The sequence below is a fragment of the Panthera leo genome, chromosome C2, assembly GCF_018350215.1.
Source record: "Panthera leo isolate Ple1 chromosome C2, P.leo_Ple1_pat1.1, whole genome shotgun sequence".
In the NCBI taxonomy this organism is placed as follows: Eukaryota; Metazoa; Chordata; class Mammalia; order Carnivora; family Felidae; genus Panthera; species Panthera leo.
In genome coordinates this window covers 110,694,078-110,766,166 of record NC_056687.1, presented here as the reverse complement: position 1 = coordinate 110,766,166, position 72,089 = coordinate 110,694,078, and the positions used below count along the sequence as shown (strand labels likewise).

At 35.8% G+C, this 72,089-nt stretch overlaps 1 protein-coding gene across 1 annotated transcript; it reads left to right on the top strand.

The window, feature by feature from the left end:
• The first annotated feature begins 34,846 nt into the window (after window positions 1-34,846).
• Window positions 34,847-71,203, top strand: LOC122229326 (transmembrane protein 183A-like). Its single transcript, XM_042954372.1, is given in 6 exon segments — window positions 34,847-35,029; window positions 50,977-50,995; window positions 52,043-52,146; window positions 70,317-70,370; window positions 70,372-70,437; window positions 70,439-71,203. Coding segments are annotated over 6 exon segments (1,191 nt in total).
• Window positions 71,204-72,089: the final 886 nt, after the last annotated feature.

Here is a 72,089-nt window from a genome sequence, read left to right as displayed (position 1 = left end):
GAGAGAATTAGCAGCGAGATACACCATTTGGTTAATCATTCACAATGTGATTTTCTTTCCTTACTCAATATGGGTAATTACTAATGTTGTTTTTACTTACCTCATAAAGTATGGGTCTTGAATTTCAGAAGAATTCATGGTTCAAGGGGGCCCATTATAATTTTACAGTTTCTATTTGGCACAAGACCAAATGACTTTTTAGAATATGTTCATTGAGAGATAGAACAAGCATTATTGGATGTCTTATTCTGCTTATGGGGACAAATTCATAACTCTGTTGCTTAGCTTAGGAGGCACAGTTGAAGCACACCCAATTTAAGTAGTATTTCACCATTTTTCATTTGTGCCCTCTCTATGGGTATCAAAGACTTTGAACACACAGGCTCAATCTTGCTGTGCATTTTGTATACAATTCCTGATCAGGCCTGTGAGTGTGGATAAATATTTATTCTGAACAGTAGGTGTGTGTTTAAAGTGGTCTGGCTCATAGAGTGCCCGAAGCAATTGCCTATTGCATATATTTACTAACCTGCTGTCTTCCTCTAAAATCTTACCTTATGACCAGATTTCTATTAGGATTTCTTGATTATTGTATGTGCTAAATACCAAAAAAAAAAAAAAAAAAAAAAATCAACCAGGGCTATGCTCCCCTTTGTCATGTACTTTATTGTGAGACACGAACAAAAACTCTGTTTTTCTGACTTCTAGCCACAGGATAGTATTATGCTCAGACACAGCTCCCTAAAGCTATATTTCAGGCCCTCACCGAGAAATGTCTACTGATCTACCTCTCCCAGCAACTTAGACGCCATGGCTAGTAAAGCCAGGCTTGCTTGAATGTGTGATTTTCAACCAGTCATAAACATGACTTCATAGCTTCCTTTACACATGGGTGATAGTTAGGCTCGCAGGTTGGATTGGCTGTTCATTTTGGTCACACTCATTCTTTGCTCATTACCATTTTCCCAATAGCTGACTACAGAGAATTTTCATAGTATTTCTACCTATGAGGATGTCAAGGACATGTCCAAGAAAATGAGTAGAATGGCCATGCACCCTATATACATCACAGAGACAAGATTCATGGAGAAAAAAATTAAAATCTTGGCCCCAACAGTAACTAGCTGTGTGATCTTACACAAGTGATATCTTGGATCCCTTTCTTCAGCTGTAAAATGCAAATCATAATTCTTCTATCTCAGTGAATTTTAAAGACTTAATGCGACAATAAATGTAATATAAGGTAAAGATATGTAATGTATATAAATTGTCAAGCAGAGAATAAATAATGAGTACTGTTATTTCTTTCCTCCCTTTTGTAGGAAAAAAGACCTCCTGAAATATTTTTTTTATTACCACACACACTCTTTATTAAGATTCTGTAGGGGTGCCTGGGTAGCTCAGTCGGTTAAGCGTCCAACTTCGGCTCAGGTCACGATCTCATGGTCCGTGAGTTCGAGCCCCGTGTCGGGCTCTGTGCTGACTGCTCAGAGCCTGGATCCTGTTTCAGATTCTGTGTCTCCCTCTCTCTCTGACCCTCCCCTGTTCATGCTCTGCCTCTGTCTCAAAAATAAATACACGTTAAAAAAAATTTAAAAAAAAAAGATTCTGTAACTACTTTATTCATGTATAGTTGATTTTTGTTATTCGTTATAGTTATGGCCTATAAAGTCTCTGTGAACACTGAATTAGCAAATAACAAACCAGTGTCCTTAGGGAAAATACAGGATTTGGTCCCTGAAAGCTCTAGTCACAATATTTTTTAACAATTGATCAAAACATAACCTTATTTTATATCTATTCTTGTTTAAAGACACTTTTTTAAAATAACAGATAATATATATCATCTGTCATTAACATTGGACTCACAGGCACAGCACTCTAACTCATGCCTCAATAAAGCTTATTGAACACATGTATTTTCCCTCTAAGGCACATTACAGTCTTTTTGCGCTTAGGAACATTAGACAGCACTTCAGTATGCCTGAGGGCCATTTTAAACAACAAAATTACCAACAAAAATGCAAAACAGTAACTCTAAATAGACTGCAAAAAGGACACTTGTTTAGAGTATGGAAACTGAAATAAGAAGGCAGAGAGTAGCCTTTTTCACCTCTGCTGGGAACATGTGCATTGAGCCACTTGGGTTTTTTTGTTTTGTTTTTTTACCATTCTGCACATATCTGTAAATGACTGTAAAAATGCCATCCATGCATATTGATTTTGCAGTTACAAATTTTAGTAAGTAGGAAAATTCACAAAGGTATTTATAAAAATATGGATAAATACTGTAAGACAGGCAAATTTCCCTTTTGCTACTGATGTACATGAATATTGTTGTTAAACAAAAGTACTGACACTGAATTCCAAACTTCCATGATGGTATACTTGGTTCTGCCATTTCCCTAGCTAGACTCTAATTTTCAGTAGAGCGCGCTCTACTGTGTGCGCTCTCAGTGAAGTTACTCAGGGTCCTCTGTTAAGAAGGTCCCCACACTTGGTTGAATGCTCAGCTATCATTATCTTTAAATTGAGTAATATTTAACAGAGACTCCATATTTTCATTTTTCAGTGGGCCCTGCTCCTTATCTAGACAGTCTTGCCTATGACAGTCCATGAAGGCCACTCTCACTTTTTTGATTTCCAGTAGAGCTATGAAGGCCCATGAACGTTACAGCATCAGGAAAAAGGAGACTCTGGGATCCAGAGAGAATGAGGGAATTCACAGATAAGAGGCAGCTGGGGAAATGAATTCTTTAAATCTGATAAGAACTGCTGAGCTCACTACTAAGCTGAATATATATGCAATTGATTAGCATAAGCATAGCAAATGCTTTGAAGTGAACCAATTTATAGAACAAACTGCTATCCAGGTCCCAGACTAGCCCCTGGGTGATATGCAAAGCCAACCAAAAGCAACGGCTTTGGAAATTAAAGTGACTTTAGAACCACAGCCCACAGAAGGCAGGTTGAGATTTACAGTTTGAATCAAATGGGGTTAATTGCTAAGAGAAAACAATTAAATATTTTTTGTAAGAATAGGAAATTACTTAACATATTTTAAAAAACTAAGAATTTCAATAACCTTCAGAGATTTCAACATCATAAAACTTAAATCATTCAATAACATTTATTTGTTGAATACCTAGTCAGTCATGTCCCAATTCCCAAGAAATGCATACATTTTATTCATATTTATCATGTTCCTCAGTTTTTACTTCTTCATTACTCTTTGAAGATTGGTACAACTTTTTAAACTTTTCAAACTGCCGTTGTCTAATTGAGAAATCCTGCCCTTAGAATCAAGTTCTAAGTGTGTTAAGCTTGTCAGTGATCAAGGATACGTTTCCAATTTTCAAATCTTAGCAGGATACTATATACAAGGGCTGATGACCCCACTTCCAAGACCGTTTGGTGTGTTGGTTGCTTGTACTTTTTGGAGAAAAATTCACTGAATTACACTTTATGCCATCAAAGTCAACATGATTTGACATACTATTTTATAATTGCATTTCTTCCTCATCTCTTCCTACTCCAAACTCCACTGAAACAGGTACATACAGGCATTTTCTGGGCTCCACTAGTGTCTTTGGTCCACCAGAAGCTTCCTGACATAATACAAACTAGTCTTCCTTTCTGTGTTTCAGTCATTGGTGGGAGATACGTCAGAGGTATAAGGTCCCTCCACCCATTTTCCTTTCTAGTCAACATCATTGCTTTTTCCTTTCTCTATGGACAAGTCTGTTTCATCTTCTCTCATTTTTTCCCCATTTTACTTCTTTAATTAGCTCTCCTTTTCTACTTTCTAATTATGTTTAGAAGCTCAACTTTCATAGTTCTTCATAAGCAATGAAATCATAACTTTCCTGTTAGAACTTGAATCGTCCACCACGTTTATTCATTCAATAAATACTGAGGAACTAGTTTATACCAGGCACTGTTGGAGGGCTTCTGTACATCAGTGTGTGGAAAAAGATCCCGTTTCCATAATGCTTATAATCTTGAGGTCTTTGTGGTTTTCTGGCCTATTTTATTGTTGGTCTCACCATAACAAAGTGAGATATTTTTCTTCCTATTTTTTAATTCCAAGATTTTGTTTTTCCAGATGCCTGAGGCTCCAAGATGGCATTTATATGAGAGAAGACATCACACACTAAAGGTTTTTTTAACATCATTTTTTGTTTTTGAGAGCAAGGGAGTGAGTGAGAGTGGGTGAGGGGCAGAGAGAGAGAGGGAGAGAAAGAATCCCAAGCAGGCTCCAAGCTCAGTGTAGAGCCCAACTTGGCAATCAGTCTCACAAAGCATGAGATCATGACCTGAGCCAAAATCAAAAGTCAGATGTTTAAACAACCGAGCTACCCAGGCACCTCCAAATTTTTTTTAATAATGAAAATGTAATCTTTGTCTTATTATGAAAGATGTTTGAAATCTTTTTCAAAGATTTTATTGAACTCAGATGTTCTTATGATATACATAATTGTTTAAACCTTTTATCTTCTTCACATAAATGGAACACAGAGATGAGATGCATAATTACTAATAGCTCCCCGATACCAACTTACCTCTCTTAGATCTTCCCTCTCATTTAAAGATAATTATAATGACCACTTGAATGAAGGTTAGCTTATTTACAGAGGATTACTTCCTGCTGTGTTGAGTTTTTCTATTATTAAGAATTGTATTTTGCAGAAAAAGTGGTAAAATATTAGGCATAGGGACTCATTTTTGTTGTATTTTTTATTAGATGAAGCAATTATAAAAAGACACTCCAGTCATACAAAAGTAAAATCACAAAGTATCAGCAAAACCAAGATCATCTGTAAGATTTTCATCCAAATGCTACAGATAAAAGTATTTTAGTAAAATATTTTAAATATTTAAATATTAAATATTTTAATGTTAACATTAAAATATTTAAATATTAAATATTTTAATGTTAACATTAAAATATTTAAATATTAGCTGGTTATCTTAACTTCAAATACTACCTATATAATAAATTGGTGTTATGTTAAGATGCATGAGTGTTTAACATTTTCTAGAATATTCTAACATCTCAAGCCATCAAAATGAAAAGTTCTGCAAGACTAGACTCATTTTTAGTGAAACTAAATTTTTGTTTAGCTGAACCAAGCCATATGAAAGACCTGAATGCCATACTGCACAGCAAATACTGAATGGCTATTAGTGATCAAGACAAAAAAATGACTATATTCTTGTTCAATTCCAAATTTTCTGTTCAGTATAGTAAAATTTTACCTGGGAGTAGATCCCCAGTATCTTTCAGCCAAATGGCTTGTAGTGATGATAAAGATATTCTTCTGTATACGAAGACTACATAGTATTTGCTTTAAACCAAAAGACAAACGCTAAGGACAAGAATGTTAAACAAAGGATATTAAGAAACAAGCAAAATGAAATGGATAGCTCCAGCTCTAAACTTATGCCACAAAGCAGTAGTGGCCAAGTTTTAAAGTAAGAGCCAGCTGAGGTGTAATAGGAAAGAAAAATGAAATCTTGAAATGAGAAAGAATGAGAAATCCCTGTGAGAGTACACAATGCTTTCTGAGACTCTTTTTTACAATTCTGCTAAACAAAATGTTCTCAAGTAGCATACATATTGATAAAAAAGAAAGTAGATCAGAGTCTACTAAGTATTGTTTTTCATAATTACTACAGTGAACTGAGGGGTTGGAAGGGGTTTACTGAATCAGAAGAGTATGCATTGGCTCAGATTGGGCTCTAGTTCACGGGATTGTTAGAAATTCAGTTTAACATAGGCTTAGAAGTCTCCCATGCTCACTAGAGTCCAAGGAGGGGACCAGAGGACTCATAACTAACATTTTTGCTGTCAATTCTGGAGAATTTTGGCCTTCATAATCACTGACAAAGCCCAGAGAGCTCCAGGTATGAGGTTGTAATCCAGGCATGACTCATCACTTGAAAGTGCTTTTACACATAAACACTATGAACTTGAGTGTTCCTGCCACAAAATCTCAGGGAAATACTTCTCACTTGAGATGAGAAATAACGAGAAGGCTAGTGTGAGTAAATACCAGAGAAATTATATCTGAAAACACTAGTCATAGAGGGTAAGCTTCTTTGGAAGTTTCACTAGACTAAAACAGCTAAAATTAAGTTGGTTGAATGGGATGGTGATGATTACCAAGCATTAAAATTAACTGAAAATGAATGTGTAGGCAAAAGATTATCTTTCAAAAGTGTTTCAGACTGGACAAGGAGTCAGTTGTTTTCTTAGAGAAGTATATGCTGAGAGAAATAAAAGACCTAAATAAATGGAGAGATATACAGTGTTCATATCTTGTTAAATTCAGTATTTTTAAAAATGTCAGTTCTCCTCAAACTGATCTATAGATTCAATGCATTGCCAGTTGAAATATCAGCAGGCTTTTTTGTTTTTTTGTTTTGTCAATATTGGCAAAACAAATCAAAAATTCGTGTGGAAATCCAAAGAGCCCAGAATAGCTAAACCATCTTTGAAAATAAAAATTGGAGGACTAATTTTAAGACTCATTATGAACCTACATCACTGTAATATTGATGTCAAGAGAGACAAATAGGTCAATGGAATATAATATATATATATATATAGATAGATATGTATGAAAAACTTATTTGACAAAGGTGGATAGAGAATGCAGTGGAGAATTGTTTCAACAAATGGTGCTGGAATAACTGGATATCCATGTGCCAAAAAAAGAACTTTGAATTAACTTCGTAGCATGCACAAAAGTTAACTGAAAGTTGATCACAGTCCTAAATGTGAAACCTAGTTGTAAAAGTTATAGCAGAAAACCTAGCAAAATAATCTCTATGAACCTGTAAAGAGTTCTTAGGCAAAGAGCTCTTAGATACAATACCAGAAGTACAACACATAAAACAACACACTGATAAATTGGACCTCATACAAATCAAAAGTTCTGCTCTTTGAGAGACACTGTTAAAATCTATAGACTAGGAGAAGATATCTGCAAGTCATATACTTAATCAAAGACCTATATCCAGAATATATTATTATTTTTTGTTTATTTTTTTAAATCTTTTATATTTGAGAGAGCGAGAAAGAGAGAGAAAGAGCATGAGCAAGGGAGGGGCAGAGAGAGAGGAAACACAGAATCCGAAATGGGCTCCAGGCTCTGAGCTGTCAGCACAGAGCCCAATGCGGGGCTCGAACTCACAAACCACAAGATCATGATCTGAGCCAAAGTCAGACACTTAACTGACTGAGCCACCCAGATGCCCCAATAATATATTATTATTATTATTATTATTATTATTATTATTATTATTATATAAAGTTTAATATACGAAATCATGCTTTAATGTCCTCCCTAAAAAGACAACTCAAATTTAATATTTTTCATAATCTTTTTTTCTAGTTTTAGCGGAATCTCTTAGCTACAATACACCTCATGATATAACAAGTTTTAGTTATTTTTTTTACTTATAAGTCTCATTAAAATCAGAATTGATGCTTTAACTTAAAAATAAATGCAGAACTTTCAGTTTTGATTTGACATGTAAAGTAGTTAAAAGCAGTCTCTATTGTCCCTGCAACAAGAAAAAGCTAAATAAATTGAAAACTAATTTTTTTGACCAACTAGAGAACCGAGGTTGCACAGCAAATCACCATCCTGAAATCTGGAGAGACAAGTGAGTAGAGGAAATTGTAGCTGAGACCTGCTTATTTGGAGAGGCTTCTGGAGACAAAACTACTAGGAACATGTAAATGATAATTCTGAAAAATTTCTGGCAACTGAGTATGGTCTAACTTAAGAATAAAAAACTTCTGGGGGCCACAGTCTTAGGGGGAATCTCCAAACTTTCTGCAGATTCACTACAGAAGTTCTACGAGGTTATCACAGTAAAGATCTGAGAAAATGGCTCTTGGCTCTCATAGGGACAAGGACCAATTAATCACGTAGAGAATGTTCTAGATGTGTTTCATAACGAAGGAAAGACCTTACTAGAGAGTTATCACAGTTGAAAGAATGCAATTTTTCCACCTGCAGCTCTCTCCAACCTTCTGTCTCACCTAAGGTCAGGACTTTCTAACAGGGTCAAATCTTCAAAGAAATAGATTAGGAACCTGCTGCCAGGGAAGGGGGTACAGGAGGAGGAGAAAAAACAATTATACCATTGGAGAAACACTTGTGAAGGTCAAAGCCAAAGACTCAGGCTAAAACATTTATGTTTAACCAAAAGATTATAAAACACTTCGTCTCCCTACAATTTACCCAGGACTCCAAGATATAATAGGGGATTGTTGTTAAAAAAAAAAAAAAAAAGCTGCAAGTCACTCTCTCTGAAGAGGAGTAATTGGTAAGCTTGAAGCCAAGAGAGAAAAACAAACCAAGGACACTAGAGGAATTTGGAACCTCTGGCACCTAGAGCCACAACAAACATTAACTATAATCCAACCCTTAGTCACATTAACATAAAGATTCACACTAATGGTCCCTGATACAACAATGCAAAAAGAGAGTCTATAAATAATAACCAAATTATGGAAAGAGCCCAAATGTCCATTGATTTACAAATGGATAAAGAAGAGTGGTGTGTGTGTGTGTGTGTGTGTGTGTGTGTGTGTGTGTGTGTACACACGCAGAAAAAAAAAATGGCAAAAAGACCCAACCTCCCCCCAACAGAACATCCAAGAACTGTGGACAGTACCAAAATATGTATACACACAATGGAACATTATTCAGCAATCAAGAAGAATAAAATCTTGCCACTTGCAACAATGTGGGTGGAAGTAGAATGTATTTTGCTAAGCAAATTAAGTCAGAGAAAGGTAATTATCATCTGATTTCATTTATATGTGGAATTTAAGAAAAACAGATGAACATGGGGGACGGAAAGGAAATAGAAGATAAAAACAGAGAGGGAGGCAAACCATAAGAGACTCTTAAATACAGAGAAAAAATTGAGGGTTGCTGGAGGGGTGTTAGGTGGGGAGATGGGCTAAATGGGTGATGGGCATTAAGGAGGGCACTCTTTGGGATGAGCACTGAGTGTTATATGTAAGTGATGAATCACTAAATTCTACTCACGAAACCACTATTACACTATATTTTACCCATCTTGGATTTAAATACAAGTAAAAAAAAAAAGTCTGAAGAGACAAAGCAATTATCAGAATTAGTCTCAGAAATGACACAGATGTTGTAATTATCAGAAAGCAATATTTAAAAAAAACACAACTAGTATATTAAGCATTCTCATGGAAAAAGTAGAGAACATACAAGAATATTTGGGTAATGTAAGCAGAGGTAGAAACCCGAAGAAGGGATGAAAAGAAAATGCTAGACATGAAAAACTGAAATGAAGAATATCTTCAGTGGGATCAACAGACTTGACATTGATGTAAGATTAAGTGAGCTTGAAGACATGTCCACAGAAACTTTGCAAACTTCATTTGCAAAATGAAACGCAAAGAGAAAAAAAAATGGCAATAAGACCCAACCTCCCCCCAACAGAACATCCAAGAACTGTGGACGGTACCAAAATATGTAAGAAACTGCCAAACTGTCTTCTAAAGTGCCTGTACCATTTTGCACTCCCAGGAATAAGAATTCCTGTTGCTTTGTATTCTCGCCAACAATTGGTATTTTCAGTTTTTTGGATTTTAATTATTCTAATAGGTATAGTACTATATAATGGTATCTCTATTTTTCTAATTTATTTGCAAGATATTCCTTATCAAGTTTATTTTGCTGAGAGTTTTTAGCATGAATGAGCATTGAACTTTGTCAAATGTTTTTTCTGTGACAACTGATATGATCATGTGAGTTTTCTTCTTTATCCTGTGAAGATGGTACATTGTCTTTTAATTTTTTAACCAGCTTTATTTACCGGGAATAAATCTCGCTTGGTTATGGTATATAATTCTTAGTATGTATTATCAATTTGTCAATTCTTATACATTATTTTTATTCATTTGATTTGCTAGTATTTTATCAGGGATTTTTGCATTTATGAGAGACACTGGTTTTCCTTTCCTCTAAGGTCTTTCTTTGCTTTTATTATTAGGCTAAATGCTGACCTCAGTAAATGAGTTAGAAAGTGTTCCCTCTGCTATTTTCTGGAAGCTTGTGGAACATTGGTATTATTTCTTTCCTAAATTTCTGGTAGAGTTCACCAGTGAAACCATCTAGATTGTGTGAGGTGTATTAAAACACTCTGTACTATCTTTGCAAATTTTCTATACATCTAAAATACTGTGAAATCAAAAGTTCATTGAGACTGTAGATTCAGAATGACACCCATATAATCATCTATGTGTCAGTCTATAAAACGCCTATTATTTGTATGTATGCGTGTAGGGACGTCTAGAATGATACTGACATATATAAAGATGATCATATCAGGGTTGAGTATTCGCATATTTTTTATTTTTTTAATGTTTATTTTTGAGAGACAGAGACAGAGCATAAGCAGGGGAAGAGAATAGAGAGAGGGAGGCACGGAATCCGAAGCAGGTTCCAGGCTCTGAACTGTCAGCACAGAGCCCAAAATGGGGCTTGAACCCACAAATTGTGAGATCATGACCTGAGCCGAAGTCAGATGCTTAACTGACTGAGCCACCCAGGCGCTCCGAATACTTGCATATTTTTAAACTTTCCTCATTATTTCATTATAATGAACGTGATCATTTTATTAGAAAACCAGTGTTGTGCTAAAATAGTGAAGAGTAGCTTCTAACTGCTAATCGTAAGGAGCCATGTGGTGAAACGAATTAAGTTCGTGGTTTACAACTCATCATGTAACAGACTCTTGGAATAATTATTAGTATTCATTTTGTTGTAAGTACTTTATGTTCTGACCCTTGCTAACTTGTCCAGTCAATTTATCATCTTTGCCCACTTTAACACTGATGCTTTGGTATATCATACCCAAGTCACAGAAGGTGGTGATTAAGAGTTTCAACTATCTGCCCAACATGCTCAGGATTATAGCACAGCTCTGCTACCGTGAGCTCACGGGCAAGTTCTTTAACCTCTCTGGGCCTACGACTCTCATTGGCACAACGGAAATTATTAATAGTCTGCCTTATAGGGCGATTATGAAGAATGAGTGAGACTCCACATCTAATAGAAGCCTAGCACTTGGTAAAGTTTTTCAGAGCTGCTACCACCACTACCTCCACTATCACTACTACCACTGCGGCTACCCCTACCAAAGCTGAGCCACCTTGCCACCTTTCTCCCCTTTATTTGTGCAGGTCTTTCTGCTTAGAATATGCATGTTTTCATCCTCCCAGTCCATTATTTACTTTTCCAGCAGTGTGCTGGTAAACATTCTAAGAAAAACAAAACAAAACAAAACAACCCTCTGATTTAAAAACAAAATTTTTAATGTGTGTTTACCTTTTGAGAGAGAGAGAGAGGATGAGAGAGAGAGAGAGAGAGAGAGAGACGGACACACAGAATCTGAAGCAGGCTCCAGACTCTGAGCTGTCAGCATGGAGCCCGACGCGGGGCTTGAACTCAGGAACTGTGAGATCCTGAGCTGAAGTCAGACGTTTAATCGACTGAGCCACCCAGGCGCCCCCCAACCCTCTGATTTCTAAAGGTTGCCAATTTCCACACCATAAATCCTTTAATCATAGCTGAATTCAAGTTACCAATATGACATTATTGGGTGTAAAGTTGGGAAAAGAAGCAATAGGGCTACTATATAGTATTTCTATCTTATATATTCATTAGATGTAAATAACCTCAAGAGTATAGACAAAAACACAGCATAATAATTAGTAAGTGATGAGTTTTGCATATTGCCTTTATGTATAATATATTTAGTTATTACCTTACATAATTGTTAACAAAAACCGTGTTTAGCAACCTATTTTTAAAATTCCTAAAAAAACAAATAGTCAACTCTCATGACCTAGTACTAGTCAGCTCCAATACACTGCTGGACAGATTAATTTTGACTTACTAATTGATTTTCACCTTACAATCTTAGTTCAGACATTACCGTCTCCAGGTAGCCTTTATTGACTGCCAAAATGAAACACTGAATGAAAAAAATAAAAATAAAAAACCTTAATTACAAAATACCTATGACTTAAAACAATTTTCTCCACAGAACACAAAATTAGAATTTAAATTGTTCTTGGCATTTGTTTACGTTTTTCATGCCCAACCCATCCTAAATTTTACATATTTAGATATTTTACATATGCTTACTAACATATTTTACTTTGTATATTTATTTACCAAGGTAAACGTGGGTATAGTTTCTTTCAGTCTGCAGGATGGAATAAGACCTTTGACTTGAACGGATCTGTGGCAATAGCTATGGAATCAGGCTCCTTAGGGATGAAATAATTTATATGGCATAACCATGTAAGCATATACAGTATAGGTATAGTAGACAAAATATGAATTGACCTACCTTGGTAAGAATTCAAGTTCTTACCTAAGTCTACTTAAAGACCCGGAACTGTTTAATTGAAGAGGAAAGGAAATTTATCCCTTTGAGGATAAATCTATGAAAAACAGTAACAAGTGTTTGCTATATATGTTATAAATATTTTGTGGTTATGAGTTACTGGCTTTGATATAGCATTGAATTCTTTATTTTTTATTCAAGTATAATAAACCTACAGTGCTATATTAGTTTCAAATCTACATTTTTATTAAAAGTATATTTATATTAAATATATATATAAATTAAAAATATTAGAAATTATATATACAGATTTCAGAAAATAACACCCTACTAGAAAGGGTCAACTAATTTCAGAGTGGAGTATGCATTTAATTACATATTTTCAGTTTTACAAATAGCACTCAGTCCTTTTCATCTAAGTCTGACACCTTATATTTGCCTCTTTCAAAATGTTTTAGTATTTGAGGGATGGTGGCAAAACTTTACTGAAGTCCACAGCTCCAAACAGCTACTCTCCACATTTCTGTAACCTTCCCCCCCTCTGTTCAGGCCTAGGAGGTAAAGGCTTCCAGTTGTTTCTAACCCCAGGGTATTGCACTATCCCTTGTTGACTTCCCTGAACTCTGCTCATATTCTTGTAAACCTCAAATTACCTAAACTTGGTTTGCCATCTCTTCCCTGCAGGGACCTAACTACTACCTCATCTTTATCAGGCTGTAAAATATATATTAATGCAATATTTTCTTTGTAAAATTAATGGGGAAAATAGTGTTCAGTGAGCACAAGTCGGGGAGGGACAGACAAGAAAGGGAGAATCTCAAGCAGACTAGGGAGGGCACTGTCAGCACAGAGCCCCATGCAGGGCTCCAACTCATGAACTGTGAAATCATGACCTGAGCTGAAATCAAGAGTCAGATGCTTAACAGACTGAGCCACCCAGGCACCCGTTTCCTTCACTTTAAAAATTTTATTTATTTATTTATTTATTTATTTATTTATTTATTTATTTATTTATTTATTTTCAGAGAGAGAGGGAGAGATTGAGAATCCCAAGCAGGCTTTGCACTGTCAGTGCAGAGACCAAGGCAGGGCTCGAACCCATAAACCATGAGCTTATGATCTGAGCTGAAATCAAGATTTGGATGCTTAACCAACTGACCCACCCAGGTACCCCATCTCTTTCCTTCACTTTATGTTTTTACCATTTTTTAAAAAATAAAATTTAAGGAAAAAAATAAATGCATCCAAAAGCTTTGTATAGTTTACTTTATTGCCCATAAAACCTTTTGCTTATTGCCATTTGTTTTAATGTTTACTTAACTTGGGCGAAAAGATTATAGTTATTGTAATTTACATTTCTTTGATCACTGATGAGATTCAACAGTTTGTATCACTTAAGGGTTTTTTTATTTCAAGAGGTAGATTGTGTCTACCTTCACTAAAGGGTGGCTTATTGGAAGGAGACTGGATAGCCCATGGAATGTGAGAAAAGCAACATGCGGTTGTGAACATTCTCTTCTTCAGTAGTGTTGCCTCCTAATAATTTGGCTTCAGTTATGGAGGGCCTTGACTTAATATTTTTCAGCTTATAATTCTTCAACTTTACGATGGTGCAAAAGTAATTATGCATTCAAAACCATACTTCAAATTTTTATCTTTTCCCAGGCTAGTGATAATGTGGTAGGATACTCTCCCATGATGCTGGACAGCAGCAGTGAGCCACAGCTTCCTGTCTGCCCCGAATGAAGAGTATCAACAAGCAGTACACTTACAACTCTTCCGTACCCATACAACCTTTCTGGTTTTTGTGTTCAGTATTCAGTATATTACACGAGAGTTTTAATACTTTATAAAAAAGGCTTTGTATTAGATTATTTAGTTCAACTGCTATGATGTTCAGTAGATGTGGTACATTAAATGCATTTTTGGCTTGAAAATAGTTTCAATTTATGATGAGTTTATCAGGATGCAACCCCATCCTAAGTTGAGAAAAATCTATACTTTTCATCCCTGTATGTCTCCACTCAGGATAACACTTCTTGGGTAAGAGTATGGCTGCAGGAGCATAGGTCACAAGAGTACTCACTGGAGTGAGAAGTGCATGGTTCACTGTAGTTGGTGTCAACAGAATCACATTAAGTGAGGGATGTGGTTCTACAATGAAAAGACACCAGCCATACAAAGACAATGGCAGTCACCCATTGTTTTTCATGTTTTTGACCATTTGGGTCATTTCCTTTAGAATTGCCTATAGAAGTTCTGGGACTATTTTTCTATTGGAATGTTAGATATGGTTTACAATGGTTTGAGGTTTTTGTATTTTCAGATTCATAGTTGGTAAGTTTGTTGCAAATAGTTTTTCCTATTGTGTTAATTTCTTTTAGCTTAGTTTTTCATGTTTTTTTTTTCAGCTGTTAAGATTTTAATTCAACTTTTAATTTTGAGTTAAAGATTCTCATATAGATATAAGACAAAACTATAAGAGATTTCATATTTCTAAGTTTCCCCCAATGGTAACATCTTGCAAAACTATAGTACAAATCAAAAGCAGGATTCTAATATTGATAAGGTCAAGAAAGCATTTCTATCACCATGAGGATCCCTAGTATTACCCTTTTATAGCCATAACCACCGTGTTCTGCCCCTAGTTCCTTATTAATACCTAGTAACCCCCAACCTGCTCTCCATTTCATTTGTAAATATTTATGCCCCCAATGTGACTGCCCAAATATATAAGTCAATCACAAACATAAGTTTTTCATGTTTTTAACAAAGAATGTTTCGTCTGTATACTACTAAACACTGATCTTTTTAACTTTTAAATTTTTGTCCTAACTAGAATTTTGGTTTTGCAATATAAGATAGGGATTCACTTTTTTTCCTAAATGATAAGCCTTCTCAGTACCACTTACTGAGTAATTCCCCACTGGTGTGAATTCCAAGTTTTGATATTAATTTTATATTTAGTTAGATCTATTTCTGAAATTTGTTTTGTTTCAAATACGGCTTTTTGATTATGGCTTTTCTTTTTTTCATGAGTTCCACAAAGCTTTATAATCCATTTTAAACATAGAACAGGATAACTGATCTCTTTTTATTCTCCTTTTACAAAATTTCCCTGGCTGTTGTCATTTTTCCAGATGAACTTTGGTATCATTCACTCAAGTTCTTTAAAAAACCTACTTCAATTTCTTGTTATATTAATTATCAAATTGAAGAGAATAAAAATATTGAGTCTTCCCATGCAGAGCCATTGTGTTTTCCTATACTCTTTTATTGGCTAAAATATGTTTTAGTCATTTCCTTACTTACAAAATACATTCTTTCTTGAATTGGTTAGAGAATCATCTATTTGATTGATGATTTCTGATACATTTGCATAAAATTTTATGCAATTTTATGGTACATTAAATGAATTTTTGACTTTTAAAAATATTTTCAATTTATGATGAGTTGACCAGGAAGTAACCCCATCCTAAGTTGAGAAAAATCTATACTTTTCATCCCTGTATGTCTCCACTCAGGATAACACTTCTTGGGCAGGAGTATGGTTGCAGGAGCACAGGTCACAGAATACACACTGGAGTGAGGAGTGCATGGTTCAGTGTCAACAGAATCACATTAAGTGAGGTATGTGGTTCCACAATGAAAAGATGCCAGGCATGCAACATAATAGCAATCATCTCAGTTTTTGAGGTAGACATCTGGACATACGCCTATCTCCCCACCCCTCTCTTCTCATGACCTCTCATTTGTTGTCTCTGTGTCCATAGTGTCCGTATTTCATCTCTTTTGTTTTTATAAGCCCTGATGAGATTATTTTACTATTTGGTTTTTAAAATTTTTTAAATATTTATTTTAATTTTTTGGTTTTAAAGATTTAAAGCTGGTTTATTTTTATTTTTTAATATGAAATTTATTGTCAAATTGGTTTCCATACAACAGTGCTCATCCCAACAGGTGCCCTCCTCAATGCCCATCACCCCCTCTAACCTCCCTCCCACCCCCCATCAACCCTCAGTTTATTCTCAGTTTTTAAGAATCTCTTATGGTTTGACTCACTCCCTCTCTAACTTTCTTTTTCCTCCTTCCCTCCCCCATGGTCTTCTGTTCAGTTTCTCAGGATCCACATAAGAGTGAAAACATACGCTATCAGTCTTTCTCTGTATGACTTATTTCACTTAGCATAACACTCTCCAGTTCCATCCACGTTGCTACAAATGGCCAGATTTCATTCTTTCTTATTGCCACGTAGTATTCCATCATATATAAAAACCACATCTTCTTTATTCATTCGTCAGTTGATGGACATTTAGGCTCTTTCCATAATTTGGCAATTGTTGAAAGTGCTGCTGTAAACACTGGGGTACAAGTGCCCCAATGCATCAGCACTCTTGTATCCCTTGGGTAAATTCCTAGCAGTGATATTTCTGGTTCACAGGGTAGATCTATTTTTAATCTTTTGAGGAACTTCCACACTGTTTTCCAGAGTGGGTGCACCAGTTTGCATTCCCACCAACAGTGCAAGAGGGTTCCCGTTTTTCCACATCCTCTCCAGCATCTATAGCCTCCTGATTTGTTCATTGTAGCCACTCTGACTGGTGTGAGGTGATATCTCAGTGTGGTTTTGATTTGTATTTCCCTAATGAGGCGTGACATTGAGCATCTTTTAATGTGCCTGTTGGCCATCTGGATGTCTTCTTTAGAGAAGTGTCTATTCATGTCTTCTGCCCATTTCTTCACTGTATTATTTGTTTTTCGGGTTTGGAGTTTGGTGAGTTCTTTACAGATTTTGGATACTAGCCTTTTGTCTGATATGTCATTTGCAAATATCTTTTCCCATTCCGTTGGTTACCTTTTAGTTTTGTTGATTGTTTCCTTTGCAGGGCAGAAGTTTTTATCTTCATGAGGTCCCAATAGTTCATTTTTGCTTTTAATTCCCTTGCCTTTGGAGATGTGTCAAGTAAGAAATTTCTGTGGCTGAGGTCAGAGAGGTTTTTTTTCCTGCTTTCTCCTCTAGGGGTTTGATGGTGTCCTGTCTCACATCCAGGTTCTTCCTCCATTTTGAGTTTATTTTTGTGTCAGAAAGTGTAAGAAAGTGGTCTAGTTTCATCCTTCTGCATGTTGCTGTCCAGTTCTCCCAGCACCATTTGTTAAAGGGACTGTCTTTTTTCCATTGGATATTCTTTCCTGCTTTGTCAAAGATTAGTTGGCCATACTTTTGTGGGTCCAATTCTGGAGTCTCTATTCTATTCCAATGCTCTCTGTGTCTGTTTTTGTGCCAATACCATGCTGTCTTGATGATTACCCCTTTGTAGTAGAGGCTCCACCAAAAGTCTGCTAGAACTGATACATGAATTCAGCACAGTCACAGGATACAAAATTAATGTACAGATCAGTTGCATTCTTATACACTAATAATGAAGCAAAAGAAAGACAAATAAAGAAACTGATCCCATTCACAACTGCACCAAGAAGCATAAAATACCTAGGAATAAACCTAACCAAAGATGTACAAGATCTGTATGCCGAAAACTATAGAAATCTTATGATGGAAATTGAAGAAAATATAAAGAAATGGAAAAACATTCCATGCTCATGGATTGGAAGAATAAATATTGTTAAAATGTCAATACTCCCCAAAGCAATCTACACATTCAATGCAACCCCAATCAAAATTGCACCAGCATTCTTCTCAAAGCTAGAACAAGCAATCCTAAAATTTTTAAGAACCCACAAAAGACTCCAAATAGCCAAAGTAATATTGAAGAAGACCAAAGCAGGAAGTATCACAATCCCAGACTTTAGCCTCTACTGTAAATATTTATTTTTGACAGAGAGACAGAGACATAGAATCAGAAGCAGGCTCCAGGCTCCCAGCTGTTAGCACAGAGCCCGATGTGGGGCTTGAACTCACAAACTGTGAGATCATGACAGAAGCCAAAGTAAAATGCTCAACCTATGGAGTCACCCAGGCACCCCTATTGGGTTCTTTGTTTTGTTTTTTTGTTGCTGTTGTTTGTTTTTTATAAAAAAAAAAAGACCTTGGATTTATTATGAATTCAGTTTCTTTGCTTTCCATTCATCACTTTCGGTTTTTTATCTTTAGTTTCTTTATTCTATGTTGTTGTTTTTTGCCTTTTAAAATCATTTTGAGTTGAAGGCTTTATAAATCACTCATTTTAAATCCTTAACATTTTTATAAGACATTTAAGTCTAAGAGTTTTCATTCAAGTAAAACCTTTTTACTGTTTCCTATGTATTCTGTGATATGCTTAATACCATATAACCTATAACCAGAATATTCCTGTCCTAATGTCTAAGATACTTTGTGTTTTTGTGGTGGTGGTTTTATTAGTAAATTGCAATACCAAGATATTTCCAGGCATTGTTCCCTTTTCATTCACTCTTCCTCATATTAAGTGAGGTGTTTAATCTCCATTATTTCAACTATTTTTTCACATTATGTTTTATTCCTTGATGATACTGATTAGTGTATTTTGACAGTCTCAGATATTTGCTAATAAATGTAAATACAAAGCTAGAGGCCAAAATGGTAGTTCTTAAGTTTAAATTTCAAATCTAAAACAAACCACACAAGTTTTTCAGTAGTTAAAGGAAGATGTTTTCTTTCCTATTTTCTCATTAAGAAGATAGGGGTATTTTTTGCTGTTTGACCTATGATGTTTATTTTTCTCCTTATGAAACATGCCTGAATATTTAGTAGATTTTATTGGTAATTTATAGTTGATCCCTAAATATACCTACTCAGCTATTTTTCCTTAGGTAATTTAAAAATATTATAGTAATTTCCACCTAATTGATAAAAAGTATCTGAGTCATTAACAGATATTCTTAATTTTCTGAATTTACATGCATAAATATAAAACAAGTATTTTATTAAAAATTAGCATAGAAAACAGTATCTTTCTCTACATTAGAGTCACAATAATTAAAAATGTTTTATCCTATTTAATGATAAAGTGAATTGGCTTCTTTTTCCTGGTCTTGTCAATACCTTGTGGCATTATCAAATTTGTACATTTTAGGATATTGTTTATTCTGTGTTTTTCAACTGAAAATTTTTTTAATGTTTATTTATCTTTGAGAGACAGAGTGTGAGTGGCAGAGGGGCAGAGGGACAGAAGCAGGCTCCAAGCTCTGAGCTGAGCCTGACACAGGGCTCAAACCCATAAACCACAAGGTCATGACCTGAGCCCAAGTCAGATGCTTAACCTACTGACATACCCAGATGCCCCTGTGTTTTGAACTTCAAATGTTGTCACATTCTCATTATCAGATTTAAAGACGGAAAAATCCAAATACTGAATTGCATAATCTCACCCTTTTTGTTAGCTTAATGTTAAAGCAAATAGATACAGAAACACTCATTCATAACTTTCCATGAATTGAGTTGACACTCTCTAAATGAGAAAACATATATAAATTTATTGCATATATGCACTTCAGAATCCCAGTGATTCCAAGTGCAATGAAGTGACTAATGGGAAAACAGCCTTTAAATGGTTAAGGAGATGGAAGTATTTGTGAGGGATGCTAGATTTTGCTCTGGCTATGCACTTTATTAGCCACAGGTAGTAACTTCTGCTGAAAATTCATGAGGTTGTTTTTGTCTGATTTTTTTTTGCATCTTTGTAAGAATTCCTGTTCTTGCCCTTTTAATAATTAATGTTGAGAGGGTCTTTTATTTGTAAGAATACTGCTCACTGTCTTGAGGGCCAACAAATGAAACACTGGTTGTTTCAAAGATTTGGTTAAAAAATGAATAATTTAAGTACATATATCTTTTATGCATTGTTTTAGTTTTGTAATTTACATAATTAGCATTTATATGATGTTAAGTTGTTCATCAATTTCCTTTGAATTGTAGAATATATTTTTAAAATATCTAAAGATCAAAAAGCAGTTTTAAAATTGAATTTTATTTTTATCCATTTGACAAACAAAAAGCTTAATGATTGATAGCTTTCAATATATTCTCATGAGATAGAACACTTAAGTCAACATATCCCATGTTAACATATTTCAGGAGTAATTTAACTTGTTCACTATTACTGAAAATAGTGATAGATGTCAGTACCTTAGATATTTTACTTTGTATCATATACACGCTTCTGCTCTGGAAAATAGATACACATGATTTAACTCAACTTTATCTTACTCATTAGAAACGAATAAAAATTGTACCAGCCCAGATAATAATTACAATTAGCCCCAAGTTTATGGTCAGGTTTCTACTCTGCTTCAAGAGTTTCCCTCCAAGATGAAGCTTATTTAAATTTTTATCATTACATTCTTATCAAGTTTTCATTTCTTTCCTTAAACTTAAATATGTCTAAAAGGTTCAACTTCAGATATAGAAACTCCCTTCAGAGGTCAACTCTAGGATCAATAACAGATGTCTAAACTTATAGCATTTCCATATATACTAACCATAGTTTCTCATGATGACTTATGGGGAATTTTCAAGTTGTTTCTTCCTTAATTCACCTACAGTAGTATTATGTTGATTAAATACATTCAAATGGATTTTGATGAATTTGAACTTTATTTTTTTTTACTAAAAATATTAACTTACTCTTTATATATATATATTTAATCCACATATGCATATTCCAGTAGATCAAGAGCTACATGACTAAAGAGAGTTTTAAAGAGCCCACTATTACATCTCTAGAATCTAATGCAGTGCCTAGATTCTAGTAGTTACTTGATAAACATCTGAAACATCTTAATTCATGAATAAATCCCTTGTGTTCTTGTTCTTCCAAAACAATATATACTTAGTACATATTATCCCTAGAAATTTTGACACGCTCTTTCCCTATATTTTGGTACCCAATCTTTCAGTCACTATCCTCTTTTTTTGAAACACTGTTTTGATCTAGCTATTATAATGCAGATTAAATTCATCTCAACTTCCCACCTTGCAATGCACCAGAAAAGGTTTTCCAGACAAGGTTTTATGAATCTTATAGAAACGATATTAATACACGCCTTTACCTTACATTTTACTTAAGTGAAATTTTAGATGCTGATTTCTTAATTACCTACTCTCAAAATGTTCTGTTTTTCTATGGTAAAAACCTCCAGTAAGAAACAGAAGAGATTTTTTTGGTTGTTTCTAGAATATGTAATTAAGAGTTAATAAATCAGATGTGCTGTTATGCTAAATAGATTATCATTAAAAGGGACTACACGTTTCATGTAGAATCTAAATGCATATTTCATACTGGGATTAAATCATCAAACATTCTACTTTTTTCAGAAGGCAAATGTATACACAAAAGAATTATTTGTATTTAAATTTTTAATTTTATTTTTCTTCTCCTGATTTTAAGGTTATGTGATTAAAACTGTGTTAGAGAAAAATTAGAATTTTAGTTTGTGGAAGATACAGTCTCTTGGATAGTGGACTATAAGATATCTGTAAATTTAATGTCTCTAAAGTTTTTATGAAATTTTAAAATATTTCCTCTTCTAGTTTGGCAGACTATGTGGAAGCACTTTACTTCCATGATGGTTAAAAATCTATGCAGAGGCCCTCATCATCAGAATGGCAAAATATTTTTTAGTTATGTCCCCCAAAGTCTTCTGAAAGTCTTTGAATTTTGTAACTATATTTTAGTTTTAGAGAAGAGCTAAACTCAGTTATGGTATACAAGGACATAGAGATCAGTTCTCTTCCTTTTGACCTTGAGGAATTCGTATTCGCTCCAAAGAGTGACAAATTGAGCCCTTGGGTTTTTTTTCGTTTTGTTTTGTTTTGATCTTAAAAAAGGCAAAATATAATGTTGCTTTTCAAATATGAAGGAACGACTGCCCTATTTTTATTGATTAAAATTATGTCTGTGATTGTCACTATTGTTTGATAGATCATTAATTTTGAAAAACTGACTGCCTTTGAAAAATAAGGAATCCCAGAATAGGCCATCAAAGTGGTCCTAGGAAGATAAACCAGCTAGTGTTAAGAACTGAGATGGGCCATCTTGGGAATAACATGCAGGATGCATATTACATTTCAAGTTCACTTCAATGTTGGTGGGTAGCTTCCTGCTTTACAATACTGAGGATTTTGAAGCTGTGTCAGATCATCTTTACCTGTTATTTGTAAGTAGAAGGGTGAAGGCCTTTCAAACTACACAAAAATAAAGACAGAAAGAAAGAGAAGTATTCACAAACTGCTGAAGGAAATTTCCGCTCTCTGCTCCTCTTGAGGATATCTCAAGCAGAAGCAACTGTAACACTTCTACCTAATCAGCATCTTGAGTAGCTGGCCCCAGAATCTCCTCTGGCTATTTTTTTTTTTTTTTTAATGTTTATTTATTTTTGAGAGAGAGAGAGAGAGAGAGAGAGAGAGAAAGAGAGACAGAGTGTGAGCAGGGGAGGAGCAGAGAGAGAGGGAGACAGAATCCGAAGCAGGCTCCAGGCTCTGAGCTGTCAGCACTGAGCCCAACATGGGGCTCAAACCCACAAACCACAAGATCATGACCTGACCCAAAGTCGGACACCCAACTGACTGAGCTACCCAGGTGTCTTATCTCCTCTGGCTATTCTTATAGACACTGAAGTTTGACAATTCACCCCTATACCTAAACATGGCCACATATTTGGCTTAGAAAATCTTTAACTTTACTCCACTTTGCAATCATCTGGGGAGCTTTAAAAACCTCTTGATGCCTGGGTTCCATTCCAGATTATATAAATCATCATCTTTGTGAATGAGCCACAGGCAATGGTATTTAAAAAATTTTCTCGGGACGCCTGGGTGGCTCAGTCGGCTGGGCTTCTGACTTCGGCTCAGGTCATGATCTCGCGGTCCATGAGTTCGAGCCCCACCAGGCTCTGTGCTGACAGCTCAGAGCCTGGAGACTGTTTTCAGATTCTGTGTCTCCCTCTCTCTCTGACCTTCCCCTATTCATGCTCTGCCTCTCTCTGTCTCAAAAATGAATAAACATTTAAAAAAATTAAAAAAAAAATTCTCCAAGGTACAGCCAGATTGAGAATTATTGGAAATTTTATGAAATGGCAAAACTAGATGGTACCTGAGGACATCTATTTCTCTCTCTCCTCTCCCAAGTTCCCATTGGAAAATAGAAAATTGTTCTTAAAAAATGATGAGGCAGTCTACCAGTTCTGGAAAAGAAGTGACATCAGAAGCCCAAGCATTGTAAGAGACTTTATAAGACAAAACAGACATAATTAGGGGCGCCTGGGTGGCTCAGTCGGTTGGGCGTCCGACTTCAGCTCAGGTCACGATCTCGCAGTCCATGAGTTCGAGCCCCACATCGGGCTCTGGGCTGATGGCTCAGAGCCTGGAGCCTGCTTCCGATTCTGTGTCTCCCTCTCTCTCTGCCCCTCCCCCATTCATGCTCTGTCTCTCTCTGTCTCAAAAATAAATAAACGTTAAAAAAATTTTTTTTTCAAAACAGACGTAATTAATTAATGATGAAATCTAAGCAGTGGAAACCACAGTGTAAAATGCCAGAGAGCTACAAGTTCAGATTCACCCAATACAATGATGAAAGAATTACATTCCTAACAAATGGGATGGCTGGGTCCTTCCCAGTTCCTGTTTATTACATAAAAGGGGATGCAAACAGAGACTTGAAGAAATGAGCAGAATTACAACTATTACCAGATCTGTACTAAACACATAAGACGTGAATGGAGGAGATTAGGGTGGATAGAGAAAAGCACTTTTGCCTTAGAAGTGAAATTGACTAAAACTTTAACCTTCAGTGTGAAGTCTTCCTTACTATGCCAAAAATAGAGCTCACTGCTTCTTCCTGTGTAAGAAAGCCTTTTCTCCCCAACTTTTTACATACACAGAAACTAAAGGCATCCCTCCCACAGAGAGTAATTGGGAGAAACAGACCCATATAATTTCCAGAGCTGTGCTAAAACACACACACACACACACACACACACACTGCAGGCATATCTCAGAGATATTTCAGGTTTAGTTCCAGACCATCATAATAAACCAACTATCATAATAGAGTCAAATGAATTTCTTTGGTTTCCCAGTGCATATAAAAGTTATGTCTATACTATTCTGTAATCTATTAAATGTGCAACAGCATTATACCTAAAAATGTACATACTTTAATTTAAAAATATTTTATTGCTAAAATAAAATCTGACCTTTCAGGGAGTCATAATCTTTTGCTGGTTGGAAGGTCTTGCCTCAGTATTGATGGCTGGTGAATGATCAGGGTGGTGGTTGCTTAAGGTTAGGGTGGATGTGGCAATTCCTTAAAATAAGACAACAATGCAGTTTGCCACATCAATTGACTCTTCCTTTCATGAAGAATTTCTCTGTAGCATGCAATGCTGTTTGATAGTATCTATCCAAAGTGGAACTTCTTTCAAATTGGAGTCAATCTCTCAACCCCTGCCACTGCTTTAGCAACTAGGTTTATGTAATATTCTAAATCCTTTGTTGTCATTTCAACAATCTTCACAGCATCTGCACCAGAAATATAGTCTATATCAAGAAACCACTTTCTGTGCTCATTCATAGGAAGCAGCTCCTTATCCATCAAAGTTTGATCATGAGATTGCAGCAATTCAGCCACACCTTCAGGCTCCACTTCCATTCTAGCTGCTAATTCTTGTTGTTTACACATCTATAGTTACTTCCTCCACTGAAGTCTGGAACCCCTCAAAGTCATGAGGGTTGGAATCAACTTCTTCCAAACTCCTATTCATGTTGATATTTTGACCTCTTCCCATGTGAATCTTCTTAATGGCATCTAGAATGGTGACTACTTTCCAGAGATTTTCATTTTACTTTTCCCAGATCCATCAGAGGAATCACTATCTAGGGCAGCTCTAGTTTTAAATAATGCATTTCCCAAACAGAAAAACTTGAAAGTCAAAATTATTCCTTGATTCAGGGGGTACAGAATGGATGTTGTACTAGCAGTACATTAATCTTGTACATGTTCATCAGAATTCTTGGGTGACCAGGTGCATTGTCACTGAGGAGTCATATTTTGAAAGGAATATTTTTTTCTGAAGATTGGTCTCAAGTGTGGCCATAAAATATCTGATAAACTACGTTGTAAACAGACCTACTGTCATCCAGGCTTTGTTGTTCCATTTCTAGAGCACAAGCAGAATAGATTTAGCGTAATTATTGAGGGTGCTAGGATTTTTAGAATGGTACGTGAGCACTGGCTTCAACTTCAAGTTACTGTAGCCCTAAGAACAGAGTCAGGCTATCCTATAACCCTTTTAAACCAGGCAGGGGTGCCTCAGTGACTCAGTCAGTTAAGTGTCCGACTTTGGCTCATTATCTCACAGTTGGTGAGTTCAAGCCCCACGTTGGGCTCTGTGCTGACAGCTCAGAGTCTGGAGCCTGCTTTGGATTCTGTGTCTCCCTCTCTCTCTCTCTGCCCCTCCCCCACTCAAAAATAAACATTAAAAAAATGTCTCTCTCTCTCAAAAATAAACATTAAAATAAAAAACAGTCATTGACCTCCCTAAATGGCATCTTCTTCCAATAAAAGGTTACATTATCTACACTGAAAATCTTGTTTATACGCCACCTTCATTAACTTATCTTAGCTAGATCTTCTGGATAATTTGCTATAGCTACCATATCAGCACTTACTGCTTCTCCTTGCACATCTGTGTTATGGAGCAGTCTCCTTTCCTTTCAACCTCATGAACCAATCTCTGTGAGTTTCAAATTTTTCTTCGGCAGCTTCCTCACATCTTCACAGAAGATGAAATCTTCAATCTTTCAATCTTCACAGAATTGAAGAGACTTAGAGCCTTGCTCTGGATTAGGTTTTGGCTTAAGGAAATGTTGTGGCTGGATTGATCTTCTATCTAGACCACTAAACTTTCTCCGTGTCAGCAGTGAGGCTATTTTGCTCTCTTATCACTCACTGGAGTAGCATTTTTAACTTCCTTAAAGAGCTTTTCTTTTATGTTCACAACTTTACCAATTGTTTGGTTCCAGAGGCCTAGCTTTCAGCCTATCTTGGCTTTCCACATGCCTTCCTCACTAAGCTTCATCATTTCTAGATTTAGATTTAAAATGAGACACGCAAGTCTTCCTTTCATTTGAACATTTAGAGGCCACTATAGGGCTATTAACTGGCCTAATTTCAATGTTGTCATGTCTCAGAGCAAAGGGAGGCCCAAAGAGAGGGAGAGATATGAGGGAGTGGCTGGTCAGTTGAACAATAAGAAAACACACATTTACTAAGTTTGCTGTCTTATAAAATCTGCATAGTTCATGGTACTTCAAAAACAATTACAGTAGTAACATCAAAGAACACTGATCATAGATCATAACAAATATAACAATGAAAAAGTTTAAAATATTGTTAGAATTACCAAAATGTGACATAGAGGCATGAAGTGAGCAAGTGCTGTTGGATAATGGCACCCATAAACTTGCTTGAGGTAGGGTTGCCACTAATTGTCAATGTGTGTAATACACAAATTCTGCAAAACACATTTAAATGAGGTATTCCCGTAGTCCTTCTTTATTTCTATGAAGGTCAATGAAGGATTGCCATACTTGTTAGAATTCTTTAAGGCAACTGAGGACTTAATATAAAACTTTGGTGAAAGGGTTTTAGCTAGCTCACAGAATCAACAGGGGGTCTGAAGAACCAGACTCAGAGAATGGGCAAGAACCTTGGCATGCTAGGCACCAGGAACAGTCCTACACTGACTATTCACTGACCAATGGCATCTCATTCCACCTCCACTCAACATATACCATCAAGCCAACAGATTCACCTCTGATGCACTGATGCAAACTATCACATATAAGGTAACAGAACAGGAGGGAGAATTTTCACCATCCACCCATAATCTTCTATTGAGGTAAGTCTTTCTCCCTTCTGTTTTGAGATTTTCTCAAAATTAAAAAAACAAAATGTTTTAAGACAGGGAAGCCAAAAACTGTACAATGACCACAAGTAAAACCCAAACCCATAAATGAGAAGAACAAAAACAGAGTGCACATAACTAACTTCAGAGGAAGAAAAAAAAATTAGGGAATAGAAAAGAACATTCACATTTTTCTAAATTAATGCATTTATGGAAAGTGGATAGAATTTTCATCTATAATACAAGAAAATACTACTATAAATAAGAAACCTAGAAGAATCGTTCCCTTAAAATTAGAAAAAAATAATACCTGAAATTTAAAGAAATTGATAGCTGAACTAATAAATCTAATGGACCAAGTAAACAGTAAACTGAACATGCCTTATCACCAAGTTCATGATCTAGAAAATAAAAGAAATTTCCCAGAATTTACAGTTTAAATAAAAAGTTACTGAAAATTAAGGAAAATTTAAGAGACTCTGAAATTAGGCCCAGAGTTAGAAAAGACATATAAGTGAAGCTCAAGAAGGAGAATACAGACACTATAGACAGAAAAAAAGGATAAATAAAATAAGATTTTAAGAAGCCAAAGAATAATTCCCAATATATAGTCTTTGGATTCAAAGAGCTCACACCAGAAGTGCTATAGATTTGATACAAAACCACCTATACCTCATCAATTTCTGTAGAAATCACAACACTAGGGAAAAAGAAATTTCTAAGAGTATGCAGAAAAATAAAACAGCTTATCTACAAAAGAAGAAAATCTGATATTCTGATAATCTGATAATTATTTTCTTGTAAGCAATATTGGAAGATATAACAGACACTGAAGAAACATTTTCAAAATTTGGAACTCAGATTTCAATTAAGTGTAGCGGTAAACCAAAGCCAATATTGCAAATATAAAATTTTAACCGCTAAAACCCTGTTTATGAAAAAAAAAATTAACTTAGAAGCACTCTGAAAAAGTCAAGAAGGAATCAAAGAGGTCATAAAGCATATGAAAAGGTAATAGATTGGTATGACCCAGAGAAGAAAACTAAAACGTAAATGAAGAGAATCCATTACTCCACAGCACTTAGAAGATTGTTCTTTAAGTGGCAAACTTCAAAAAAAATTTTGTCACAAGCTGTTTTCCATCTTATTCGGTCTCTAGTCTTCAAGGTCACTGATTCTTTCTTTAGCTGTGTTGAGTTGACTGATGAGTCCACTGAAGGCATTATTCATTTCTGCTTTTTATTTCTAGCATTTCTAGTTGATTCCTCTTATAATTCCCATTGTTCTCCTGAAATTACACATTTCATTTTGCATGTTGTCTACCTTTTCCATTAGAGCTGTTAATATATTAATTATAGTTATTGTAAATCCCTATCTCAAAGTTCCAACATCTGTGTCATACCTGAGTCTGGCTCTGATGCCTGCTTTTGTGTTCAAAATGGTCCCTCCCTGTCCCCAACTTTTATATATGTCTCATGATTTTTTTGAAAACTGAGCATCTTGTGTAGGACAATAAATACTTAAATAGATGTAATGCTTGTGAATAAGCATACATTTTGTTTTGTTAGGGCCCATGGTTCTCAATCTGGGATGATTTTGTTCCCCAGGGGACATTTGACAGTGACTGAAGACATTTTTGATTGTCACAATAGGGTGACTTGGGTGCTACAGGCACCTAGTGGGCAGAGACCAGGAATACTAAGCATTATATAATGGATAGGACAATCCCCTAACAAGAATTATCCAGTCCAAAATGTTATAGAGCTGTAATTAAGAAACCTGCATTTAGAGTAAAACTTATCACTGTCCAGTCATAGAAAGATTTGAAGAACCAGCACCCAGAACAGACAGTGAAAGGGTCTGGAATTCTGTCAGCCTGGGTCCCAGCTCAATATGAATCTATCAAAGATCCAAGTATCTTGATCAACATTTCAGTTCAGATAGGATTTAGTATGGCCTGTTTTCTAAATAAAAACCAATTAGAAATCACCATTAATGGATTAGCCAGAGAAGGAGATGGAGAGAAGGGCTATGGATTTAGGTCAAATACCACTTAACATTTTAACAGAGACTCATGATCACAAATACAACTCCTCTAAAGATTTCCTTTAAGTGTGTGATTTCTTTTCAAGTTTATGTTTGTAGTTTAATTTGTTTCTTTTGGACTCAGATTAACTCCTTCAAAAAAGTTTCCTCAGCCATGTCAGAAACACCTGACCTTCAAGAAAAAAATTAAAAAAAAAAAGACTTCCACAGAGCTACCTTTTGAGAATTTAGATTCTGAACCACCAGACCTCACTCAATGTAAAGCAACTCCACTGTGAATAAATTCATTTTTCTTGGTCTACTGATAAAAGATTTGAATGCTCAGGTTTCATTTATATTACCTATTCACATGTTCAGTAACATCCTTAACTCAAGGTGTCTGTTTGATTTGGCCTTAGGATCTCGTCCTACCATTGGGTCACATTTCCATGAATCATCAGTTGGTGAAATAAACTTTCTATAAATTGAACTATTGCTAGATGCTTTACTTTCTTAAGTAACTGTCATGAACAGCATCCCCATTATAAGGAGTCTGGCCTTATTTGTGGACCCAAATTCCCTAATGGTAACTACTTGGAAAGGGAAGGAGAGAAATTAACACTTAATGAACATCTGCTCTCTATCTGGATCTGTGCTACATACCATATGTAGTATATTTCACTCAGTCCTGAACATAAGTCTGGAGGAGGGGGACTAATACTCTCATTTACTTGATGTATTTACAAAACTGAGGTCTTAAGGCATTTAATGTCTTGTACAAACTAACTCAGCCGTGATCAGATGATCTGGGATTCAAACCCAAAGTGTATGTTCTTTATTTTTAATTTTTTAATGTTTATTTACTTTTGAGGGAAAGAGAGACAGAACCTTAGTGAGGGAGGGGCATAGAGAGATGGAGACACAGAATCCAAAGCAGGCTCCAGGCTCTGAGCTGTCAACACAGAGCCTGACACAGGGCTCAACCTCAGGAACCATGAGATCATGACCTGAGCTGAAGTTGGTCACTTAACCGACTAAGCCACCCAGGCATCCCTCAAAGTATATGTTCTTTAAAGGACTTTGTTTTGTGTGTGTGGGAATAAGGAAATGAGAAAAATATTTATTCTAGTTTTACATTTGGGAGAAGATGACCTCTGAAGAAGAGACACATGGAAATTGCAGGAGCTAGTAAGCAAAGCTTTATAAAAAAATATTTTATTTGCTTTCCTACATATAGAGCATAAGGACAATGTCTAGCTTATAGTCTTTGGCTTAATACTATTTCCCACAGTATACACTTAATAGACTCAAAAGAATTTTCAGTTGCAGTTAATTTTAACGGGACATTCGTATCACAGCATCATAGATATTTTAGTTGAATTGATCTGTAGCCATCATCTTGCCCAGACTTTCTCCTTTTGCAAATAAGGAGATGAAAATCCAGAAATGACAAAGGGAAGAATTGTTGGAGATTTGGTATGTGTCACATACAGTTAGCCACTGTATCTATGGGGACAAGTACATAGAGAGGAATATATAAGATCGAAATTTAAGTATGTATCTAGATACTCAATTTTTTCTTTTCATCCTAATACATGTCACAAAAATTTTATGTTAATAGTAATACCACCTTATACTTACATGTAACTGTCCATTTCAGATTTTCACATATTTTATCTCATTTGAATATCATAACCACCATTGATATTAGAGGACAGGGTTTTTTTATGTTTATTAATGGAAAATCCTGAACATCACTATACTTAAGTGTCTTGCTAAAGACATTATAACTACTAAGGAGCAAGAATTGGAGTGTTTGGGATCTTAGGTCAATAAATTCCAAAGACAACTTCTTCAGCTGGAGTCTACTCATGACAACAGTGCAGGAGGTAGAAAAGAAGCAGTAGTTTGAGACCTGGGTCCCTGACTTCCAAGCCTAGTTGTGCATTAACTAATTGTGTAACAAATACTTTCTTCCTTATTATTTCCTTATCTGTAAAATGAGCAAACTGGATGAAATGGTATCTGTATCTAAACTCTATTCTAGCTCAAATATTAGTTGTACTAATACCCATTCATGTGTTTTCAAAAACATATTAAAATCAGAATTAAGTGAAATGCTTCCTTAGGTTTACCAAATGTTTGTGTACCTTAAATAAGTCTATGATTTTTTTAAGTTTATTTTGAGAGAAAGAGCATACACCAGCAGGGGAGAGGGGCAGAAGGAGAGAATCCCAAGTAGGCTCCATTCTCAGCACAGAGACCAATGTAGGGCTTGATCCCAATTATCTTGAATTATCTTATGGCTCATTCCTACCTAAAGATTGTCAGATACTGCAGCGAAAACTGTAATAAGAATAACGTTGGTTACAACTCAACAACAGCAAGAAAAAAAAAAAAACAGTTTCAAAAATAGGCAGAGGATTTGAATAGACATTTCCTCAAAGGTAATGTACAAATGGCCAATACGCATATGAAAACATCACCATCACTAATCATCAGGGAAATTTAAATCATAACCATAGTGAAATATCACCTCACACCCCCAAGAGGATGGCTATTATAAAAACAAAACAAAACAACACAGAAAATAACAAGTATTAGTGAGGATGTGGAGAAATAGAAATCCTTGCAAATTACTGGTAAGAATGTAAAATGGTACAGCTACTTTGGAAAACAAAATGGTGGTTCTTCAAAAAAAAAAAATAATAATTGCCATATAATCTGGCAAATCTACTTTTGGGTATTCACACACACAAAAATTGAAAGCCAGTTCTTGAAGAGATATTTGTACCTCCACATTCACAGCGACACTATTCACAATAGCCAAAAGGTAGAAACAACCCAAATGTCTATCAGCAGATTAATGGGTAAACAAAATATGGTCTACACATACAACGGAATATTATTCAGCCTTAAAAATGAAATTCTGACACATGCTGCCATATGGATGAAACTCAAGGATATTATGCCAAGTCAAACAAGCCACTCACACACAAAAAAATAAATACTATAGAATTCCACTTATATGAAGTATCTAGAGTAGTCAAATTCATAGAAATGTAAAGTTGAATAGTGGTTCCCAGGAACTGAGGGGAGCAAGAATGAGGAGTTGTTTTTTTACCAGGTAAAAAGTTTTACTTTCGCAAAATGAAAAAATTCTAGAAAATGGTTGAACAACATAAATATATTTAACATCACTGAACTGTACACTTAGAAATGGGTAAGATGGTAAATTTTTGCTTATATACTTTTAGTATAATTCTATTTGTAAAGGAGATGGTTATGCAATCTCCTCTTCCAAATACCCAGTGTAATATTGATATAAAATATTAACATGTGATTCTATTAGTATATTGAATGTATAAAATGTAAAACATAAATTATACATAAATACCAAAAATATATTTAAAGATCCACTGACAGTTTTCTGTAATGATGGAAGCATGGTTCTCCTTAATGACAATGAAATCCACCATATAATGGTAGAGAACCATATGGGTTCTCTATGTTCTAAGATTGAGCACAACACTGAAATGTCTCTACAAATCAAATTATCTGTTGCAATTTAACTAATGTCTTTCTGTATATTTATTTTATAAGTTTATTAGCTTTCATTTCCATGCTTATCTAAAGCATCATTTTTATCAATATTAGCAAGTGAATTGTAGGTCCTCAATTTGCAGGAAATATTGGCATAGCAGGAAATAACAAGACTTTGAAATCAAACACACTGGATAAAATCTTATTTCTGCCACTTGGTAACTTTTCAAATGTGGGTAAGCCATCTAATCTTTCTAAAACTTACTTTCCTCACGTGTAAAGTTGATATCAGTACCAGACAGGGTTTTTGTGACAATTATATAAAATGGACTGTGCAAACAAAGTACTTGTTAGCACAGTCTTTGGAACACAATATGTACTTGATAAGTGATTATAATTATTAATTTTAGACGTGTCAGGTGCTAAAATAAAAAAAATTAATTCCTTTCATGACTTCAGATGTAGGTAAAAGTCTTCATCATCTTAATGTATTCTCTTCTAGACAGACTTGTAGCCCTGAGGGAATGAAATGGATAGAATAATCTAAGTGAGTAATAAATAGCCGAGTGACTTTGTCACCAGGGAAATAATGTCATCTAGCTTTAAGAACCATTGAGCAGGCACTTAATAAATGAAGTGTTTGAATCACGAGATAATACTAGTAATAGTAGATTTGAATCACAATATGAAATCTAACTCTCACTAGTACAGATTGGGTTTTGAGCTCCATTTCACAAACTTTCAGGCTCCAAACTCTGATGGACTCCTTTTGCAGATCTTCAGTTTATTGGAGTCCTTGATCTTTAATACATATTGACTTGTAAACCCTGTGCTAGGTGTTTGGATTATAAAATAAATTATACAGAATACAAAATTCATATAATATGCTGAAAGCTGCGGGATCAAAGATGTCAACTATTTATCTAGGTTACTGATTGAAGAGAAATACAGAAACTTTAACCAGGAAACATAATCATGAAAATTTGAAAAAGCAGAATATTGAAGTACAGAGGCAATTTAAAAACTCAATATATTGGGGAGGCTGGGTGGCTCAGTTGGATAAGCCTCTGACCCCTGGTTTCAGCTCACGTCATGATCTCACAGTTCCTAAGTTCGAGCCCTGTGTTGGGCTTTGCACTGGTGGCAAAGAGCCTGCTTGGGATTCTTTCTCTCCCTCTCTCTATGCCCCTCCCCCACTTGTGCACGTGCTTGCTCTCTCAAAATAAACAAACTTAAAAAAACCTCAGTTTATCTGGTAAGAGAAATAGATTGTTATTGTAACAAAATGCTACATTCCACAAGAAACAAGGCCTTTCATTTTAGTATCTAAACACTAAGGTAAGTGGTGACTTCTTCTTTTTTTAAGAATAAGATTATTTGTCTGTTTTGATTGATGTAGGGCAAGTTTTTCCATAAGTAAAGACCAAATGAATGAGTTCTTATAGATTTTTTTCTAATCCTCTGTTTTATAACTCTAAAAAAGGCACTGCTGACATTTGACCAATAGTAACTCTAAATTCATGAATCTTTTAAATATAGGCAAGTTTCTAGGCAATAGTATAGACATGGTTGAAAGCCTTAGGCCCTATGTACTCAAGAGAAAATTGTGTCCCATGAATTTTTTATAAATGAAACAGTGCTATTTCCATGAAGAAATAAGGTCTACTAAATAAGAGTGACAGGAATTCCAAGGGGAAGGGCTGAAAAACGACAGTGTTTGGCACTTTCATCTTTCAATGGAGCTGGGAAAAAAGTTGTAGAAATTTATAATAACAGTACCAGTTTTTATTACATCAAAACCAGGAACCATTTGATTTGTGTTTTCTGCATAAACTTACATGATAATTTAGAAATCCTATTTTCAAATATTTAAAAGAGCTTTAATTAATATAAATTTTTGTTGTATCTCATTCCAATATTCAGGCTATGGTACACAAAATAAAAATTATATTTAAAAATCAATTTTATCGTGTTATCAGATATGCTAGATTGTTCGGGTCCAAGTACAAATGAGAAGATTTCAAATGGAGAAGTGGACAAAGAATCAGAGATTTCTGTCAAGACAGAGAAGATAGGGAAGAAAAAGGTTATTTTCTTCTCCTCTAGTCTCCATCTCTATGTTGCACTTTCCTCCTCCTCCTCCAACACCCACCACCTCTTTCTGGTATAATTCGTATTTGTATTATCTCATTTTTTTCCCCAAATCTATCCTTAGAGCCACTACTATTTTAAATAGTAAAAAACAAACCATTTTTTTTATGTTCTTCCAAATATGTTTTCAAATAACATAGAGATGTTATTTGGAGAGATGGAGAGAGAAAGAGAATGATGGAGAGAGGCACAAAATGGCCTTCTAAAATCAAACATCTACCCAAGACCTGAAGTACCTTGGAGAGGAGGGAAGGGAAGGCAACAGGCAAAACTGCAGGGAAGACTTCATTACATAGACACATAAGTAATTCATGAGTATCCTAAATTCTGGAAACTTAAGAAAGAGGGAGTGGTTGCAGCTAGAGCCACCTCACCAAACTGAGACAAATTAACAAAACAAATTATGAAATCAACTGGCCTTCCTTGAGAAAAATTAGGTTTAGACTCTGAGAGGGGGGTTCTGTAGGAAGCAAGACCACCTAGAAGAGCATCAACTGAGAGGTTCTCACAGAAAAAAAGTCTTGCAGGGAGGCACACTTATCATAAGGACTAAGGAAGCAATGGGATTTCTTCCATGGAAACTATTACTAAAACTTGAGGTGCACCAGGTCCTTTGTGAAGGTTGTCTATAAACACTGATATATCACTAGAGTCAGAGGAAGTGTAGCCATTTATTCTCAAGAAAAGACCATGATGAATACACTTCAGCATGAAGAAATGAACCTAAGGTATGATTAGATCAGGATTTATCACAAGTTCCTTGAGAGAAGGCAGACAGAGTTCACCTAGATGTTGTAACTAATCAAATTATTCTTTTTTCCAGACAAGCCAGAGTATTTTCCCCAGCTTTACTGAGGTAAAAAGTTGACAAATACAACTTTAAAATATTTAAAGAGTACACTGTGATGAATTATGTATACATTGTGAAGGATTCCTCCTCTCTAGATAATTAACACACCCATTACCTCACATATTTCTATTTTTTATTGTTTTGGTTTTGGTTTTTTTTTGTTTTTTGATGAGAACCCTTAAGTTCTACTCTCTTAGCAAATTTCAATTACACAATACAGTGTTAAATTATTTTTTTTATTTTCCCAGAGAGATGGAATTATAAGTCATTGATACTTTGGTAATATTTTGATAAAAAATTATTTTTACTTAGAGAAAAATCAGCCAGCTAAGAGTAATGAACCATTTTGACTTGCCTAGGATTTAAGGCTTTCCTAGAATTGCAAAACTTTCAGTTCTAGAATCAAAACAGTCTTGGGCAAACCAAGAGAGTTTATCACCCTCCTACCTAAGAAAAAAAAAATAAGCATTTGATATCCTGATTCTTCATTTTACGTTTATTGGGTACTTAAAAATTTAAGTGATGTGTGAGATACACAAATATATAAATTGTTTCCCATAAATGAATTAGTAAGGTGGGCAGCACTGAGATATCCCTATATATCTTATTCTATAGAATATATGTGTCCCATTTCAAGGACATTCAAATTCAGTTTTGTTTTGTTCTTTTTTTAAGTGGGGCCAAACAACTGTTGCACACTGTGGTCCTCTGCTCTCTTAGACACTGTCCTAAGTGCTAGAGATTCAAAGATAAAATGGACCCTAACATACTCTGCACTCGAGGCTTTTACAGTCTGGTAGGAAATAAAGAGTCACTAGAATATAAGATACTACATTTGCTGGGTGAAAAGCACCTGAATTTCAGGCAAGATCTGACCTCTAGAAGTTAGGAAATGTATATTCCAATCTAAGTTTACCTATTGATTCGTTGTCTAGCTTTATTTAAATCATTTAAGTTCCCCTGGTCTCAATTTTCACAACTCTAAACAAATGGTTGATATAGAGGGTCCACAAGTCTATGTTTCTATGGATCCAGGGACCTCAAATAGAATTTTAAGCGATAAGGTTTGCCAAAAATTTTATCAGGAAGGATAACCAATATATTATCTCAGGTCATACTAATGACAGAAGATGTTGGGTAATTTAAAAAACTCAGAACTGTGAAGAAAAGTAAGAACTCGTCCCTAGAAATAAGAAATGCTTTAGATTACAGTTGTGTACTAGAGTCAGCTGGTTATGTACATCTCTTCCCAACTCCATGTTCAATATTCAGTGTTCAACAAGGTAAAAGGCTGTTGCTCCCTCTTATTTCTTTAAAATACAAAACCATTAATAAAAAATGTAAGATTGAATTGTGGGATTTGTAACATACATAGCATAATACATATGGCCATATAACATGATGGTGAGGTGTTAAACTATGAAGTTGTGAAATTTTCACATTTTTACATAAGCAGAACAATAACAATTCTATGTAAATTGAAAAGTTAGAGATGCGTACTGTAATACACAAAGCAGCCATTACCATGCAAAATGTATAGCTAAGAAGCTAGTGCTTAGAAATGAAGTTTGGAAAAAAAAATTCAGTTAATCCAAGAGAAGGTAAAAAAGGAAGAAAAGAGAAAAAAAAAGAGCTGCCAAAACAAATTAAATTGTAGGTCATAAGCCAATAATATAAAAATTACATTAAATGTTGATGGTCTAAATGCTCCAGTTAAAAAGTTGTAGTAGTCAGAATGGGGGGAAACAAAGGCAAGACCCAACTTTACTATATTCCAAAAGAAATACACTTTAAACATAAAATATAGATAAGCTTAAATTGGATAGGTTTAAATTAAATGTATGGAAAAATATATACCATGCAAGCCATAATAAAGAGCCTGGAAAGGATATATTAATATCAGACAAAGAACATATCAATAGAAACCATATTATCATATATCAATAGGTAAATCTAAAAATTATAAAGGGTCAATTCATTTGGAAGATATAACGACCTTAAATGTATATCTAATAATAGAGCTTAAGAGTACATGAAATAAAAATTGAGAAAATTAAAGACAGAAATACAAATTTCTCAAGCAATTGGAGATCTTAATATTTCTCTCAGCAATTAGTAAGCTAGACAAAAAAATTAAAGACAGAAGCTATGAACAATACTATCAATGCTTTAATATTGTTGATATTTATTAAAATGAGGTGGGAAATCTGTGCTTTATGTATTTGGCTATTTATATTATAAATAATGATGGCAGGTTTTTAAAACTGTCTCCCTTCTGGAAACACTCAGTAAATGTCAAACTCTGCATGCATAAAATATATTTTGGTTCCCTTTTCAATTGTTGTTTCATGGAAAGAAGATAGAATTCCTCATATTTTGGTTATTTTCAATTCTTCTTCATCCTGTCCTCCACTTACCCTAACAAAGGATTAAATAAAGTATTTTGCATTATACTAAGATTTTCACACATGGCCACTACATGTGTGTATACAGTCACATACACTCACATATATGCCAACTATTTATTTGAAGAAATCAGAAAACAAGGTTCTCTTAATAATTTCAGGTGTGTGTGTGTGTGTGTGTGTGTGTATACATATACAGGCCATGCCATATTGTCATGTTTACAATAAATACTGGGCTCTGGTGTTGCTCTCTTAACTGGCAATGATTTGGCTCACCCCAAAATAAACCCATTGATGGTTCTATCAACAGTAAAAATAACCATTAAATCTTATTTTTTGACTATTCAGTAGCATACATGAACCAGTAGGTTTTACCCACCCACTGTCCACTGCTGCTACAGGGTAACTGAAATTAGAGATTAAACTGAAGCTCAATTTGTAGCTACATTATTGGGATTTGATCCCACCGAATCTATGTCATAGAACATGTTTGAGTCACATTAAAGTATCTATTCTTTAAGGTGTATAAGTCTTATATTAACTGAAATGACAGTAAAATAGAAGTAAATAATGTGGCTCCCTTGCAACACTAAAGCAAAAAGCAAAAATCTAAGCTCAGAGTCACAGATTTTTGAAAGCCAGATACATCTTATCATTTATGGCTAATTTTGTCATGCAGAATACACCCCAGAATTTTGTTGTAACTAATAAAGCACTTATACACAGGATTTTTAGGGGTAAACACCAACCTCCACATTTCCTCAAAAGTTGTCTCTATTTTAGACCCATCACCCTTTCTGTGGCTGTTTGTTACCTGTAAATGTTAGAGCACAATGAATAGATCTTTGATTGATTCAGGTATATTTAGTTTTCTCTAGGTCTCTGTGAAAGCAAGGATCATGATTCCCACTCTTCTCTCATCTTCTACAGTGCCTTTTTTTCAATAAATTTTCAATAATATATACTGACTCTTGGACGGTTTAAAATGATGTCTATTGCTCTGTTCGTAACTGTGTTTGGAATTTCTAGTTTTAAGACTTAAAAATGATGGTTTGAGAAATGAATCTAGGTGGAAGAAAGATGTAACTGGTTGTGTGGTTGTATATATGTTTGCCTAGTAAACATGCCAAGCCTTGAAATTCTCAGTTTGTATTGTACGCACTTTAGCACATTTTGAAAAGGTATCAGGGGTCTACATTTTGGTTTGGAGATTTAAGGGTTTTCTTTTCCTAAAAACCCACGATGATATGATATTAATCCTGCTGACTGCACATCTGAAATGAAGCTGAATAATTCAAGATTTATTATCAACAAATGCTTCAGATGACAAAGTACAACAGAATGAAAAGTTTCCATTATATTTCAAAGGCCTGTTTTTGGACATGGGACAAAGAGAAAGTGCACTGAATATTAGCAAATGTGGATTCAAAGGAAATTCTTGCAAATTTGAGAATATGTCAATATTAAAATCAAAATCATACCTCTGACAGGTTGTGATTGATTGGATATCACATGGTTGAAGTGTTCAATATATTACAGAACTGTTAAAGTGCTAACAGCAGAGTGAAATATTACACAGAAAATAAATGATTAGGAAAATTTTATATAGATTACTGAAATTGTGCGTATGTGCATATAGCTTAGTAAACAATGCATTCTTTTTTTATAATTTTTTTTAACGTTTATTTATTTTTGAGACAGAGAGAGACAGGGCATGAACAGGGGAGGGGCAGAGAGAGAGGGAGACACAGAATCTGAAACAGGCTCCAGGCTCTGAGCTGTCAGTACAGAGCCTGACGCGGGGCTCGAACTCACGGACCGTGAGATCATGACCTGTGCCGAAGTCGGACGCTTAACCGACCAAGCCACCCAGGCGCCCCAACAATGCATTCTTGAGACTATTTGAATGTTCTTGTTGACATTGTTAGAGTAACTTTGCAATACTTCCTCTTATCCCACACCAGAGTATGTCTAATTATTTATCTTGAGTTGAAACCTGAATCGTTCTCAAAAGGGGGACTGGTTCTGGAGTTGATATAAATATGATTTAAGTGTTCTATTCCTACAGAGTAGGACTACATTCTATGAGATTTGATTTCAGACTTCTGTGAGATCCTGGTCTTCTCACCTAAAGGTCCTGAGGGAGCAAGTAAGAAGAGAAGGCCAAGGCATCAGAGCCTTGAAGGGTTCTGGACTACTGTGCAGACTTCCCATGGTTTCTCTTGTCCATGTCCCTTAGAGGAATTTTACTAAAAAACAGTGGAAATTATCACTGCTCAAACATTTCTTTTTTAAATATTGAGACATTTTGGTGAAAAAGTACTGTTTTACACTATTTTTTTAGAATAGTGGTTGCTGACAGCCCTTAAGCAAATTTTCTCTACAGAGGCTTTAAAAATACAGAAGTTTCACATCAACATCAGAATTTCTGATTTCTCTTCAAAAATTCTAGGATCTGGGGGCACTAGACCTATAATCCTATATGTCAACATTAGTTTGGAGGGGGGTGGTATGTGCCTTTCCCAGGCTCCCTGTTTTCTTATACTTGCTTCATTTATAAATTTTTTTTTAACGTTTTATTTATTTTTGAGACAGAGAGAGACAGAGCATGAACGGGGTAGGAGCAGAGAGAGAGGGAGACACAGAATCGGAAGCAGGCTCCAGGCTCTGAGCCATCAGCCCAGAGCCCGACGGGGGGCTCGAACTCAAGGACCGCGAGATCGTGACCTGAGCTGAAGTCGGACGCTTAACCGACTGAGCCACCCAGGAGCCCCTATACTTGCTTCATTTAAATGATCTGCCCAGTCCCTCTATAGCCTTTTGAGTGTGAAAACTTCTTTTTTAATACATCAACTCCGTATATAATATAGACTTAGCATTGTCATTTCACTGTATATTGTGATTATAGATTTAATTCTCTAACCAGTATTTGTGATTGTATAATAAGAGATAGTACTTGAAGTCTCAAAGACAGTCATGTTTTCTGGAAAATTAAAATTTACATGACTTTAGGAGCTATTTATGTATGTGTGTATATGTATATATATACACATATATATACTGTATATGTATATATATACATATATACGTATATATATATATATATGGGTAAAACAGTAAATAAAAGCTAAGTTGTCATTTATCTAAATTTAAATTGTGCTTAATAGAGCCTACTCAATCAGATTTAGTTTAAAACTTGTATTTATGTTCCCTTTCCATTAAAGTAAAATTGGAGGCATGTGCTAGGATGCTAAGGAATATGATATTTATTTTAGAAATATGTAGAGTCTCTATCTGAAAAACTAATAAAATTATTCTTTAAAAATAAAAGGTCATAAAACCAGTTGATTACTCAAAAGGAAATCTATATTTTAAAAAGCCACAATAATACCTTACATTTACTTGACACTTATGAAAGTGATTTTACATACTTTTTTTTTTTGCTTAAAACCTGCTATGAGATAGGTGTATGTTTTAATTCATTTTGTAAATGTAAGCATTAAAGTTCATAGATGTTAAAAGTCTGTTAAGGTTATACAGCAGTTAGTTTGCAAGGTGGGACTGCATACTAGATGTTGAGATTTTAAATCTAGCTTTCAGAAAATTATTTTAAAAATTCCAATGCAATATTTGTTTAAAAATATTTTGAAGCTCATTTAAAATTACCGAGTCTCAAAGTAACAGTCATTTACATAAGTTTCTAACTATGAAGAATCCTAACAATCATCTACTCCTGTAGATATGGTGTCCCCAATGAAAAAGTAGGGAACCCACTCAAGCACCATATTATAATATGACATTCTGCCTCTGATTAATTAGTATAAATTAATTGCAACATGTATCACTGTAATGCAGGATTTCCGAACTTAGCACTATTGACATTTGGACCAGAAAATTTCTGTGTGGGAGTTGTAGGCACCTTAGGAATTTTAGTAGCATTCGTGGTCTCTACCCACTAAATGCCAGTAGTTTCTCCCCAGGTGTGACAAATAAAAATGCCTCTCAATATTGCCAAATGCCCCTTGGGTTCTCTTGTTGAGAACCAGTGTTGGATGTATTTTTGACTGTCTGAGTAAAACTATGGAAAACTGGAGATTTAATTCTTCAGTAACTTGACTATTGACTCTAGAATCTGGAAGGTTAAAGTTGCTGAAGTGAAGTTTCCAGACTTTTTCTGATTAGTTAGCACTAATCATCTTTTAGATTTTAGACTTTTAAGGTAAAAGCTAATCTTGACAAGACAGAGACAAGACAGAGAAATTCTTTGCGTAGGGTATTAAAAAAAAAAAAACACCCCTGTGATTTAGGAATGGCCAACACATCTGGAGATGCTAGAGCTGCAACCAAGTGGGAGACTCTTAGAAGGAAAACCTCTTTTTTAAGCTTTGAGTTGAAAACAAACTTAGTTTAAATAACAAATCCACAGGAATTCTGACTTTTTGTGAAATATCAACTCTAGAAGTAAAAATAATATATGGTGTTATGACTTTTTTTTTTAGTATTTACTCACTAGAAATTAATAAAGACTTTTACCGGGGCGCCTTGGTGACTCAGTCGGTTAAGCGTCCAACTTCAGTTCAGGTCATGATCTTGTGGTTCGTGAGTTCGAGCCCCATGTCAGGCTCTGTGCTGACAGCTGGGAGCTCAGAGCCTGCTTCAGATTCTAGGTCTCCCTCTTTATCTCTCTCTGCCCCTCCCCCACTCATGCTCTGTCTCTGTCTCAAATGTTAATTTTTTTTAAATAAAGATTTTTACCAAATAGAATTAAGGAGCTCTTTCTTTTATTTCTGGCAGAAATTCACTGTATTGTCCACACTCTGCTGAACTTTTAATGTCCCATTTAAATTGTGCCCATGAATCTTTTCATTAGACAAAACTTTCATTACTAATAAGACAAGATCTCCAGCCTCTGCCCACAGTTGTTTAGGAATTGCATCCCTGAGAAGAGGTTCCTTTCAATCTGGTCTGCCAGATGCCTGTTCTCAGCAAGTCATTCCTCCAAAAATAGCTATGCCCTGCAGTTTTGTTCTTATGAGTGTGGAGAGGCTTATGAGCCTCCTACTCCAACAGGACTCACTGCTAGATTTAGGATTCATCTACAAATAACGTTTTGGTAACAGTTTCTTGAAGACACATATTTATTCTCATTTTTATAGATAAGGAAGTTGAGACACAAATGTTAAAGAATTTGCCCATGTTACAGACTTAATAAAGGACATAGTTGGGTGCAAACCAGGAGCGGACCGTGAAACCCGTGTGTTCCTTTATATTCTAGTGAATCTTTGGTTCCCTGCCACCCACCAAATGAGGTAACAGCACTTATTGTCATATACTGTCATATACAGAAAAACCTTGGTTTGTGAGCATAATTCGTTCTGGTAACATGCTGATAATCCAAAGCACTCATATATGAAAGCAAATTTCAAGAACCATTGGCTCAGTTGTGTTCATGGGACACTGGCATCACATGCTACTCATATTGCAAAAAATTGCTTGTTTATCAAGTTAAAATTTATTAGCAATGTCTGCTCTTCTTGCGGAACACTCGTAGAACAATTTACTAGCAATTCAAGGTTTTACTGTACACAGTTGGCCCTTGAACAACACAGGCTTGAACTACATGGGTCCACTTCTATGTAGTTTTTTTGACAAATACAGTACAATACTGTAAATGTATTTTCTCTTATTTTTCTTAACATTTTCTTTCCTTACTTTATTGTAAGAATACAGTATATAATACATATAACAAAATGTGTTAATTGATTGTGTTATTGGTAAGTCTTCTGGTCAACAGTAGGCTATTAAGTATTGTGGGAGTCAAAAGTTTTATGTGGATCTTCAGTTGTGTGGGTAGTTGGCAACTCTAACTCCCCCTGTTGTTCAAGGTCAAGTGTGTATGTCTGTGCGTATTCATACCCATACACACACAGACATACACACACACACACACTTTCCAGGTATAGTATAACTGCAAGTGGGTGGGCAGAATAATTTTGAATACTAATTCAAAAGAAAATCCAGTAAAGGAAAGGACCCCAAGTATGAGATGATGCTTGGAAAGGAAACCTATTCATTTCATAATTTATGCATACATTCATATTTATTCAATCATTCATTCAATATATGTACATTGAACTAAGTTTATGCTAGTCAATGTGCTTTTCAACTGCTGTGCTCCCTGCTGTCATGGTGTAAACCACATAGAGTGGGCTTTGTGAAAATTCAGATAGGGCCCCAGGAGGGTCAGGGGCAGACATGAGTAGCACTATCTCTGTATGGTACAATGGAAGAGTCCAAAACCCTGAAGGGGAAGTCTCTAAAGAAAAAAAGAGAGAAACATTGTTCCCATTTACAGATGTGCTTGGGGGTGTTGATGTGTGGACAAGCTTAATGACCCCACAAGTAGTTAAAGGGTGTTAATGTACTTACGTTATTATAATGTCAAATGTCCTCCTAAGTAGCAAGTACTTGTAGTCTCAAAAGAAAAATAAGAGCTAGACCAAGATTCTACCAGAAACACCACTTAACCTCAATTGGCCCTAACTTGACAGTATTGGGCCCTGTACCAAGGCCAATCTATGCATCTTCACAGGAAAATCAGAGTTAAAAATTTAGCCCTTTAATTACAATTATTAAAAAACTTAGGAATAAAACTCATTTGAATCTTGATGTTATTTTTGGAACTTGTAAGCCAAATGAGAAGAATTTATAGCACAATAGAACAGTCACTGTTTTGATGTGTTATTAAAATGGGATGCATAATAAAACATACATAAGGGACTTTTATCCTAATTGTATATAAAATAATCTGCAAGATATTTTCTCTACACAGTGGTGATATTCGTTAAATTACCAAGTTGTATCAAGTGTTGTGGAGTTTGCAATATTTGGAGTACTACTGCACTCATGAGTATAATTTTACCCTTGCAAATGATGGCATGTCTGTTTATAGTACTGAGGTATTGAAGAGAACACTGAGTCATAGGTCATTCTCAAGGGAAGACGCCATAGTTTTCTAACTTTTCCCCAGTCGCTGTTACATTGGGAGCAAGAGATTTAACTATCAGTGACAACACAGGGCCATACTCTTCCTTCCACCCTCATCTACCTCAGATAAATGTAACTAATTCTCACTCAGAATGAGTGCCCCATCGTTTCGGGTGTCTTGTTGGTGTATGGTCCCTCCTTAAACCAGCAACAAGGTCAGAAAACCAACTTCCTTTCCCTCGAGTGAGGCTGGTTTTGATTGTACTTGAGCTTTTCAGGCTTCATTTGCCCTATAGGGTAACTGAATAACTCAGATCACAGGGTTGAGAGGAAGAAGTGGAAGGCTGCAACGATGCCACACGGTTTCTATTGACCACAGATAAACTCTTCAGGCTGAAGCTGGTGAAAGACAGGTTTATTGACAAGTCAGGTCTGTGTGAATCCTTCTGTAACTGCAAGTGGCCGCAGCCTTCACTGGTCCATATGTACAAATAAGGCCAGATTTTTAATAACATGGATGGCTCCCTGTCCCAAAATGCAACACAGAGTCTTAAATCCCCGCAAAGTCTCTCCACAACAAGACTTTGGGGAGGCCCCTGGGTAGTTCTCACACGTGCTCTCCTATTGGGTACTACTGCTTTCCTGCAAGGCTCCAGTGGGTACTTCCAAGTCCGCTGACCACTACCCATGTGTGTCTGTCATTACAAGCTGCATTAGTTTCCTATTGCTGCCTTTTGCAAATTATCATAAACTCGGTGGTTTAAACAAAGCAAAATTATAACTGTGGAGGTTACAAGTACAAAATGGGCTTTATGGAGCTAAAATCAAGATGTTCCTTCTGGGATCTTGAGGAAGAATCTATTACCTCAACTCTTCCAGCTTCTAGAAGCTCATGGCTCCTTCCTCCATCTTCAAAATGCATCACTACAATCTCTGCTTCCGTGGTCACATCCTTTTCTCACTCTGAACTTCTGATTCCTCTTTATAAAGATCTTTGTAATTACATTAGGCCCACCTGGAAAATTCAGGATAATTTTTCTACTTCAAGATCCTCAACTAAGTCACATCTGCAAAATCCCTTTACCATGAAAGATAAGTTGTACTAAGTGAGTTTGAGCTGCTAAAACAAATATAATCCCTGACTTAAAATGGTCTGACTTACAATTTTTCAACTTTATTTTGGTGTGGAAGAGATACCCATTCAGAAAAAACAAAACAAAACAAAACAAAACATATTTCCAATTTTAACTTTGATCACTTCCTGGGCTAGCAATATGCTGTGTGATACTCTCTTGTGGTGCTGGGTAATGAGCGACAGCTCCCAGTCGGCCACATGATCATGAAGGTAAACAACCGAAACACTTAACAACCATTTTTACCCATATGCAACCATCCTGTTTTTCACTTTCAGTATTCAATAAAATATATGAGATATTCAAGACTTTATTATTGTGTTAGATTATTTTAGCCAACTGCAGGCTAATTTAAGTGTTCAGATAGTATTTAAGGTAGGCTAGGCTAAGCTATAACGTTTAGTACGTTAGGTTTATTAAATACATTTTTTACTTAATATTTCCAACTTACAGTGTATTTATTGGGATGTAACCCCATCATAAGTCTAGGCAGATCTTTACTACAGCCTGAGTGGCTTAAACAACGAACATTTATTTTTCATAGTTCTGGACGCTGGGAAGTCCAAGATCGAGGTGCCAGCAGATTCAGATCTTGGTGAGGGTCCTCTTCCTGGCTTATAGATGGCTACCATCTAACTGGATTCTCACATGATAGAAAGAGAACTTTCCTGTCTCTCTCTCTTTTTGTAGTGCTTTACTTTCATCAAGCAGGCTCTGCTCTCATGTCCTCATCTAAGCCCCCAAAGGTCCCACCTCAAAATATCACACTGGGAATGACAGCTGCAATATATACATTTTGAGAGAACACAAACATTTAGTACGAGGCAGTGAAGTATGACTGTTGTGGGAATTAAGCTGTTGACATCTTTGGGGGACCATTATTCAGCCTACTACACAAGTTATCTGCTCATACATTGATGCTTCCCTTTCAAGTGTCACCACCAATGCCCTAGAATTGTCACAGTGCAGGAATAGTGCTGGGTACCAAACAAAAGGAGCGGGGTGGAGGGAGCAGGCATCAGCCCACTCGACGTCACACTTCAGAACCACATTCTTCAAAATCCTGTAAGAACAGCCCTTCAGCTTCTACTTTCACTCCCCTAAACCAAGAGTTTTAAGGTATTATATAGGCCTGGGCTGGGGCTATTCATCATCCTCTCTTCTCCATTCACTCTATTTCATCTTTGCAGGTGGATAATCACACACAAAACTTCCACCTGGTAGGCTCTCTTTCTGCTCTGAAAATCAGCTCATGCACATAAGTGCTTGAGTGCAGTCAGCCCTTTGGTACCAACATGTCTAACTCTTAGCTTAGGCCAGTGTCTTCCTGATAGAATTAGTTAAGGAAAAGTCACCAATCCACTTTAATTCATTCCTGAAAAATCTACCCCTACGTTAAAAGCCATTACATAAAATTCTCATTCAATTTAATGGAAACTATTCGGATGCATTCCATTCCAATTAGCCAGTTCCAACACATTGAGTGTACATAGCACATGTATTCCTTTTTACGGTATTCATATTAACGAATTCAAACCCCATTCATTCACGATGTGTGATGACATGGACCCATAGTGGAACTAGAATTTGAATATATAAAGGAAATCACTGAAAAGGGTGGACAGCATTACAAAGATAGTGTTTAAACACGTCCCCCTGCCAAAGGAGCACACTTTTACTTTACTTAGGGTGATTGTAGGTAAAAACAGCTGTATCAAGAAAAAAAGTTATTGTTGGAAAACTGGTAGAACTTTTTAAAGAGCATTCTTTACTTTTGCTACGGGAGAAAAATCTTTATTTATAAAACATTTTGGCCAGCATCAGGAATATCAGGATTAAAGAAAGAAAATCCCAGTAACGAGGATGTTTACTGTTTACTCTTTAGAGGTCAGGAAGTATCCAAACTGTGCAGAAACAAACCAAAATGTTAATAAAGTTATTAGAGGATACTGCTGAGCAATTTATATTTTTATTCAGTACACTAATGTTTAAATATCATACAGTGAACCTGTTAACTCTTATAAGTAGAAACATTTGTAATTCTATTTGAGCTACCTAACTGGTGCAAGTTAACAAGCTAGTTAAGCCACCTAGCACATCCAATAGTCACCTCAAATTGAAAGCTTGTCTCTTAATTCTCAGAATCAGTAGTGTATAAGTCACCTCTTTAATTTAAAGCTGTTAGGTCTTCCCCAGTCTAGGCCTAACTTCAAATCTTTAGGCTTTCATGAAGGGGATATTGTTTTAGTCTGGCTGTAGATTCTGATAAATTTTTTACTAGCCCTAAGGGAATCATAGAACTTTTGACTGCAAAGAGGTTTACAGCTTAAAAGTAACTTACTTGTAATACAGCCTAGATCAATGGCGTGAGTTAAGCAGTAATGTAAATTAATGGCACAGTAAATCTGGACAGATCCCACTCAGGTGTTTCTCCTAAATAAAGACCCAAGTCAGCCTTCATAGGGCCCACTGCAAGAGATTCAGAGACTCCTTGAGCCACCTAACCTAGAATCTGAATTAATGTAATTAAAATCTAATGACTTCTTTATGTACTTTCCTCATCTGTTGCAAACTACCTCAAAAACAAGATGGTTCCATCAGATTAGGGCACACAACCTAACCTGTGGGTATCCCCTCAGATTTGACCCCCCGTTTTTTTTCTGGGCAGGCCAACTATCTTTGGGAGTGACCACCTATTTTTGATGTCTCACGCATCAGCCATTTTATAATTGGCTGCTCCATTTATATTTTCTTTGCACATCATGTTGGTCTATGGCTTAAAAGGTGGGACCTGACCTATGATTCTGCATCTCTCTCCAGCTCAGACTTGCTTCCAGACCTGATGTCTCCTGGTTAGACAATAATACTCATGAAAAACAAAAACGGTTCATGCATAACTTTTTCTTCTCTGTCTTCCTTCTACACTTGCCCCAAGCTGTTGTATCCCTCTTTGCCCTGTACCAGCTACTTCTGGGGTGCTCTTTCTTCTTCCATAGTGTACCATGCTTCCAACTCTTCTCCTTCCAAGTTGAGGATTGGCACCCAACTTGGGAGGGCACCCAAGAACTTCCTCCTTGGTAGACTGCATTGATTGCTTAGTCACTGAGGGGACATTTTAAAGTCAAAGAACCCTGCATTAAAATCCCAGATCACCCAAATACTAGGAACATAGCTATGTGACCAGAGGCAAATTTTACCATTTATAAAATGGAGTTTTACCATTTATAAAATGAAGATAATAGCACCAACTTAACGAGAGGAGGCATTGAAATGTTGCAGGTAAAGTCCTTCGCACGGTTCCTGGTATGTGCCCAACAACAGTAACCCTGAGCCTTGCTTTCCTTCACCAACTCCCCATTGACTGCATTCTCATTTATGGGAACTGTGTGCTGATACTCAACATGCTCATTCAATTTGCTCCAAATATGTTGTAACCGTCAGCGTGATTTTGACATGTATAGTATAACGTTGGTACAACTGTCTAGTTTTAATATTAATGGATTCTTTTTGCTATTTTCAGCTATTTTTATTCATTTTTCTGGGCTTCAAAGAAAGCGGTCAGTTAAATAAGCATGCTCTCCATCATCTTTCCTAAATTTCTCCCAAATCAATTTTCTAATTTGTTTTCTAATTAGTTTTTTTAAACATTATTTTGAACCTTTTCCCTGAATGTAAGTGCCAGCTTTGTTTTTAATAAAGCATAGTACTAAAAACTATCTGGGTGCAAGAACAAAAGGTATTTACCACCTTATTTAAAATAGATGGCCAAACTGATTTTTTTAAATCTTTAAAATCTCACACAGTCAAATCCCATAATTCAATTGAATGTTTTTTCTTGGCTTCCTGGCTGCAAAGTAACAATTTGATTTCTATTTAGCTAGCACTTACATTTTTATTAATTCTTTCATTGCTTCACAGGTGACAAAATAAAACTCTGATGTGATTTTTTTTCCCTCCCTTTTCCCTGAACAGGGAATAGTCAATTGCCCAATTTTGGTATTTTTGCCTCTACCAGCATGTCCTAGTGAAAGACATCCCATTATGAACCTCTGAATGTCAGAGGAAGATGAATGGCTTTGAATATTTTGAACAATGTAAACTGAACAGAATATAGAATATCTGACATTTTAAACCAAATTCTTTTCAGGGGAAAAAAAAGTTACGGTTAAACGTTTCATACAGAAAATGAGCCTTGATTCTCTCAAAATCACTGAAAGAATTATATGTGCCGATGACAACAAATTCTTTGCTTTTAAAGGACACTGAATATGAGTAATTCAGAGCCTTATTTCAAGATTACTAGTCAATCTATGCCTTTTACTGACATTAACCTTACTGTAAAATGAGATCATTTAAATTGGTCTTTTAGTTGACTGGCTGACATTAAGTCATTCATTCTGAGATTTAATCAAGTATCAACTGAAAGTCTGTTCTCTGGGTCGAGTTACCTACTCTAGTAAACCGTTTGGAACAGGGCCTTAATACTGTTCATTGAGCTCATAGTGCCCTGGGTTCACGGTGTCCTTAACTCCTTGTTTCCTGAAATCTGTGTTTGCTTCATTTTTCTTTGTTACCGTTATTCCAGATCGCCTTGTGTGAAGAAGGTGAGAGCCAACTCTATTGTGTGCTTTTGTTGCCATGGTGAAGAAAATAGTACAATTCCACAGTTAATAAAGAGTATCAGGGTGAGGAAGATATTTCTTCCAAGCTCGCATGATTTTCATTTCATTACGGTGGAACTAAGGAGCATTGACAGGCCTGTCGAAGCAAAATCTTATGTTAGATGTAGTTCATAATGTCATGCTATTCACTCAGAATATAGTACTTTCCTTTGAGAAATTATTTAAAATGCTTGCACTAGAGGAATGTTTTAAAAGGAGCTTCATATGGTCATATTTTTTTCCAACTAAAAAGGAACTGACATTCTACAGATTTCCATTTTGAAAACTGAACAGTCACAGAGAAACATTGTTGCAAAGGGCCTTATTAATTCAAGCTTTGAAAAAGTGATTTGTGGCTTTTCTAAAGGAAAATGTCTTCATTTAGCTATCCCAGCCAAAGTTGGGTGCAGAAAGCATAAAGGATCCTTCATTTCACTACAAGTGCAAAGGGTAAAACATTTTTAATAATTTATTTGGTTCATCAAAAAATCTCTCCTCCCATCCCTTCCATCTTATCTCTTTCCTTCCTCAACCTGCCCTTCCTGCTCCCCTTACCTCCCTTAAAAGATACATACAGTTGCAGAAAAGCTAAACGTGTCTGGAATTTGTACTAGAAGAGATATGGGGGGTAACTAAAGTCCAAGAGTGGAGTTGAAAGCCTTTGGCCCATGAATTTTTCAGTTGTTAGGAGGCAGTGAGCTGAAACTGGGCAGCGTAATTCAAACTACCACAGCTGAACATTCTCTAAGAGCTTATGTCAATTTCAAAATCTTTCATAAAAAGGAAAGCAAATGGAGAGGTTTCTTAATTGCAATTTTTTCCTATTAGACTTATCCAAATCTAACTCACTATGATGAAATGCGCTTTGGTGAACATTTCCTTTCTTGCTTCAACCAAGTAAGGCTAGAAAAATAATTTTAAAAAAATAGACTGAAGGGAAGTGAGAATATTTGAAAATGGCAAATTTCTAACTTCTAACCCCATTGTTAGCATGCCAAGTCCTTTGTGAACTACCAAACTGTGAAATCTGCAAATCAAGTGGAAGAAAAGGCTGGAGTGACTCACATTATGGTCTGCTGATAGAGAACATAAAGGTATGTTGATGTTACATAAGGATTTTGCTCTCTGGATGACGTTCAAGTAATAGAAAAAAAGTGTAAAAAGGAAGCCAAATGCACGTAAGGTTTCTTCAGAGCAAGAGAAGTTATCTCTAAACATAAATAGCAGACACTTTGTCAAGAAATTTTTCTACAGTACGAACTATCAGGATACACACTATGTGAATGTGGAAGATTCATCATTGTAGAGCACTCATACTGGGTTACACTTGGCTTTATCTCATGTAATCCTATGTATATCAACCCAAGGAGGTGTGCACATTTTTACAGATGAAGAGAGAAGTCATTTCTATAACCCTTGAAGTCAGTTCTGTAGGACCCCATCCCTACTCTCTGCTTCTTGCTGATAAGGAAAACAAAAGTTGCTAGTATTTTTAAAGAGGGGGCAGAGAAAGAGAAATTAAACGCAGAGGAAATTCATTAATTTTGCCTGGTTAGCTTAATTTTGTCACTATGTTTTACAAAACAAGGCAGGTATTCCGATGGTCACATAACCAGGGAATTCTATTTTTTTTTAGCAAGATATTACAAGTATTTGTTAGAATCATCCTCCAAATCTCAAAACATCCCCTCTGTTTTATTACAATCTATTGGGTATAATTTTCCCTTTTACAATCACATTTATTTTTATGCTATTGAACACCAATCCATCACAAATGTGAGCAGTTTTAAAGATCACACCCAACTTGAGTAAAAGACTGCACATTAAGACAGAGAGGAAATGCAAAACATGGACAAGGACCCTTCCAAACATAAAATCTAAATGTTGATCCTGGTAAAACTAGTAAATATATAAGCATTTAAGTCTCCTACATGAAGCACAATACAAAGGTAAATCAATATGTATTGTTTTGCGGGTAAGGCCCAAGGGTCTAGATGGATGATACGCCTGAAGCTGGTTGAAGACAATGGCCACTGGATTCTGCAACACAACACTGCATACACAGAGGAGGATTTTTTTACTACATTTACAGGATGAAGCACTTTTGGTGAATTTTGTTTCACAGATGGTGCATCATGTAATTACAAGTAGGCTAATATTTTTGTTTTCTTTGGAAACTGAGTTTGAAATTGTGGTCCAGAGGAACTTATCACGGATTTCACATATAACTTCTAAAGCATTTTATAATAATGAACTATTTCATTCACTTATCCTTTTAGTGAACAGATATTTATTGTATGTATAGTGCTTACTAGGCATTGGGTGGAGAACAGAGCATGGAATTGATACATTTTGATACTGGACCTCAGAGATCAGAGTAAAACACAAGGACACAAAATTCCAGAACAGTTTTACAAAGTGGTCCTTTAAAGCACTAATCCTGCAAAATACTCCCTATTCCCTAAAGGGCTGTGTGGCTAAACTCATTTAAGTAATACTACATTGATATCTCATTAGAGGTAAATTCATAGTGCACACTAATGTAGCAAAGGCTGAGAAATTCCACAGGAAAAATCCTTTTAGCTTTGTCAACCTCAAAACAGTTTTTTAAGTTTTATTTATTTTGAGAGAGAGAGAGAGAGAAGAGAAGGGAGAGAGAGGGGAGAGAGGGGGAGGGGGGGAGGGGGGGAGAGGGGAGAGAGGGGGAGGGGTGGAGAGGTGGAGAGAGGGAGGGAGGGAGGGAGAGAGAGAGAGAGATAGAAGACCAAGCAGGCTCCCTGCTGTCAGCACAGAACCCAATGTGGGACTTGAACTCAAACCAAGAGGAGTATGACCTTACTCGAAATAAACAGTCACATGCTTAACCAAATGAGGCACCCAGCACCCCTCAAAACATTTTTTTTCAAACGTGGTCACATCCTGTTGCATGGAACATTCTAGGAAAGATGCCAGGCAGCTCAGAGTTAGGCCTATTTGGGAATACTGCTTTAGGTAAAAAATATAAGAACAAACAAGCAGATGTCCCACTCTGGAATAGTTAAAAGAACAGAAAAAAAAATTAACAGCAAAATATTCTAATTAGGTCATATCTCTGCCACTGAGAGACCAAACATATTTGGAATAAAACTAACTTGGTAGAGGACCTTGCTATGTATGCTCTGAAACTATAGAAACTCTCTGGCTCTTCCCTTGCTCCTACCCAGGAAGGGTTCCAGGCAAGTACTAGGCAGGGGCTGGGGACACAGTAATAGCTCCCTACATACAGGGAGCTGTGAGCTAGTTCACCTTCACAACTGAAGGATTAGACCTAGTATAGAATTCTAGATACAAAGTAGTTTCCATCAGAAATGTGTTCCTACTATGGGCCGCCTGGGTGTCTCAGAAGGTTGGGCGTCCAACTTTGGCTCAGGTCATGATCTCCCGGTCCCTGGGTTTGAGCCCCGCGTGGGGCTCTGTGCTGTCAGTTCGGAGCCTGGAGCCTGCTTCGGATTCTGTGTCTCCCTCTCTCTCTGCCCCTCCCCCACTCACGGTCTGTCTCTATCAAAAAATGAATAAACGTTAAAAAAAAAAAAAAAAGAGAGAGAGAAAAGAAATGTGTTCCTATGTTGTCTTCTAGCATCTGCTGGTGAGGAGAAGTATCATGGAACAGATTTTTTTTTTTTTTTTTTTTTTTTGGTAATTATTTGTTTTACTCTCTGGAAATGTAGAGTTTTGTTTTCTTTTTCCCTATGATTGATTACATCTTTTTTACTCCGTGTATTTTTTGTTTTAACCTTTTTTACCCTGATTAAGCACGCCAGAAGTTTTAATTACTGTCTTAAAAGAAATGACTTGGACCATCCCAAAAGCTAATAAACAGGTAGAGATCCTCAGCCTCATTAATAATCATAGAAATGCAAATTAATTTAATAATGAGGTACTATTGTACAGCAATTAGACTCACAAATCTGGGCAATGCCAAATACAGACTAGAATGATGAGGCAGAAAACCTCAAACACTGATGGGAGCTCAGGCTGGGGTGGCCCTTCTGGTGACCAAAGTGTTACTAATTATGCAACCATGCCATACAGGTACCTATGCTATGATCAAGCAATCTAGTTCTGGATGTATAACCCCACACACACCCCTTTAATAAATAGTTGAGAGAGAAAGACTTCATCTGGTGACATGTTCCTTGCACTGATATTTTTAGAGGTGGAGAAGTAGATGTAACTGGGAGAAATAAACTGATAAAATGTGAACACACATTCAAAAGAATATACACAAAAATACACATTAAGTAGAATGTTCCCACAGTTGTTGGGGTAAAAGAATCAGAGAGTGAGCAAAGGAGAATGCATTACAACCTAAAATTTCCACATTTTTGTAAATGGCTTCCTCTCATCATTCTCTCTCTCTGTCACAGAGCCTAATGTCACAGAATTCTGCAATTATCTTCACCATTTTTTCTTCTTGGTTATTTGAGCTTACTCTCTTATGTTTTCTAACTTCATCAGACAAAAAGCTCAATTCATTTATTTTCAGTATTTGTTTTTTTCATAAAGGTTTTCAAAGCTCACTTCCCCTCCAACTCTCCCTCATTGCTTATGTTGAGACCATCTGGCTTCTAATTCTAGAATACTATTAAACATTTTACTTATTATGCATCGAAAATAGGCAGAGTTGTAAGCTTTGCTGGATGTTTATGCAAAAGAATATCTGAATAGCAGAAAAGACAAAAATGAAAGGTGAATTATTAGGCTGGACTATCAAGAAGAGAACTTCTCCCAGAATGCACTGAGAATTTAATGATGAAAGTAGGAGATACAATTTAATAGGTAAGAATCCAGAAACTCCATTTTTTCAGAGAATTTGAGGGAAAAAAATTTTTTGCATCCTGAACCCTCATGCACAAGTGGTGGGAGTAGAAACCTGTGGTGGCCAATCTGAGGCATACAACATGGAAATAATTTTGAAACTGTATTTAGATGTAATCAATGACCTAGTATGTCAGCCTCTACAACGACTCCAAGTGATTCCCCTTCTGGGTATTTACACTCTTGTATAATTGCCATCCACATTGTACCAGGTAAGGTGATCAACTTCCTAGATGTGCTTGGGACTCATTTTTAAAACCTGCAAGTCACATTTTAAACCTGAGAAATTCCTAAGGCCAAGGCAAGCCAGGACAGTTGGTTAACCTGGTACCGTGGTTGGTCTAAATGACCAATAGCACGTAGCAGAAGTAATGGTACAGCACTTCTGAAATTAGTTTACAAAAGATTGTGGCCTCCATCTTGGACATTCTCTCATGGCTCACAAAGCAACGACTTACTCTGGGGGAACATAGCTGCCACTGTAAGTGGCCCTGTGGGGAGGACTATGAGGCAAGAAATCGAAGTCTCTGGACATGTGAGTGAGAATGGAAATTAATCTTTCCTCAATTATGCTTTAAGACAGCTGTAGCCCAGCCCAGAGCAGAACGTCAAGCTTATAGAGATCCTGAACCAAACTACCCAGCTAATCTGCTATGAGATTCAGTTCCCACAGACACTATCAGATTAAAAGTTTGTTGTTTTAAACTACTAAACATTTGTTATACACCAGCAGTACATAAATAATATGCCAGGAAATCAACTCTTAAGCATACATCCTAGAGACACTATTGAATAGGTAGGTAGGTAGGTATGTTCACTGAAGCACTGTTCATGGTGTAAATAGATGGAAGGGGTATATAGATTTTCTTCAGTATTAGAACAAATTAAGTAAAATACAGTAAATGCAAATAATGTAATACCATGAAACACTAGAAAAAATGAACTAGACTGTATGGGCAGAACCTCAAAAACAGTAAGTTGTGCAAAACAGTCACATAAATTATCATTCATAACATGATTTAAATTTTTTTTAACATTTATTTATTTTGGAGAGAGCAAGTGCGCACACAAGTCGGGGAGGGGCAGAGAGAGGGAGACAGAGGATCCAAAGCAGGCTCAGTTATGTCAGCACAGAGCCGATGCAGGGCTCGAACTCAGGAACCATGAGATCATGACCTGAGCTGATATCGAGTCAGCCGCTTAGCCGACTAAGCCACCCAGGCACCCCAATAACATGCTCTTTAATGAGATATCAAAAAGACAGAAAACTCTTAAATTTTAAAAACATTATGTTTACTTTTCATTTTATAAATACTCAGAGATACACAAAAAATAAAAGTCCTGGCTATGGGAGAGGAGAATATATTTTCAAGTAAATGTATTCTCAACTAAAATTGAGAAGTGAAATATGGGCTCTGTAAAGACCCTTGCCAATACTATCCCATGAACTAAAAAGGGCATTTAAACTCCATTCTACATAACTGGGGTCCAAAAATATTTCCACAAAATAACTAAAAATGGAAACCAATGTTACAACCTCATGACGTTACAACCACACTTACAAACATAAACGCAAAAAAAAAAAAAAAAACTGTAAACAAAAAATGAGAATTGAATCTAGCTAGGTATTAACTTTTTTACTATAATGCATTAAAGAAAGGTTTATCCCAAGAATGGATACAACTCAACCTTAAGAAATAGACTATGATTTACAACATTAAGAGATTAAGAATATATATAGGGTAATCAAATTTGATGAACAGGCATCTGATAAAAATAATTTAATACATATACTTCAATTAGTCTATCTACTAAAGCTTCATATATATATGAAACTTCCTCTGTTTGATAAAGGGTATTTTCTAAAAATCTGTAAGAAACAATAAGCTTAATTGTGATATACTGTATTTTAAAACTTGTACACTGAAACTTGGTTTCTAATGATTTGATACCTTAGAGCTATTTCCATTAAATTCAGGAATGTGACAAAGACATTTAGTCTCATTGATACCCTTCAATGATATAGGTTGAGATTCTAATTAATACAATAAAACTAAGGTAAGGCAATACTGCATAAAGTTTTGAAAGGAAAAGATAACACTGTCACTATTTTCATGCAGTAATTGATCCAGAAAATCCAAAAAAATTAAATGCTCCTAGTACTAAAAGTGAAACATGTAGTTCTTCCAAATACAATGTCCAGTTTGAAAGTACAGTAAGAAAATGTTTTTCTTATCATCAGAAAAATTCAATTATAATAACAACACCAAAGATGGTAAGGAATAAAATGTGAAAAACCTATATTAATAAATTTTATCTATTTTTACTGAAGGATAACAGATGCAAAAGAAGAAATTTATACCAGGTTCTTAATTAGAAAGACCTAATGTAACAGCTCTCTCCAAATTAGTCTATGTAATCACTGTATTACTGCCAAAATTGGAATGAGAGGTCTCATAAAAGAAATATCATGGACTGCATTGAAAGTTCATTTGAAAGGAACAAAACGGTATAAGGATAGCCAGGAAAAATTCGAAGAAATTCTTACAGTAAGGGTCTTCCCTTAGAAGTTTCTAGCACAGTATCAACTAGAGTAATAAAAACAATATAGTTCTAAGGCAGGAATAGGCAAATAAAGCCAAAGTACAGAATAAGGTATCTAAGTAGACCCATGCAAGATAAACTCTTAGTTTTTAATAAAGCCAATTACAAATTGATAGGAAAAAGAGCCTACTCAAATGGTTAGAACAATTAGCAACCTACTTGGAAAAAAATAATGTCATCTGTAGACTTGACCTCATTCACCAGACACTAGATAATTTAAATGGCTAAGAATAAAATAACCCAAAGTTATAAAAATATGTTTATAACTTCGTGTGGTGAAGGACTTCTTAGAGATACAAAAACCGGATGCTATAAAGGAAGAAAAAGATATTGGTTCATTTTACATACAGTTTTTGAACTTTCTAGCAGGTATAATGAGAATGACTGAGGGCTTGAAAGTTGACTTTGGAATCAGAGCTCCGAAAGAGTTCTACCAGTTGATTACATGGCCCAAGTAAGGCATGTAATACCTCCAGGCTTCAGTTTTTTGATCTGTACAATGAAGAGAATAATAGCACCTTCCTCACAGGACTGTTGTGAGCAATAGAATAGTGAATATATAAAGCACTTAAGACAGACTTTGGCTTATAGTAAATATTACATAGCTGTTTGTTACTATTAAAAACAAAAATTAAAAATATATATTTGCATTTAACATATAGGATCAAGTTACAAAATACATAAAAAACCCTTTCAAGTCATTACAAATAATTCCTAATATAGGTTAAAAACATGAACAGTTCAAAGAGCAAGGTATGCGACCATACACATACATTGAAAATATACGAAATGTAAACATTTTCAAAATGGCAATGAAAACGGTTTATGTTTTTGAATGTTGCCAAAGATATGGAGAAATGTCAGTAGGACTACAAGTTGATGAAACCTTTTGAAAAGAAACTTCATCCATGTGTAAAATGCAAATGGTCTTCCATTATTAATAACAATGTCATGTGTAGGAAGACAGCTCGTAGAAATATGTCCACATATGTGCAAAGACTTAAAGGTGTTTTCCACAGCATCCCTGTATGACAGAGAAATATTTTAAAAGCCGTAAGCATCCACTCCATGGAGGCAATTTGATAAACACCTTTCATTCATTCTACGAAAATGAAGCAACTCTTAGAAATGAATGAGACTGTCCTATACAAACTGAGATAGAGAAATAAAGCCATCAAAATCTATTAAAAGAGGTATGTTTCATGTTAGTGTACTCATCTCTATAAATAATATTTACATATTATGTCAATGAATAGAAAGTTAACTGGCTCTCTGTCACCCCAAAGTTGCCACTACTTGTTGCTGGAAATTGGAGGAGGAGTGTGAGGAAAAAGGGCTGTTTCATATGAGTGGAAGGGGTAGAGATTAAAGTAAAATAAGAACAAAGAAATAAAGAGAAAACACAAATAGCAGTACATGATTTCTTCTCCAAATGGGCAATAAAACAAGTCATAAAAACATATTTATGCAAGCATCTATCTACATTGAGATCAATACCTATCAATTTAGGATTAGTATGAGGATCAAATAAAATAATACGCATATAGTGTTAAAATTTTTGGCACATGGTAAACTCTCTAAAATGTTTACATGTGTTGTATATGTGTGTGTTTACACATATACACATATATGTGTACACATAATACACATATGTATATACATAATACACATATGTATACACATATGTACACATAAATATTTACATGTGTATACATGTGTGTGTGTGTGTACACATATACACATATATTCATTTTATTGTGAAGGATAAATGCAATAAATGCTATTGACTAAGAACTGACATTTTTCTCTTGGGCCTCAGTACACCTCCAGAGCACTTAACACCATGTGATATCATCTTTGCTCATAAGCTTACCTCTATATATGGTCTGTTTCTCTTCAATGAAATAAAGTTCAACACCTGCTGGGAGTTTTGTCCCATTCTATTTGGAAGAGAATCTAGCACACAGTATGAACTCAGTATATGTTTGTCAAATTATAATTTCTTTCTGCTGGTGCTTATCTCTTGTACTGATTAAAGTATTTCCCACTATAGTAAATGCTTGAGTGGTAATCCCTAACCACTTCCAGCAAATATTTCAAAATAGGGATGTGAGTTCTATGCTTTCACTGATTTGTCGACTTGCTAAGAACAACATTTGACCACACTTACCAGATATCAACAAGCTTCATGAGCTATTTTGCTGAAACAATAAATGAATGTTTTGAACAGAGGTAGACTTTTTTTTTCCTGTGAAATGTCTATCCAAATGGGAATTAGTAAAATGAAATTTGGTCCCCAGAATCCCAGAGCAGCATCCATGCTTGCCAAATACAGGAACTCATCAGCGAGGAAAAAAATGTTTGTCTTCAACTTTCCAATATAAGCTATCTACAGCGAACAGAGGAAATATGAAAATAGCAACTGGCAGTGTTTGTTTAAATTAATGCCAGGTTTTGCTTTTCTCTTGAAACAAATTCAGTTGCTAAGGTAAGCTTCGTGTAAGGAAGGGCAAATGTCTGTTAAGCCAAAGGCTTCTGAAGTTTAATTTCCTCTTGAAAAAAGAAGTATGAAAATCTATACTGGGGATGAATTCTAGACACCATCATTGGTGGTTTATGTGTCACAGTCTTTTTGGAATCAGCTATGGAAAAATTTGCAATTTGTCATTTCCAACACAGGAAAAATAGCCTGATCTACCCACATGCTATTTGCCCTTTTCTTTGGCACATTTATCTTTTACCCATTACTTGGTAAGAACTCTTTGCATACGAGGCTATTAATACTTTATTACTCATGTTGTAAATACTTTTAAATTTGTGTCGTTTTTTACAGTCTTTATCCATACAGAATGCTTTAATTTTTATGTAGTCAAACCATATAATATTTGTTTTTCTGGTTCTTGGCTGGAGTTTGATGTTGAGAAAGACCATTCCAAACCCAAAATAACTAAGCAAGCTGAATTTCCTTGTATTGATTTTCTGGTTTTGTCATTACAATTAAATGTGTGACAAATCTAGAATTTATTTAGGTGGATAGTATGAGGTAATGATCAAATCTTTTACAAAATGATCTCTGTCAAGAATATTTTAATATGTATTAGGGTGAATCTTTTCCACCCTATTGCTCTTCATTTTTAGACTTCTCCTGGCTATCTTCTATTTTTCTTTCATGTTTATCTTTCCAGATGGGTTTTAAAAACCACTTTTTACAATTATTTATATGAATATATTTTCGTTGCAAACATTTAAAAAAGAATATCTAATAAAATACTATTTTCTCTTACTACTTCCCATATTTCTACTCCTTTCCCCAAGACTAATGATGGATAACACTTCTGAGTGTACGTTTCTAAAATACTATTCATTTAGACATTACGCTTTTGTACACATTTTAACATAAATGAAATCATACATTACTGTTTTTGAGCCGTTTTAACTTCATTTCAGAGACCTCTATGTCAACACATAGTGGTTTTCCTCATTTTAAGACTTATGTTTTTTATCAAGACATACACCTTTATATAAATAAATTATATATTATATATAATATTCAAGTGGATGTGCATTTATATTGTTTCTCTATTTTTCTGCCATGACACACAAGGTTCTTCATAATGGAATCACTATCGTACAAACATCTTTTTGCCCTTCTGCATTTCTTTTAGATTCTTAGAAGTAGGATTGTTGAACCACGGAGTATGAATACTTCATGAACAGCCAAACTGCTTTCCAAAAGGCTTTAGACATCTACTCTGCTATGAGAAATACATGGGAGTGCCTGTTTTGTCCATTCAGTCACCAGTTTGAGTCATTTGCTCACATGGCTTCTATTTTGCATTTCCATGGAGGAGAATCAACAGACTCTTTATTGCTTCAAAGGCCAATAAATTGAGAAAATTGGATGGAAGTAGGTCATTATGATATATAAAAGCAACTAACAGTAAAACAATAGAATACACTCCAAATTACTAGGGGTGAGGTGTACCTTAACAAAAAAGATCATACAACAAAAAAGAAAATAAAGGAAATATTTCAGTATAATAAAAAGAAAAAATACCTTTAGCACCTTCTCCTAAACTCTTCAGAGTAGATCAAAAGATTAAAATTAATTTGGAGGAACCAAAGGTAACTTTATGAAATTTTATGTATATAATGTGTAACATTTATATTATTGTATATAAAATATAATCACATATCCTATGTTATATGTAATAAGATTATATATGATTATATATAATGAGAATAAATCTATCAGTCTCTTGCTTGTTGTTGGTGAGGCAGATATTGTTGGCTGTCCACACATCCAGCAATAACCCACCTTTCTTGCTGGGAAATCAAAAGCCAATTTGAGCATCTTTAACATCATGGTATAAACCATGAATCTGAATCAAAGATGATAATCCAATTTCTATTTCTTACTAATTGATGGGTGTGTGAGATCAGAGGGAATACGCATGGGAGGCTTCTGAACTTAAGTGAGATAATAAATTGTTAATGTTTAATCTACTCTTCACCAGCTTTTCTATGATTTATTTGTAGTTGATGCAAACAGAGACTACAGTATCCTCCAACCACAGACTCGTACATGTGGCAATACTTGGAATTAAACAACCTCTCCCCTAATCCATTACTGGATCAAGGCAATTAAAACTGCTACTGCAAATCATGATAAATAACCAAAAAAATATTTCATATCAAACAAAACCTATGAGGTCAGAGTGAAGGTCTACATTGAAGAAACAAGATTAAAATCAAAGTGGTGCTCAAGAAGTGTGAAAAAAGAACACGAGATAAACCTCAGAATAGCAGAACAAAGTCAATTATGAATTGAGAAAAAAATAAGAGTTCATTCCTTTGAATTTTTAATAAAGTAGAAATGATACTTGTTAGCATAATACAAATTATGCAAAACTTTAATTTTTCTGATTATAAAATTTAATCATAATTATGTATTGTTTTCCTTGTTTAAATTTTTTTAATGTTTATGTTAGAGAAAGAGACAGTGTGAGTGGGGGAGGGGCAGAGAGAGAAGGAGACACACAATCTGAAGCAGGCTCCAGGCTCTGAGCTGTCAGCACGGAGCCTGACACGGGGCTCGAACCCACAAACTGTGACATCATGATCTGAGCATAAGTCAGACTCTTAACCAACTGAGCCACCCTTGTTTTCCTTCTTTAGATAGATTACACCTTAAAAATAAATTTTACAAAAAAATACATGGGTGAGCACTATATGTCAATATAGCACACTAAATATACATATATGAATATATGCTATTTGAAAATGTATTTAACAACATGAAAATAAAATTTCTAAATTTCTGGATGACATTTAGTCCTCCAAAATATAGAAAATGCATCATTATCTTTAATGACATAATATGTCAGTTATTTTAATGAAAGATCTGTTTATTTAAAAAATATTCATCAGATACCTATTTGTTACAAGGTATCATCTGCTTAGGTGAATGGAATATAATAGAGAACAGGTACTCATAAGCTGTAAGATTTTTTGGTTGTCATTGAAATATATTAAATTCACAAGGATAGGATTCATTATTCACTATTTTTAAAATCATTTATTTTTTCTGAGACAGCGTGGGCCAATTAAACCTGAAAGATTCATGCTTGCTTTCATTTCATGAAATCATCTTCAATGATAATGTAATTTGTTTCTTCAGAGTGTTCTGTTCCCTCCGTATACAGAGCTTCTCTTTGTTCTTCCAATCTCCTCTTTTCTAATAGCTTTCATTGGATGCTTTTCCTGTCTTCTCTGCTCTTGTTATACACTTCTTGCCATGTTACTGACTTGATTTTCTAATTGTCAGATCTGCTTTCTTTTTTCTTCTAATTTGGTTTTAATATCTGTTATGGCTTTGTTAGTGAAATATACCACTTAATCTTTATCTCTCATAGAATTCATAGGCTTTTAAAATCTTGAGAGTGAGAAACCAGTTGACTGTTTTCTGTTCAAATGAAAAATGTATTTTGTACATATTTTTGAAAAAAAAATGTTGCATAGTTCTACTATTAGTTATGTTGCTATTTTACCTATCATTTAGTTATGACCTGCTACTCGACCCTGAATAGTACAGTATAGTCTTTTGATTCCACCTCTTGTTTATCAGAAAATCATTTTAGTGCTTCTCAACCATAGTATACATTAAAGTCACTTAAGAAAAAGGAAGGGGTGCCTGAGTCCCAGCCTAGCAAATTCCATGTCAGTTTTCAAGGTGAGCCTCAGGTGAGTCTCATGCTCTTCAGCTAAAGCCTAGATATCATTGGTTTTTATTATCTGTTCGTCTCTTTGAGGGTGGTAGAAATAGAGCTGGGCCAAGGAGGAGCTGGAGATGAGAAATAAGCACCGTTGTTTCTTCTTTTCTCTATTCATTGAAAGACCATCACCAGGGCCACTTGCACAGGGTTACAGAGAATCCAATGGCATTTTCTTAGCTGTAGCTATTCATTGCCTTCTAATGTAATTAACTCTCCTTTGACACACTTATTCCTATGCCCTGAGTTAACATATCACCAGTAGGTATCAGTAACACATTTTTAGCGCTAAAAGGAATCTTAACAATAATACATTCTCTATTGAAAAAAATAAGACACCAGAGGGTTAAGATAGTTGCCTAGGGAGTATAGAGAAGGTGGGATACGTGAACAAGAAGGGTTATAACATACTAGGTGCACTGTTAGGTGCTTTATCCACATTACATCATCGAGTATAATTCTTGGAGGTAACTGGATGAAAATCATCAGTTGCCTAATCTGTATTCATTCCCTATCTTTCTACATCCTAATAGCATCTAGATTTTTCTTTGAGAAAACATCATTCCCCCAATCCAACTTTCAGGTGCAACATTGATCAAAAATCTCCTTCCATTTGCCAAAGTTAACTTGTTTGGGAATGGGAAGAAAACCAGGTGTAAGCCAAGCAATACACAGCGCTCTACACGTTGTGGCTGGCTCTACACGTTGATTTTTTTTTTTTTTTTTTTTTTTTTTTTTTTTTTTTTAGGGCAAGGCTCTGGCCTTTTAAGCGGTTGTGGGAGGGAATGCTCTTTCTCTCCCTCTCCTATTAGACATGAATAAGGAGCATGTAACTCCTGTTGCTTCCAACAGCCACACTGTGACCATCAGGAAAATTAGCATAAAGGCATTGCCCAACCACAAAAATAAAGGAGAATACTGGGGAAAAAATAGCCCTGAACGAACTATGCCAGACACTGCCTACATTCAGACTTTTCAGTTAAAATGAGCCAATACATTCTCCTTATTGTTCACATTTTGAGTTTTCTGTCCCTCACAACTGAAAGAACCGTGATTGAATCAGATCTATTACTCCTGCTAGGTCATAAAAGTAATCATCTGAGGCTGGTTTGCACTGCCCAACACCAGCCACATGTGGATATTTAATATTAAGGACAAAAATTAAAAATTCATTTCCTCAGTTGCACTATCCAGATGTCAAGTGCTCAATAGGCATATGTGGCTAGTGACTACCTTATTGGACAGCACAGATATAGAACATTTCCATCATCACAGGAAGGTCTATTGGATAGCACCAGTGAGGGATCAGAACTTAAGTAATTTATCTGTAGTTGCACCTGTTTACTATCTGAACACAGATTTTAGGCATTTAGAGGAGTGGAGATTTTTTTTTTTCAGATTCCATTAAATCCCTGTGGTCAATGTTAAGAATCTGTATAACTATCCAATGAAATTGGGCCACTTCCTGGATGTTTACATTCTACCTCTGTAAATATAGCATAAAGGAAGGGCCCATAAGATATTCACCCATGGCCTGAGGTGCCTCATTCATACTATGTAAATCTTTATTTATGCTGATTTTGAGTTTCTAGTACTTGTATCACCAGTATTTGTATTCGTTGTTCTTGCCCAAATTTGTATCAATGGTTAAACCTTTTCCTAACACTTCCATTGTTGCTGCTTTAATTTTCCTCAAGATTCTTCAGGGGTTTCCCTTCCCTTGTGAATCTGCTAAATGTCTGTCTTTGCCTTTCTATTTTCAAATACTTGCACATAGAAAGCTTTCCCCAAGGTATCTGAGCTCTCCTCTTGACAGACACTGTGACATGAATGGAAAAATAGTATGAATTCCTCCATGCATGTCTGAAAATGAATTTGACAAAGCTTATTAATACCAATAGCCTTCTGGCCATTTTTAAATCCAAGCATTCCGTTCATTGGCAGTGAAGCTTATTTCTTTTTGATTTGCTTTTTAATAAATAACCTATTGAGCACTTGAAGTGCTTGCTGGTTATCAAATTTAGAATTAATTGCACTGCATTTCTCTGGGCAGATTAATAAAGCTGCCTATTGAAGAATTCTATTCTAATGGACATTTTGTGGCACTGTTGGAAGTAATACTGAACATAAATGAAATAAAGATTTGGTTTCAAGCATGACTAGGTTTACAGTCACATTAACTAATGGATGATATGAGATTTTAATCTTTGATTCTTTAAAAATTCTTATTTTTATTAAAAATGCTATATTCTACTTGCTTTTAAATATTCGATGCAAACACATAAGTTGTTTTCAAAATGCTTTCCAAGTCACCTTATTATGCACATTTTATACATATTCTACCAATTTTTACTCTATGTATTTTTTAAGCTTTATAGAAGATACAAGATTTTGTATTACAGCAAAGTGCATTGGGCATTGGTATTCAAGCACAGGAATTAATGTTAATCCTGAGTTTTACCATGTTCTGTTATTTCGGTATCATTGCTAAGTTGTTTCATTGGTAATGGTGCTTCCATAACAGAGAGCTCAATTAAGGTTAATTAGCAGAACGGGCTTGACACCCATGATTAATAACCTAACTGCTAAGCTAATGCACTGAAGTTCTTGAACCATGCATCTAACACCAGGTGTGATCTTGCTGGAGTAATTGAAGTAATAAAGTGTCTTTTCCATATGCTTAGTCAGCAGAAATAATCTCTCAGTGAACCTTAGTTCTATTTAAGATGGTTTTGTCATTTATTTTTGAATAATGCTTGGCTCCCATTATATTATCACAGTGAAAGGATAAGGATGTATCCAGAATCACTGTTGTAAAAGACAGTTGCACATATACATATATATATATAGGGAGCTTCTCTCTACATATACATAGATATACATATATAGAGAGAAGTTCCCTTAAGTTTTTATATTGCTCAATACATGGTCTTCTTTATTCTTGCAGTACATCTTTCTGTAACATAGGGCTCCCAAATTAGAGAGAGCAAACTACATCTGAGAATATAGTTCTTTGGTCACACAACCACGAAGGCAAAATAAGATCCATTCTTGGCAGCTGCAATTGCCCTGAGCATTTATTCGTGTCATAAATATCTTGGTGATTTCACTTACATTCGACACAAATTTCTGATATCTCATTCTACTCTAGGAACATTTTTGTTTTTACCCACCCTGGATCAGAGTAGATTCCTTCACTACCATTAAAAATATTCAAGTATAGGGGAGCCTGGGTGGCTCAGTCGGTTGAGCGACCAACTTTGGCTCAGGTCATGATCTCACGGTTTGTGGGTTTGAGCCCCACATCAGACTCTATGCTGACAGCTCAGAGCCTGGACCCTGCTTCTGATTCTGTGTCTCCCTTTCTCTCTGCCCCTCCCCCACTCATGCTCTGTCTCTGTCTCAGAAATAAACCAAAAAAATTTTAATATTCAAGTATGTATACTGATACAGTCATTCTAGTGGAAAGAACACAGCCTGGCAATCTGAAGATCTGAGTCCTAGATTGGTGAACTATGGGCAAACTATCTTTGTAGAATACAGAAAGGAATAACCGTGTCTGTCTTGTTTACTATCGTATGCTCATAAATTAGAATAGTGTCTGGCACACTGAGTGCTCTATAAATAGTTACTGAAGAAATGAATGTCATCACAGGCATAGACTATGCGATCTACTAGGTCTAATAATGGTTTCTATAGTTGCATCCTACTGTGTGCATGACAGTGTTAATCATACTTAATAGACATGCAAATGGCTTCTCTTTTAAATCTTTTTTTGTATCTTTTCTTTAGGGTAAATGAAAGATAATGCAATGTGTACTATGGAATTCTTTAAACAAATGTTTAAAATACATGTAAAAATGCTTATAAATTTAAAAGCATGATGTCAGTTAGTCATTATTAGGCCATCTATCTGGATACATCTTGCCTCATCATTCCACATTTCCTAGCATTTGGGGACAATGGTGAAAGATGTTTTGCTGAAGAAAAAGATTATATCTAGAGACAACGATATAGAGAAAACAGATGCTTAGTAGGGTAAAAATGCAAATACAATGGCGATAAATTTATTTTGTTGTGATCAAATGAACATGTTTATTCACCAAGTCTGTTCTTACTCACCAACTTTCTAGCTTCAACATTGAAATGTACATACCACAACCAACACCAGAATGTATCAAAAATATTCAGCGTCTAAGTGACAATTTTAGTAGTAACTTTCCCAACAAGAATCTTCCATTAACAAAAATCTAAGAAACAAAAACAGTCAGATTCCTTAGGGCTTACAGCAGGTCTCCTGAAGTTAAACTCCCTGCTTTTGAGGACACGGCACTCTCTCCTGGTCCAGATCTTACATCTGAATCTTGGACTTAAACTTTACCTCCTCAATGGTCTTTCTTTAGTCCCTCACACTACAGGGTATTTCCATTCTGCAAGTGCCTACAGCATGTGATGACAGCACAGCAAGGTTTTTTTGAGAGGAGGCAAAGCTATTTTATTTTTAGGATGCTTTCCTTGTGTCACTTGAAGAACTCGCCTTCTCATCTCCTTAACCTGTTTTATTTCTTTGGCTAAATTATATGCTTCAAAGGCAGAAACCATTATTCATAGTTTTATGTTGTCCCTCACAAGTCATAACAAATTTATTAGGTACCTAATAAATACATGTTGATTCTGAGAATTCAATACAAAAGCACAGAATGTTAGAGCTAAAAGAGATACTTTAGTTATCACCATGCTTCAACGTATTTAAGTTTATTTTGAGAGAGAGAGAGAGAGCGCAAGCAGGCGTGCGCGCCTGTGTACAAGTGGGGGAGGGGCAGAAAGAGAGGGTGAGAGAATTCCAAGCAGGCTCTGCACTGTCAGCGCAGAGCCTGATGTGGGGCTTGAATGCAAACTGCAAGATCATGACCTGAGCTAAGATCAAGAGTTAAACGCTTGATTGACTGAGCCACCTAGGTGCCCCAATATTTTTTTTTTCTGAAAACCCTGTCACCTCCTTTATTTCTGGAGGAGGGTAAAGGGAGAAGAGAAAATATTCACTTGAATTTGAGGGGGAGCTTAATGGGAAGCAATAGTAGCAACAATTTTAGGCCTCTAAGGCTCCTCTCTGATCACAAGAGAAGGCTGAAACTTCCTTGTTTGGAGATTTAAGAATTTAATTTTTCCCTAGAGCAAGATCATCCATTTTTGCTGGGATAAAAGAATAAAGAACAACAAACTCAATAGCACCAAACGGGGTTTAACACAGAAAATGGGGCCAGGTTTCTCCTTTCAAATGCACATTTTTTACATTAAAATATGTTTATAAATCATAGTTGTTTTTCCTCTCAATTCAATCCTTCTCCTCCCCCTACCAGGAGCCCGGGGAACTGGAAGAGCACGTGCATTACTGACCGGATATACAATCCGGACGCCCCTTCCAAACCGGAATCTGATTACTAATGGACTGGCCCAGCACAGGGCTGCCCTCAGCGACGAGAAGCAGTAACTATATTCTCAGGGAGAATGGGTACTGAGGATGCCACCAGTCAAAGAGTCGAACGCTGTGCATCCATGAGAGAACCGTCTCCAGAAAAAAAAAAAAAAAAAAAGAGCAAGAGGCACAAGGAAGACCTGGACGGGGCTGGAGGAGAAGAGTATCTCATGGATAATTTGGCTATTGGTGGCCTCCTATATCCGTCCTGAGGACATTGTGAATTTTTCCCTGATTTGTAAGAATGCCTGGAATGTCACTTGCACTGCTGCCTTTTGGACCAGGTTGTACCGAAGGCACTGCACGCTGGATGCCTCTCTGCCTTTGCGCCTGCGACCAGAGTCCATGGAGAAGCTGCGCTGTCTCCGGGCATGTGTGATCCGATCTCTGTACCATATGTATGAGCCATTTGCTGCTCGAACCTCCAAGAATCCAGCCATTCCAGAAAGCACTCCCAGCACATTAAAGAATTCCAAATGCTTACTTTTCTGGTGCAGAAAGATTGTTGGGAACAGACAGGAACCAATGTGGGAATTCAACTTTAAGCTCAAAAAACAGTCCCCTAGATTAAAGAGCAAGTGTATGGGAGGGTTGCAGCCTCCCATTCAGTACGAAGATGTTCATACCAACCCAGACCAGGACTGCTGCCTACTACAGGTCACGACCCTCAACTTCATCTTTATTCCAATTGCCATGGGAATGGTATTTACCCTGTTTACCATCAATGTGAGCACGGACATGTGGCATCATCGCGTGAGACTGGTGTTCCAGGACTCTCCTGTCCGTGGTGGCCAGAAACTGCGCTGCGAACAGGGCGTGCAAATCATCCTGGACCCAGCGCACAGCGTTCAACTCTGGTGGTGCCCCAATATTTTTAATGTAATGCCTTTGGGCAGGGCAAGTGGTCTCCAGTTCACCAGATTCCACGTCACTTTTGCCTAACCCTGGCCATTTCCACAATTACTTGGTGTCTGAGACACCCACAGCTATCATTCTGATTGACATCTGTAAGGGAGCGTGCTCCAGAAGCCTTCACTCAGTTGCCTGAATTGACAGTGAATTACCTTAATGACAGAGCCAGGCCTAACCTGAAGGCCTTATTTTTAATTTATCTATTTTATTTTTTCAGAACACTTTAATCTCACCACGTTGCCTCAAGTGGTTTTTAACCTTTAGACTCTTTATATGTCAACTGCTTTCTGCACCCAAATTCAGTTATAATGAAGCTGCAAAATGAGAGATATTATAGGGATATCTGTGAGTACACAGTATGCACTATAAATTGTAACATATTGTTTCTAATATATATATATGTAATTTGATAGGTTAAACTTCCAAAGATATTTCCATAGGAATGCAGAAGAATGAATCTACAATCATAAAATATTTAGATATGTGTAATAAGCTAACAACCACCGAACACATTTTATAAGACTGTTATACCAGATAGGATCTTTAACCCTAATCTGTATAAACCATTACTGGATCATGCTTTAAAATATTATCAAAGGCCCTCTAACCCCTAAGAAAAGGCTTCCAACTCATCACTTTGTCCCTTCACCTTTTCCAGATGCATAAAAATAAAAATAAATTCTACTTGTGGGACAGAGACACTATATTCATAAGCACTTAACAATATGGGGTATGGGGCAAGAAAGAGGTTATTGGGGCTCCTGGACCGCTCAGCGAATTAAGTGTCCGACTCTTGGTTTCAGCTCTGGTCATGATCTCATGGTCATGGGATCGAGCCCTGTGTCAGATTCTACACTGAGAGTGGAGCCTGCTTGGGATTCCTCTTTCCCCCCACCCCTCTGTCTGCCCCTTCCCC